The sequence below is a fragment of the Carassius gibelio genome, chromosome A8 (assembly GCF_023724105.1).
Source record: "Carassius gibelio isolate Cgi1373 ecotype wild population from Czech Republic chromosome A8, carGib1.2-hapl.c, whole genome shotgun sequence".
Taxonomy (NCBI): Eukaryota; Metazoa; Chordata; class Actinopteri; order Cypriniformes; family Cyprinidae; genus Carassius; species Carassius gibelio.
The window spans coordinates 9,152,889-9,224,977 of NC_068378.1; the positions used below are offsets into that span (position 1 = coordinate 9,152,889).

At 38.7% G+C, this 72,089-nt stretch overlaps 2 protein-coding genes across 4 annotated transcripts in view; both read right to left on the reverse strand.

Moving 5' to 3' along the window:
- The window catches only part of got1l1 (glutamic-oxaloacetic transaminase 1 like 1), a 9,422-nt gene extending 7,044 nt beyond the window's left edge, over positions 1-2,378 (reverse strand). The window contains exons 1-2 of the mRNA XM_052603835.1: positions 2,032-2,378; positions 881-1,062 (exon numbers count right to left, since the gene is read on the reverse strand). Of these exons, the coding sequence (XP_052459795.1) occupies positions 881-1,062; positions 2,032-2,158 (309 nt within the window). The 5' untranslated portion in view covers positions 2,159-2,378. The remainder of the gene's footprint in view (positions 1-880; positions 1,063-2,031) is intronic.
- A 7,728-nt stretch (positions 2,379-10,106) lies between these two features.
- On the reverse strand, positions 10,107-38,039 carry LOC128018362 (beta-4C adrenergic receptor). Of its 3 annotated transcripts, XR_008184831.1 has the most exons (3): positions 36,115-38,039; positions 34,542-34,667; positions 30,466-34,165 (listed from the first exon to the last, which is right to left on the reverse strand). XR_008184831.1 is itself a non-coding variant. In XM_052603838.1 (2 exons), exons 1-2 carry the CDS (start codon positions 37,428-37,430, stop codon positions 12,142-12,144), a joined length of 1,344 nt encoding a protein of 447 aa, XP_052459798.1. In that variant the 5' UTR covers positions 37,431-38,039; the 3' UTR covers positions 10,107-12,141. The 3 variants fall into 3 exon arrangements, 2 of the variants coding, with proteins under 2 accessions (XP_052459798.1, XP_052459796.1); XM_052603838.1 differs by lacking the exons at positions 30,466-34,165; positions 34,542-34,667 and adding an exon at positions 10,107-12,169; XM_052603836.1 differs by lacking the exon at positions 30,466-34,165 and having other exon boundaries at positions 34,247-34,667.
- Between the last annotated feature and the right edge of the window lie 34,050 nt (positions 38,040-72,089).

The following is a 72,089-nucleotide window of genomic DNA, read 5'->3' on the forward strand; positions in this document are numbered from 1 at the left end:
AGTTTTCATGACTTGAACTACTTTTAACTTGAGCGCAGCAATTTTAAGAAAACCGTGTCATGTGAGACAATTGTGAAATGTTAGAAAAACATGGAAAAAGTAGTGCGGTAAATACAAAAAACACTGCGTTTGAAATGTGTACATGTAAATGATACAGATTAATAATCAAAGATACAATTTTTTGGAAGTTGCATTTAAAATAAAGTTGGCTCAAACATATGTTTAAGTCTACAATCTCTAGAAACTTTTTCTGAGAAAGACCAAATGTCAAATTTATTTATAAAAGAATCCAAAAGGTCAAAATTTATGTTTCATAGGTTTAACAACCTTCAGTACCCCCTGGGGTACGCATGAGCCCTGGCAGGAAATCATTGCTCTGCATTCCTCGTTTTAAATCATGTGGATTTGCTTGTTCAATCTGCTCAAAAAGTTCAAGGTTGAAAGATATTGGTTAAGGTTGTATAAGGTTGAAAACTTGGCATTGATTCAGTTCTATAATTGTCTTAACCTGAATATTAACTAACCAGTTTATTAATAGTAAAGTGGTCACTGGAGGTTAGTTTCTATTCGGCACGAATATTTCCATTGTTTGACATGGGTGACTAATCCATTTGCGTCACATTATCTCTATTGTTCAATAATCAAAAGCTATATGCGGTTTACAGCTTGCACTGCGTTTCCAGATAGCGTTGAAGGCGACTGGCTTTACACCATTTACAAACAAACTACACAGTGGGTATGTACCAAGCCTCCTGCACGCTATCAGTGTATTCAGCTTGCGAGTCGTTGTTGATCACAGTCGAGACTGGGGATTAATGTGAGCTTTCAACTATTGTGGGAATATATTTTATAGAAAGATAAATAATTAAAAAGATTTTACCCTGCTTTCCACAATGGCAGGGCTATCTTTGCCCAATGCAAGTTCAGTTGCCCTTCTGGTGAATTCTGGGATCCCGAGGTTGGGTGGGTACTCTGGGGTTAAAGTCGGGTCTGTGGCAATTTGCTGCTTGATTTTTCGTACAAGAGGAAGCCATGTGGTGTGTCCATGCTCTCCAACATACTCTATAAAAAGACAGAAATGTACAACTGGCAGAATTGTGTGTGCACAAAAGATGTATACAGTCAAAGGTTTGGAAAGATTAAGAGTTTTGTTTTTATATATATTGTTGAAAGAAGTCTTTTCTGCTCACCAAAGCTGAATTTATTTGATGAAAAATACAGTAATATTTGCGAATTCATATTACAATTTATAATAATTATTTTCTATTTGAATATAATTTGTCCTTTGATTTTAAAGCTGAAGTTGAATCATCATTGTCACTTTTTAGTCACAAGATGCTTCAGAAATCATTTTAATATGCCGATTTGTTGCTTAAAAAAATCTCATCATGAAATCTGTTGAACTGCTTTTTAATTATTATTATTAGTAAAGAAATTAACATTTAAAGAACACATTAAAAGACACATTAAATTAACGAAAAGTAACAGTAAAGACATATATATATATATATATATATATATATATATATATATATATATATATATATATATATATAAATAATTATTATTATTATTTTGAATACTAAATTACCACATTATAATGATTTCTGAATGATCATGTGATACTTAAAGACTGGCGTAATGATGCTGAAAATTCAGCTCTCACATCACAATAGTAATTACAATTTACTAATAACAATTTCAAAATATAATAAAATAAAACTAGTAACTAGTTATTTTTAATTAATATTTTTTAGGGAGAAGTATTCCTTGAGAATTGTATTTACTTTTTTGTTTAAAAAACAACAACAACAAACAACAACAACAACAACAACAACAACAAAAAACACTAGCTACAAAGTAGCAACTCGTGCAGAGTGCATCATCAATTTATTTGGTCCATTTTTCTGACATTTACATTTAGCATGTGCATGGCCTTAAGAGCCTAATAACACAATCTAAAATTCACTTTTGACTTCATAGGTGGGTAGTCTGTGTCCAGTGTGGGGCACAGGCAGTAAAGTCACTCACCCCTCCCTGCGAGATTCACTTTATCAGGGTGCATGTCTCGCTTGAAATCTTCTAGAAGCTTGATCTGGGATGGCATGAACACGACGCCATCAAACACAGAGCGAGCAGACATCTCGTGCTGGTGCATTAACTTCTGTCACTTCTGTTCTCACCGTAAACACGACTCATTCTGAAGCTCTATGACAATGACAACGTGCAAGGGTTTGTTTACTGTCTGTTGCTTAGATGCGTGACTGTTTCCTAGCAACGGTTCACATAACCTCTCTATGCTAGAAATCCAACGAAGAAATCAAAACACATTTTATAATTAACATGCTGCCAAAAGTGGGATTCACAGATATTTTACCAACAGAATATACTTTCTCACTTCAAGTCAAATGCATTTTTTTATTTACATTTTGTGTACAATTATAGGTATCTCATTCTACAGATAAGAAAAATTTCATCAGATAAAATTATGTGCTAATATTTACACTATAAGAGTGATATTTTATGTTTTATTATTTTTTATAGCATTAAAACACTTGAAGTTAATCAAGTCTTTCAACATTAGCCCAGAGATGCTTTAGCAACAAAACTGACTGGGTGCACAATCATGGTTCAGATGGTCAAAAATTGCATTTAATCTTCTTCATCCTCATCAACCCCCCCCCACCTGTGTCATTTCAATGGGATTCACAAGCATTACTTAGAATTCAAATTCAAAATACAGTAGATTTTTCAAAAAATACATAAATTACAATCCTATTATTTACATACATGGAAATCAATATTTTCATGTCATTATTTCTGAAATGATCTGAAAATGTTGAGGTGGATATTTAGCAGTGTGTACAGTGTGTATTCATGTATGAAATCAATAATAATAATAATAATAATAATAATACGCTTGTATTAAACTGTTGAAATGCAGTTCACTAAAATCTTCCTGTTACTGCTAATTAAATTGTCAAACTGTCAGCTTCCTACTTTTGAATTATCAAGGAGTTAAAATAGTTGGTTGTGCCCAACCCCGAAAAACACATAAAACAGAATATACTGTAGGTTTTCCAATGCAAGCTCTCATCCATAGTGTGTGTGTGTGTGTGTGTGTATATACACACACACACACACACACACACACTATGGATGTGGTGTAGGTTATCAGGCTCACTCATACACTTTTTAATAGACAATTCAAAATATTTAATCATTAAAGTAATTTACTCACATGTGCCGAAATGTAAATGAACCATAAACACAATTGATGAACTTCACAAAATATCCTGGACAGTCTTTTATAATGAAAGTGAATATGGATGGACTAAAAAAAAAAACACCTTTATAAATTGCTAGAACTTCAGACTCATTGATGCGTTACGATTTGCAAATTAAGAATATATATAAAAAATAATAATAAAAAAAAAAAAATCCCAGCAAAGACAAACATGACTTCTCTTTTTTGCATGTTGATGAGCAATGTTCGAATCCTGAATGAAAAGAATTGACAGAGAGGATTGATTCAGTGAATCCAATGATGCGATGATTGTTCACAAATATTGAGTTCTCATAATTAAATCAATGATCCAGACAACTATTAAGAGCTAACTTTAGAGACAGCTGAATATCACACATCATACAAGTTTCATAAATGCTTATAAAGTAGCTCCAGGCCCTGACAGATTATTTTATTTTTTACCTTCTTTGGCAAATTATTTCAAGAGGTTTTCCTTTCCGTGCTGATGATCTGCATTCGATTCATGAACGAAAAGAATTGACTCAAATGTGTCGAAAAAAGTGCGATGCTTTGTTTACGGGACTCGAGTTAAATCATTATCCAGTCACAACGATTAACCGCTTACTGGAGGCAAAACTGAATAACAAAAGGAAAAAGTCATAGTGTCTGTAACGACGTGAAGGTGAGCGTTTCCATGCTGGTGAGGCTCAAATCTAGCCTACCGTTTTAATGAAAAACTGCTTCTCCAGAAGGTCATTTTCAGCTCTAAAGATAGCCGAAGTCTCAGAACACAATCTTCCAGGAAAGAAAGAGCAAGGAAAAGCTTAGGCAACTGAAAAGGCTCGTATGTACAGGACAGAAAGTCTCTAACCCAGTGAACACATGCTCTGTCAGAAACAATGATGCATAATTCAGACAGACTGACTGAAGCTACAGGGTCTTTTTCGATAAAGCTGCTTGTCATTTCAGCCAGCACAAACGCTGTTCGGGTCAAACGGCGTGAAAAGAGAATCTTTGAATATTTCTGTGAATCAGCTCGTAAATGTTTGTTTACAAAGGGACTTTTAATATTTCTGGTTAAATAGTCAGGGTCAGTACCTGCAGCGAGGACTGAGCAGCTACAATGATTTATTATAAAAAGTGATGCTCACTTCGACGCAGCGAGCAAAAAACACTGCACGCAGATCAGATATAGATCAGATAGCTCGATGATGAAGTTCAGGGGTTTTTGCCTGAGTGTGTGACGTGCTTCACTAGACACTAGAGGGCCTGAGAGCATAATACATATTTATGTCTATAGTTTATCACATGGCGGCAATGAACTTCGTTTGCAAACCTGTTGCAAACTGCCAAATAAAAACCACAGAATAACAGGACAGTTGATTTTTTTTTAAAACATGTAATATAAATATAAAATAAATTTAAAATAAATAACTTACCCTGTGTTAATTTTTACATCTTTGTTATATGCTTTGTATTTTTATTTATATGTATTAAATGTAACGCTTATTCACTCAATTTGAGAAAATGGTTAGCTTAAAGCTTAATATTTTTTTTTTTGTCAGTTTTAATCAAGTATAAGCATATAAAAATTAAAAATCAGCATTTTTCGAAAGCTAAATGTATGCTTTTATTTTTATAAACCATATTTTTTTTTGCATAATCTGTCAGGAATCTCTCTCTATCTCTCTTTCTGTCTCTCTCATTTTCTCTGTAGCCTATGTAACATTATTTTTAACTTCAGTATCTTCAGTTTTGGTCACGGATTAAATCATAATCTCTCAGATCACAGCTGTCTTTTAAATATATATATCAGTCTCGTTGTCAAAGGGTGTGATTCACGATGTGAGATTATTATCACTCTAAAAATGACTGACTGAAACTACTGACTTCTGATTCACAAGTCAAGCACTGATAAAGCATGCTTGTCACTTACTAGATCTTGACTTTTTCAGATTGGCTCACTCTGGCAGTGCAGTGTTTCATAAACATTTTTCTGTTTAATTAAAATAAAATCCTATGCTTATTGAATGGATAAAATAGAGTGATTAGCACATCACTCAAATATTATATCATTAAAACTAGAAACGTTATGTATATAGATATAGAAGTGATGAAGTTCCTGAGTCATATTCTTGAGTATTCACCTTCTTCCTGAACATGGAAGTTCCCTGTGATTCACACTGAAACCCTGTTTCGTTTTTCTGATCAAAATATTTTAAATTCATTTGCTCCCCCCACCCACTTTGCATAAACTCATATTTAAAGGGATATTTCACCCAAAAATGGAAATTATGTCATTAATAACTCACCCTCAAGTCGTCCAAACCCGTAAGATCTTCGTTTATCTTCGGAACACAGTTTAAGATATTTTAGATTTAGTCCGAGAGCTCTCAGTCCCTCCATTGAAACTGTGTGTACGGTATACTGTCCATGTCCAGAAAGGTAAGAAAAACATCATCAAAGTAGTCCATGTGACATCAGAGGGTCAGTTAGAATTTATTGAAGAATCGAAAATACATTTTGGTCTAAAAATAGCAAAAACTATGACTTTATTCAGCATTGTCTTCTCTTCCATGTCTGTTGTGAGCACGTTTAAAACATTGCAATGTAGTGATGTCTGGTTCACAAACAAATCATCCGATGTAACCGGATCTTCTTGAACCAGTTCACCAAATCGAACTGAATCATTTGAAACGGTTCCTGTCTCCAATAAGCATTAATCCACAAATGACTTAAGCTGTTTACTTTTTTAATGTGGTTGACACTTCCTCTGAGTTCAAACAAACCAATATCCTGGAGTAATTCATTTACTCAAACAGTACACTGACTGAACTGCTGTGAAGAGAGAACTGAAGATGAACACGAGCCGAGCCAGATAATGAACAAAAGACTGAATCATTCTCCAATTCACTCTCAAGAAATAAGACTACTTCATAACACCAAAAAAAAAAAAAAAAAAACATTTCAATGAATTGTTGGCTTTCTGGAAAGTATATTAATTTACTGTACATGTATTCAATACTTGGTAGGGGCTGCTTTTGCTTTAATTACTGTCTCAGTTCAGCGTGGTATGGAGGTGATCAGTTTGTGGCACTGCTGAGGTGGTCTGGAAGCTCAGTTTTGGGCTATGAGCTTCTCCATCCTTAACTCCAAATTAAATACAAAACTTGCTCTCAACAGTCCAGTTCTTATTTACCTTAGCCCTGGTAAGATGCCTCAGGAGTGGCTTAACAAGAGGAATACGACAGCTGTAGCCCAATTCTTTGACACGTCTGTGTGTGGTGGCTCTTGGTGCCTTGAGCCCAGCCTCAGTCCATTCCTTGTGAAGTTCACTCAAATTCTTGAATTGCTTTTGTTCGACAATCCTCATAAGGCTGTGTTTCTCTGAGTTGGTTATGCATCTTTTTCTTCCACACTTTATCCTTCCACTCAACATTCTGTTAACATGCTTGGATACAGCACTCTGTGAACAACCAGCTTCTTTGCCAATGAATGTTTGTGGCTTACCCTCTTCATGAAGGGTATCAATGATTGTCTTCTGGACAACTGTCAGATCAGCAGTCTTCCCCATGATTTTGTAGCCTAGTGAACCAAACTGAGAGACCATTTTGAAGGCTCAGGAAACCTTGGCAGGTGTTTTGAATTGTTTAGCTGATTGGCATATCATCATATTCTAATTCTTGAGATTGTTGGGTTTTTGTTAAACGTGAGTCAAAATAATAAAAATTAAAATAACTAAAGACATAAACTACTTCAGTCTGTGTGCATTGAATTGATTTAATACATGAGGTGAATTACTAAAATAAATGAACTTTTCCATGACATTCTAATTTATTGAGATACACATGTATATTAAAAAGTGGTTTATTCCTGTGATGTAAAGCTGAATTTTAAGCATCATTACTTCAGTCTTCAGATTCATATGATCCTTCAGAAAACAATCGGTAACACTTTCCAATGAGGGTACACAAATAATCATGTACTAATACGTGAATAAATACTTAATTCATCATATACTAGTGATTATTGAAGGCATTAACTAATCATGAATTAATGAAGAGCTATCCTTAACTACGACTGGAGTCATGGATTCACACATAAATAATTTGATAGTTAATGCAATAATTACCTTTATGGGCAAACTAAATCATACAGGATTAGTTAATCCTTCTCGTAGAAAATAATCTCGTAGAAAATAATAAATTCACTAATAACTGATCCTGTCTGTTTCGTGTTGTTCTTTTTCCCTTTAAAATCACACTAATGGGACTTATAGGCAGCTATATATGGAAAAACACTCAAAAAACAAACAACATCTGTGTAAGAATTCCTAAAGAAATGGTCAAACTAGAAGCTAACGCAATTAAACAACAAAACAATAATACTATAGATATCATTTATTGAATAAAAGTTATTTTTTCTTCTCCCCCTTCTCCCCACTTTTAACAGTAGTTTATCTCTGTAGAAAAATGAGTGGAAGGACAGTGCCTGTTCTTTCTTCATCAGGTATTTACATCTGATCTGTGGAACTATCTGTGTATCATTGAAGTGGGGGAAAATCCTTCTTACCTTTAGTTAACCTGAACTTTATTGTCTTGTGATTAGCACATGTGCCTCACAGTTGTTGCAGGGGGAATTTCTTGTACACATTGTTTTGGTGGGTGAGTCAAACTCTTAACTGAGTTGCTTATCAGATGCCTAACCAATCTGTCCTGCTCTATGGCATTTTTACATCTTCTTTTCTGAGGAATTCACCACATTCTCTTTTTAGTACGTCCCAAAAGAGCAAGTCCACTCACTCTGATGTTACCCTAATCATTGCCGGTGCCTCTGTTATCTTGGCATCGGCACCCTGCCCGGACCTGCAGTTTATTTGAAGAACACAGAAACACAGAAACATAAACGGGCACAACATTATTTAGAATTATGGAGGAAATAGAATTAAGTTGCTCAGATACTCTTGTGTAATGGGCTTGTTTGGGTTGATACTATTTTAAGTCAGTGAAGTTAAATATTTAGGTAATTTGGGGTTATGTCCATGAATAGAAAATATCACATTAAATCCCTGCATCATCTAATTTAAGAAAATGTTTTATTATGTCATATATTAATTATATGTTATTTATGTATAATATATATATCTCAAAAGTTTGGGATAAGTAAGTCACTTATGCCCATCAAGACTGCATTTATTTGATTTGATAATCCAGAAAAAAACAGTAACCTTGCAAAATGTTATTACAACATAAAATAACGATTGTTATTTTAATATCCTTTGAAATATAATTTATTATTATTATATAATTCCCTGCACCATCTTAATAATTTTAAGCCCTATTATTATTAAAAGTTTATTCTAATTCTTAATAAGAATAAGAATAACTTTTTTTATAGTGACATTTTAAACCTCAAGTTTGCTTGTTGTGAAGAACCACTCAAATTAACTTTAAATGATATATTTTATTCTTGAATACTAGTCATTAAACAAATTATTTAATGCCACATTGAAACTTTATTATGGATTAAACAGTGGCTTACTTTCATTTAGTTAAAGCACATCTGTAACAGTTTGACTGTAACAGTTTTGAAGCCCTTAGTTGAATCTTGAATCCCCGTCATTCCACCATTTATTTGTTTTAGAGATTCTGAGCCACTCCGTCTGCTTCACCCATGATCTGAAATACCTCTTTAGGAAAACTCATCTTCCCTCCTGACATGATGCTGTTTATTATGGCTTTGAGCTTCATGGGAGGTTTGGAGATCAATATCTGTTAAAAAGTTATTTTTTTCTTTCCTTCCAATTCTTAGTACAGGATATTGACTTAGAGAAGGTACAGTGCTGGTGTTGAAGTATCGTCAAATATGTTGTGCCAGTCTACATTTTTGACATTTTTCCTTGTGAATGCTGTAAAGTTATTGTTGTGCCTTGCTCTATGTATCCAAATGATTGTTAGCTCATATTGTGTTGTGAATGAGGGTTCTCGTTTAATTGTTTCCAGCCAGTAGAGCTGGAGAGATAAGGGTGTTGTTACATCCTGGTTTGTTGCTTTCACCAAACGAGCTGGCAAACAAACGCTCATGCACGCAAACTCTATATCTGTCTGATGAGATGTAAACCATTTTTAGGTATGATGCACTCAATCATTGTTTGTTTATGTTTTTTGCGGATTATACAGACTTATACTGACATCCAGTGGTGTGGATGCATAATAGCGGAAGTTACCGATTGTAAAGGCAGACGAAATAAAGTGAGTTGGCTGGTTTTGTGATCTTAACATGTTGGCCCCCATATAACACCCCAATACATGTCAAATCAAACCACTTTTATTAGGCTACTGATATCCCCTGTGAAAAAGAAGTACACATTAGCATACTTTTGAAACAAATGTGCACTATACTTGTAATATGCTGTAATTTACTGTAAGTGCGAACTGAATTCAGTGTGTTAGGACACTTAATTGAAAGTAGGAAAGTGTTTACGTTTATTAAGAAACAGTTATGAAAGTGCACCTAAAGTACATTTAACTAGTGACCTTTTACCGTTGGTAGAGTTTTTTAATGTGCTTTTAAGATTTGAAGTACAATACAAGTGCCCATTCAATACAATAAAGTGCACTTCTTTTTCACTAGGGATGACTGGAGTATTCATGTAAGTGCATATGACTTTAAACTATTTTTAAGTGCTTTTTATTTATTTATTTTTAAAGAGGGAGAAACGATTAAATGCACATTTAAACAACTATTCTAAATCTACATCAGTGATGAAGACATTACTGTGTCATTTTGATGCATTTAATTTAAATCGAAACCATCTTAACTGTTTTCCTTAATCATTCTGAGACCCACATAAAGAATGTAATATTTTAAATAGGTTTTTTATTTTATTTTTTATTTTGCTCCAACATTATTTTGCCCCAAATACATATGATTACATACATTTAGGAGGGTTTTATGTACAGAGCTTGAAAGTTAGACACTGGATTCTCAAAGATTTGATTGCTTAAAATGTTTTTAATATCAGTTAGTATTCATCTGACATTTCATTTTAGGTTTCCCTTTGCATTCTAACTTAAATAATACATTTATATCTACCACTGTACCTGTTTGAAAACCTGAACAAAGAAATGTACCTAAAATCCTCTTCTCATTTGTCGTGTTATCATAGCATCCGAACTCCATCGTCAGATATTACAGTGCTAAAGTTGTCACGACTGTCCAATCCTTGCCAGAAAAGCTTTTTGATAGACCGTAATTCAAGCTGTTACAGCGCAAATTCGGTGAAAGAGGAAATGGTCTGTTTCGACTCATGAGATGGCATTTGAGATGAGTGCAATCTGGAAAAAATGTCAAAACTTTTTTTTTTTTTTTTGGCAAGTATCACATTAAGCATAGGAATTAATATTATAGAACAAATTGGTGAATGTGTTTCCTCTCTGCCCTATGTCAAAAAATATATTCTAGAATATGAGTTTCAGGTGCTTGCTTATGTTGCAGGCCTATTATAATACTAATATTAATAATAATAATAATAAACAAAAAACTGTGCGTAGAGTCATGTAAATTGCAGTGGTTGGAGGAGTGTAATGCTTTCTTTGAATTTATAAGAAACTAGAAAAATAATAATAAAAAAAATAGCAGCAAAACAGATAAATCTGATGAATGTCATATAGTAAAAAATCATTTCTGAAAAGAGATGCATGATACAGTATATAGGTTATTGCATAATATTTAAACATTTTCTTATTTTTTATTTTTTTCAGTGCAATTGTGTTACTGGATTACCTTTGTATCATCTGACACTTTAAGTTCATCGTCAGGAATACATAATCACTGTTAATTTCACTCTAATCTTTTTATTTATTTATGTTTTATTGAAAGAAAATGAAATGATAGTAATTAATAATAATTGTTATCTTTAGGAAATGTATTTCTTAAAACAAAATAGTTTGGAATTTCAACATCATCTATATTCACTGGTTATCGACAGTACAATGAAAATATTAATGGGTATGGGCCAAAATTTTAATATCAGTGCATCCCTTTTTTTCTGAGTGAGCGGATAATTGGTGTTTCTCTCTGGTCTTGATCTGTTTTCAGTTTTACACAGTTTACACTTAATTGCACAGCATCCAAATTTAAACACTCCTATTCAAATTGGTGAAGCCGTTCACCTGCTCTCAACATTCTCAGGGGTGAAGATGGATATTTGAGCGGGAAATCTTATAGCTTATATTGAGTTGATTGCACTGAGGGGAAAAAAAAAAAATCAGTGGACTGCTGAAGTGTTAACCTGTACAACACAGATACATGTTGCAAGCATTTTAGACATTCACAGCTAAAATGTGGGAAGTAAAATAAATAATAATAATTTAGTGTATGATACTGTACAAAATCTAAACTTTTTTGATATTTGAAAAACACACTGTGCTTAAAGAGTCTGTTCAGAGTTATTGTGTCCATGTATTTAGAAGAAGTCTATTCTCAGAAGATAGCACTGAAAAACATGTTGGAGGATCTACAGGTCTGGTGAGTTTTTTGCCAAACAAACCAGACCAAACCGGGCTGAAGTGGATCGCGCCAGAACTCCGCGGCTTGATAGAATGTAAGCAGTTTCGGATCGCTCTGTATTACACTCCTCCATGAGCTGTACCAGTTCAATCGTTCTCTCCATAGATGGGCTGTTTGTGAGTCATTTCTCTCAGCGCTTGTCTCTCTGCGGTTATATCTTTTCACTCTTTTGTCTTTCATTTTTGGAGCTGGTTCCCCTGATGGCTTCATGGATGTTTTGCTGGGCCCTTGTGGTCTCTGCTGGGGGGCCAACTGTGACGTAGGTCAGTCCTTTTGTCTGTTTCTTCCTCAGCGTCCTTTTCTTTCAGTCATGCTAGAATCTTTCAGCCATCTTGCCCCTGTAGGTTACAGCTGGAGAAGAAGAAAAAACATAAGAAAAGATCAGACTGAAGTATGTATTTTTTTCAATTTTTACTACAATGCTTTCTCTTGTCCCAGCTACAAGGGATAGTTGAGCCAAAAAAGTACATATTGTCATTATTTACTCAAATGGTTCTAAAACTGTATTAGTTTATTTTTTTCTGTTGAGCACAAAAGAAGATATTGTGAAGAATGCGGGTAACCAGACAGTTGCTGGTCCCCATTGACTTTCACTGTACCATGGAAGTAAATGGAAACCAGCAACTGTTTGGATCATAATGACAGAATTTTCAATTCCTTTTAATTTGCAGAGACAACTATGAGGTAACCATTTGTAGTTTAAACCAGAGACTGGGGCGTTTCCGTTTCTGACCAATGTTTGAGAAATCTGAGAATCGTTTGAAAAATGTTTATTTACTTATTGTAATTTGTAATACAGAAAAACTCACTTCTCTTTTAAGGGTTACGAAACTTGCCACATTTTGAAATTCAAATGTAGCTGTCTGATATTACATTTATTTAAGTGGTCAAAGCTGTGCACACCAATAAAGCCAATGTGAATGGAAACATTGGCAAAAACACTGGCTGCATGTCTAAATGCAAATCTTGGTCTGACAGTCACTGGCTTGTAAAAGGCATTAACTTGTCAAATACTATTTGGATGGACTAGTACTACTCCCTTCACATTCTTTTCATTTAAACTGAGAGGACACAAATACAAAAAAGACCTATCCTAAAAAAAAAGGCACAACTGTTCAATGTTAATAAAAAGAAATGTTTCTTGAGCAGCATATAAGAATAATTTCTGAACAATCATGGGACACTGAAGACTGGAGTCATGATGCTGAAAATTCAGCTTTGCATTACATGAATAAATTATATTTTAAACTATATTCAAATAGAAAAGAGTTATTTTAAATTGCAATGATATTTATAATAATTGTAATAATATCTCACTATTGATCAAATAAATGCAGCTTTAATGAGCATAGGATACTTATTTAAAAAACTTTAAAATGTCTTACTGATCCCAAACTTTTTAACAGTAGCATATCATGTCAGAATTTAAACTCAGTGTCTCATTGCAGGTTTTTTTTTTTTTTTTTTTTTGGTCATGTCTCATCTTGTCTGGGGCAGCAAATGAGTTGGGAGTGCCAACTGGTGCCCCCTCATAAATATATGTGCATAAAGCTTCAGGTTCATGGTTAATCTGTAACAGATGTTACACAATTTGCTAATTAAAATTGACTTGATGATTGGATCTGTGGGTTCAGCAGTTATATCGCATCTATCTCTTACATGACCAAAGCAGGTTTTAGACTACATGTTTTAGACTAGTCTATGTCTCAATCTGACTCAACGGTTTCAATCTCCGCTGTCTTTCTGTTATAAAGACTGGCTGGCTGGGTGATACTTTTGACACTTATATTCTCACTTAAAGATCCCTCATGTCATAGCAGCATCCTCATCACACTGCTGTGAGCCTTATACCTCCTCTTCTCCCTTATTTTCTTTTGCTTTAAATGCCTGAGATTCTGATCCTATCTCCGCTACTGTACATGTCTTCACAGGAACACATAAACAATACGGAGGATTTATGTACTATCTGAGGAAAGAGGAAAAGAACTAACAGAAATGTTCTAAGAGTGCCCGGCCCACCACTCCATCCTCAGGGGGGCAGTGTGATGGAATATAAGAAGACCGGACAAATTTAAAGGTTCTAGGTTTAATTAATTTAAAAAATATATATTGTTTAAGGCGAGATGAAGACTGCATAACTTTTAATGTTTTTGAAAGAAGCCTCACTAAGGCTGCATATATTTGATAAAAAATACAGTGAAACAGTAATATTGTGAAATGGTAATATACTATAACTGTCTTCTGTTTGAATATATTTTAAAATGTAATTTATTCTTCTGATGGAAAGTTCAATTTGCAGCATCATTACTTCAGTCTTCAGTGTCACATTATTAGGTACACCTATTCAATTGCTCGGTAACACAAATAGCAAATCAGCCAATCATATGGCAGCAACTTAATGCATTCAGGCATCTACATGTGATGAACACAACTTGCTGTTCAATCCGAGCATCAGAATGGGGAAGAAAGGGGATTTAAGTGACTTTGAATGTTGAATAGTTGCTGGTGCCAGACAGGCTGCTTTGAGTATTTAAAAAACTGCTGATGTATTTTCAACCACAACCATCTCTAGGTTTTAAAGAGAAAAAAGAGAAAATATCCAGTGAGCGGCAGTTGTGTGGACGTAAATGCCTCGTTGCTGTCAGAGGACAATAGGCAGATTGTTTAGAGATGATAGAAAGACAACAGTAACTCAAATAACCACTCGTTACAACCAAGATATGCAGAATACCATCTCTGAACGCACAACACGTCGAACCCTGAAGCAGATGGGCTACAGCAGCAGAAGACCATACCTTGTGCCACTCCTGTCAGCTGAGAACAAGAAACACAGGCTACAGTTCACACAGGCTCACCAAAATTGGACAATAGAAGATTGGAAAAATGTTGCCTGGTCTGATGAGTCTCTATCTGCTGTGACATTCAGATGGTAGTGTCAAAATTTGGCATACACAGCATGTAAGCATGGATCCATCCTGTCTTGTTCAGGCTGTTGGTGGTGGTGTAATGGTGTGGGGGATGTTTTCTTGGCACACTTTGGGCCCCTTACTACCAATTGAGCAGCGTTAAAATGCCACAGCTTACCTGAGGATTGTTGCTGACAATGTCCATCCCCTTTCGACTACAGTGTACCCATCTTCTGATGGATAATGCACCATGTCACAAAGCTCAAATCATCTCAGACTGGTTTCTTGAACATGACAATGAGTTCACTTTACTCAAATGGCCTTCACAGTCACAAGATCTCAACCCAATAGAGCAGCTTTGGGATGTGGTGGAACATGAGATTCTCATCATGGATGTACAGTCGACAAATCTGCAGCGACAATATGAACCAAAATCTCTGAGGAATGTTTCCAACATTTTGTTGAATCTATGCCACAAAAAGCAGTTAAGGCAGTTCTGAAGGCAAAAGGGGGTCCAACCTGGTACTAGCAAGGAGTACCTAATAAAGTGACCAGTGTGTATGTGTGTGTATGTTTATATATATAGACATAATATCACAATCCACAGCATTGGTGTTTGCCTTTACATTCAGCCAAGAATAATCTTCATGATTCATTGTCCACCTTGCCATATTAAACAAAAGACATCCTTGGCAACCATTTCAGCCTCATCAGCTGGAAGCCCATTCCACCCCTAGCAGGTCAGTGGCAGCGCGGCCTTGCTTCTGTTTTGAGTTTAGCCAGTGCTTTCAGGCTAATCTGTGAGAACCTGTTAAGAGTGAAAAATTTGGATATTTTCCCATATTTTTAAATACTGTGTATTTAGTTTAAAATGACTTTTTCTGGGTAAAGGTAAATGGTTTTGTTGGCCGCTATATTGGACACCGCTTTATTTGGGAAACTGGTCCAGTGAAATTTCAGACGTAAAACATGGTCAACTTCAATGATTGATGACCTGAAAATATTTGAATCACATCTGGCCTTGCTGCCATGCCCAGAAAGGCCACCTGGAACAGGTTTAGAAATTCTTTGTTTTGTGATCTTGCTAACTCAGCTCGAGCCGTTCCCTCCTATCATGCTTCCACTGCTGTTTTTCTTACAAAGCTATTCATTAAAACAGAGAGCTTTGGGAGTTACCTGACACTGTGTTTCAAATTGGGGTTGTACTATTCTCATTGTAATCATTCAAATTTATCACTGAATGTGTGTCATGACACAAATCCATGTTTTTTTTTTTCCATTTCAATATTCATATCCATTATTATATCCCACTGGCTGTGTCCACTTATCAGAATTGTTTCATGGTGGCACCACTATCATTCAATACATTTAGCTCTCTGCCACTGTTATGGATTCATTTGAATCATAGGATTCATAGGAATGAGGGTATTTTTAACCCTTGGTTTCTGATACGCTGTTTCAAAGAGACCCCAAAAAATGTCAGACCCGACTGGGATTTGCTTATCGTGGCTATACTGGTCAGTGGAGTTGTTGGTGAACTGAAAATTGATTTTTTTTTTTTAAATACCCTGATTGCATTATTCCTTTATCTTTTGGATATTATAAGCCTAAATAAGGTGAATAATTACATGATTAATATAATTAATTAACTAATTAAATATTTTTTTGATTTCAGCTGAAATTGAATGTGCTAAATGAATGACTGGTGGGAATGTGATGAAAGAACGTCTTTGTTACATATGATAACCCTCGTTCCCCGAAGGAGAGAATGGAGATGTTAAATCAGTGACTAATGAATTGGGATCAAGAGTGTTAACAAAACAAGCCAATGAATGTTGGCGTGAGTGATTTGCATAGCGCATCCCGCCCCCGTAGCATGGGTATTAGGGGTGTAACGGTTCACAAAATTCACGGTTCGGTTCGATACGATACACTGATGTCACGTTTCGGTATGGTTCGGTACGTTTTAGATACAGCAAAATGTTAAAACATCTCAACTTTTCAAAATGCCGCAAGCGCACCGCGGGTCATGTGACAAGAACTAACCAGTCAGCTTCATCCTTTCCCGTAACAATGTTGAAAGCTCAGCCAAGATGAAGGAACAGCTGATCATAGTTGTATATGGATTGCAATTTTGAAATAAATTTAGTAGCAGAGCTAGCCTACTGCAAGCAGTTTTTAGAGCTGCAAATCCATTTATCCTTTGCTGAAATTTCCACGTCTTCATGGAGAGAGCACCTCATTGTTGCTTAGCAAAGGCAGACCCCAGGGGCGCTTCTGCCCGAGCGCTTTGGAAAAGAGGAGAAAGACGCGCCTAGAGTTTTCCACACGTTTTTAGGCGCGATATGTGAACGGATCCTTAAGGCGCTCGCTCACTCAGCATGCGCTGAAGGCTCGTTGCGAAATGTCTAATGCATTTAACAGACCAGAAATAGAAGATCCTCCAATAACCATCAGGTCTGTTTGGGTGCACTTTGGATTCCCTGTAAACTATAATAGTGATGATAGAATGAATGGTAAATAGTTAGGTCTCAAATCCGCGGCTAAAATGTAAACGTAAATGTACCAATCGCCGCGGTGATGTCTTTTGCCCTGTTTGAGTCAGTTGGAAATGTCTGTCTAAATGCTGCGGGGATAGTTTGTTGCGTGTATGTTTCTCCTTTTTTCCGTCTTTTCCCAGATACTGAAACACTAAGGTGATGTCGGCGTAATTTAAACAATCAAACACAATTCTGTTGAGTTTAGGATTGCAATGACAAAACTGAAGCGTTCAGATGAGTCATTGCTGAAACTCAGTTTTGTTGCCTCTTGCGAATTCCCTCATCATAAACAACAAAGCGCAGATGTATGTACAAAGTAAGAGATTAATTTCACAGTATATACAGCTTCAGTGATTATAACAATGATTTAGTTTTTTTGAGAGTGCTTAAACTCATGATAGATCAATTTAGTGATAATGTCACTCCTTGTATATAATCTATTCACTGTTTAAATAATCGTGGAAAGGAAACTTTAGGCTATATAATTATGCATTTCTGACGTTATCATTAAATTGTAATCTCGTTAAATACAAATTCAGTCCCATAAAAAAAAAAAATGTATTTACCCCAAATGACACCCATGTCTGATTCTTTCCTAAAAAGACCTGTTTATAATGTTTAATATTGTTGGCTGCTTTTAGCCTTACTCTGGAGTTTGTTTACCATCCGCCTATGCTTTGGATTTATAGTAAAATAATGTTAATTTTCATATGGGTGAGTGTGCGAGCCGAAGCATTTCCAATCACGATTAACTGATTCATGATTTATTCTCGATTTATTTATCGAAAGGCAGAATCACTTCAGAAAATTTGACAGGCAATTATACAATAATAATATTAAAATAGCGCGACTAATCGGCTGCTAGGCCAACGGGAATTGTCCCGATTCTCGATGGCCAGTCCGCGCCTGATTTCCACAGACAAGCAGAATGTGCAGGATTCATATACTGGTTTAATATTCAGACACAAGTCCATATCGCATTTTGATTCAAGTGTACTGACCTAGTTTTGATTTATTCATCCAAAATGTGGCATATCCCATCCAAGTTAGACAATAGCAATTCCGTTTTTATGACTGGATTCTATAAACCAGTCTGTGTTTCCGCATCGCAGAAAATTATAGGGCGATATTTGATTTTCGGAAAGAAATCAAATAAATCTCTAGTGGATGTGTGTAAATATTCAAATGTAATCCCCTTTGTAATCGAAATAGGTACTCTCCAAGAACTAGTAACCTCGATAAAAAAAACCCTAGTAACAGCAATCGTGACCATCAGATGGAGCCAGAAAACGACCACACTCACCATCTTTAAAAAGACGCCACATCACTCGTGGAGCTCTTTTAGTTATTTACTCTTTTAAAGTGCTCTTTTTGTAAAAACACTGCAATGTTGAAGCGCCCAGGAGGAGTTACATTGTGACCACAGAATGAGAAGCTGCAGCACGCCGAGATCAAAGCAGCAGCACTGGTAACCCCAGCTGATGCGCCGTAACACCTACACTCGCAGTTCATTTGGCTGTCTTGAAGACACTCTTGCTTGGCAGCTGAAAGGATTGGCTCCGAATCAAAAAGCTGAATGTGCGACTGCATGTACCCTTCTTATATACCTGTGCTGCGATGAAAATCTCGCATGCCAACATTCATCGTCACCAGACCTGTTGGTTATTGGAGGATCTTCTATTTCTGGTCTGTTAAACGCATTGGCTATTTTGCAATGAGCCTTCAGCGCGTACTGAGTGAGCGAGCGCCTGACTGAGTAGCCTAACATAAACATATAAGTTGGTGTTTTTTTCTTCTTCGGGGGTGTCAGGGGCATTGCCTGTTACGTCGTTTGGGTTATTGGGCTACCTTGTTGAACGCATATCATTATATTTCACTTTTTTCTTTTTTCAAATATAATTAATTAGTCCAACGAACCGTCAGCAGCGCGTGCGGCAGGGAACTGAACGACTCATTCAAACTGATCCATGAACCAATTCACTCGTTTGCCAATTGGTTTGATCAGGCCTTTGAACAGAATTGACTCAAAGGAATGAATCATTCGCGAATGGGCATCGCTCATTGCCCAGAGAAAAGTAGACGGCGCGTTTGGAATAAACTGAAGCATTTAGGCTATAACATTTATTGCATTAAGATAAAGTAACGAGAGGAGCGTCGCCCACAGTAACGAAGTAAAAGTACAGATTTTTCCCAAAAAATTTACTCAAGTAAGAATATAAAGTACCCATCTTTAAATATACTCCGAAAAGTATTAGTTTACCCCAAAAAATTACTCAAGTAAATGTAGCGAAGTAAATGTAACTCGTTACTACCCACCTCTGTGTTTTGTTAATACTCAAATGCGATTTGTCTCTCTAGCGAGATCCCAATTCATCAATAAATGACATATCGTCGAACATGACTGACTGAAAGGGAACCTGTTGGTCATTGAATGATAAAATACCACATGAAATCTGATCTGTTCACTCAGATTGCAAAACCTAAATCTGACTTTAATCAGATTTCAAACCACCCACCTAAGGTTCTTGCGAAAATTCACATTTAATGTTTTTTGTTTTGTTTGTTTGTTTGTCCTGCCTGTCTGAACAAGGCCTTAGAATCCTAAAAGTATTCCCTTTTGATTTAAAGTCACTCACAAAATATCACCACAAAAGATTTTATAGCATGATTTGAAATCTAGAAAACCTTGTTTTTCCAATACAGCATGGTAACATGCAAAGAGTCATAATGTTCTCACTGTTCATACTAAAAATGAAAACATACTAAAAATAGCCACTCTGACTACACCTATAAAAACAAATAGAGTTTATAAAACATAACGCAATCACATACGCTCTCCTATCTTGCTCTCTATTGATTTCCACCTTGATTTACTGGCCATAGTGTTTCCATTTTAGATGAATCACAGTCATTTATTTAGCACAATATCTGTCACATGTGGTGCCTGAGGTGAGGTCGCCATTGTAATAAAATGTAAACCAGGAGTGGAAAGCATGATTTATATCAGGCTAAATAGAAAGGTTTAGCTTGTATGTGGGTGGAACATCAGTATCCTGTTTAGCTTGAGCCCATTTGTCAAATCAGCATTTGAATGTTTAAGAAAGCCTCTAATGTACTGTACATGAAATTCTTCTTATGGATGCTGCATATAAGTAAAAGAAACAACAACCTCCATTTATAATGTTTCCATTGTTTGGTTTCTCGTGAGAAAAACGCCTGTGTTTGCTGACAAGCATTGACGAGAGACATTGTCCAGTATCGGTGGAAAAGGCTTTTGACAAATATCAAAGAAGGAAGTGAGCTCTACACTGGGAACTAAGTCTTGACAGGACTGGTTGACACTTTTGTTGAGCATTCCAACCAGATATGGCCTTCTCCAAAAAAACCCTACATGATCCAATCTCTGCGAGTTGGCTCTATTTCAGCCCAATCAACTCTTCTATCAGCTAAGTTCATGGCAATTCAGCCCGCATTTGTTTGCTTTTTGACACAGACACATCCATCTCTTTTGTCAAGGAAATTGGGTGTCGTTAAATGTGTACATAAATGTTTGTGCAGTCATTTTGAGAAATAAGATGTCGTATTCTGATTAAGTGCTTCTATGGATGTAGTTCTGTCCCATCATTCAGTAAAATGGAGCTCTTCCAAAGCTGATTTCATGCTCCAATACCAGCTGTACCAAACCGTTATATGAACAGAAGGTCCTGTAGATCCAGCAGCATTGTAATGTGCCTCTTGTCCATCTAATTTACACAGTTTAACTGTAAATTAACTGTAAAGCCTTGAAGTTAGAGTTCAGAATGCAGAAATAAATTCAGCCACTTAGTCAAACTGCATTATTAACATACTGTAGTTTAGATATTGACCCCACAATCAACAAACGTTCTCACATGTTTTATTTGCTTTAATGCTTATTCTATTACAGGCCTCTAAAATAAAGTTTGTTACTAGGAGATGGATGGTGAAAGAAAGTTTTTTTTTTCTTATGAGATTTATTTTGGTATATATTTGATCATCAAAAAGATTTCTGTTATAATTAACTCATCTCATTCTAAGCCAGTTTGATTACACAGAATATATATAAAAAAAAAAAAAAGATTTTAAAAAGATATGTCCATGTGATTAAAGTTAAAGGATTGACTTTATGGCCTTCTGAAACATTCTTCTGAATAACTTCTTTTGTGTTCCTCAGAAGTCCTACAGGTTTATTCTGAACAAATATTTCTAAAAATAGTGGTTAGTAATCCTTTTTTAAACCCCATCTGATGTTATTTAATAATTTGGTCGAGTTGACACAAAGCTGTTTCAATATCAGTAGCTGAACGACAACAGTTTGGACAAATATTTCCACTCGGCCCGTCTGCCAATTCCATTTCTATGGTGATTACTCAATTTTTACTGCATCATAGCGTAGTCTAACCGCAGAACTGCCCTTTGACCTCAAGTGCCTACCCTACAGAGGCATTCTGCATGTTTTTACTCTGACTTTCTTTTTTGAACCGATTGAGCCTTGTCTGATTTGATATACAATATACCTCTGAGACATTCATCACTGTCCAAACTTTAAAAACAGACTGAAAGCCTTACAGGGCAGAACACTGAGGTTCTCACCCACTGATTTTCAGCTCTGGAAAGCACAAACACAAAAACAACCTTGCTGGTACTTGTTTCGATGAGTGTGTGATCTGCGTTGCACAGCGAATGACAATGTATTCAATGTTCGCGTCAGAATTTTGTTTAACCAAATCAAATTTATTATTGCACAAAAGCTATGCCCAACATTAGGTCTTTCAGAGGTAGGAACAACATATTAGCCACCAATAATACAGACATTTGGAAACCTTTAGCAATAAAATCTAGGTCAGTGTGAACGAGGCTTTGGTGTGAATGTCATCACCTCATAAACGGCTCATAATCCACCGCTGCTGCTGGCCACTGACTGAAAAATCGCACTGTGTCATAAGCGTAATAAAATGTGGCAAAGTGGTCTGTGAGACGGGAGCAGCTGCTCCTCCCTACTTTTGATGTGAAAGCAACTTGCCTCATGCCTCTCATGAGAAATTTGGAAATGCAGAGATATTGACTTTATTACTCAGCTGTTTTGGCAACATGAAGGAACAGAACACAGCTGAGAATGGAACAGAAAGTTCATCCACAACCAGCTATGCAAATCATGTCACCAACGACTGAATTAAACTCTGAGACAGTGACATCTTAAACTAATTTTGGTGAGTTTATTTGCAATCCCACAGGAGATTGAGTATCACTCTCATGGACAATATCTCTGTGCTTCAGACTTTGTACGAGAACCACCACACAATGTGATCCAAATCAATAGATAAACATAATAGCTGCTGTTTTCAGCATCTTTTATTTTGTTTTATTGTAAAAAATATTTAAACCCCCTTTAAGTTGGCATGAAACGGAAGTAGCAATTGTCTTTTTTTCTCTACTGTGACCTCTGTCTGAGTGAAACAGCATCTGAAATGAGAGAGCAGGACTTGATTTCGTCCCTCGAGAATTGATTGGATCGTTGGAAGTTGCGGGCCATTGCTAACAAAATGGAGGCAGATCTGAATGCTAGTTTGCATTTAGTTTTGGGGGGATTTCTTTCAATTGGATTCACCGCCGACAGCATAGCATGAATAATTTTTGTTATTTATTAAGGAAGACAGGGACGCAGACAATCGACGGCACAAAGAGAGAGAGAGAGAGAGAGAGAGAGAGAGAGAGATTGCCTGAATGACTGAATGTGTCCTCCATCAGGTTAAGTCATATTCATGAAAAAATAGTTTGCGATGTCCTAAAAGTAATGTTGTGGTAATATCCTGATATCCTTTCAATTTTTAAGGTTGGTGTGCTTAATGCATTGATTTCTATAAAGTGAAGCATCAGCTTCAGTTTTTCCCCTTGTTGTTAATCCCAGCGTTTACCCTTCACGTCACTAACTTAGGAATTAAGATAAATAAATTACCCATAATCCCCTGCATGTGATCACCTCCCCTGGCGACAGATGTGCATTTGTGTAATTGTTTTATCCAGCCTTCAGGCTGCTGTCATGAAATGTATTAAGTGTTTAAATGTGGTAAAGCCAGCAGGTGAATCAGTAGGTTTGAATCCTGGCTTTATTTATTGGCTGCTTAAAATGTTTCTGCGACATAAATATGTCCTCCACTGAAGGAGCTCAATTAATGTGACCGTGTCCTTCATATCTTATGAGTTATATTTCTTTTCTTTTTTTCAAAGCTGTTGTCGAATAAGCAGCGATTAGTGAGGTGCATGTAATTATACAAAGTGGCCTTGTCTATGTCTGCATATCGAGGACATTTTGAAAAATCGGTGGAATTTCCTTTTAGCTGTCGAGAAGTCTTTTTGAGACTAGAAAAAGAGCTTTATTTGTTGCAAATGAACCATGGGAAACATTTACCTCATTGCCCCCCACTCCCCTCACCGGCTGAGTACGTGACTTAGGTTAGCAATGCGTTTAATGTGTTGATGTGGGTATAGGGCCATACCTAAATCTTCTTTGGAAAGGCAAACCTCTCCAGGTTACAGGGAACCAACTTCTACACTCTCAAACACAGCTTTAATGTTCTTTTATTCCTGAGGGTTTGAAAGTACCATGTATTTGTTTCAGTACTGGAATGTGATGTTAGCGGCTGTCTGAGATATTATTCTCCTCCTTTTAGAAAGCCTTCTCCATATTGCCTGCACGAGGAGAACTCTGATCTCAGCACAAGATCCAAAACAAGCAAAACCATATCTCAGCTAATCCTTTTAACAGCTTGAATCATTATCCCTTTAACCTTGTGACTTCCCTCATTTTTATTCTCTAGCTTGATTAATCGAATATCATCATTTCCATCCTCCAGTTTCAACAAACGATTATTCACAATGCCAGCGTGCAAAGTTTCAGATGACTTTTCAGAACAAGATGCTGTGATAGTTCGTATGTAATAAGCTTTAATGGATCTATAATGCGATCTCCTATTCACTTGTCTGCTACTTGTAGAGTTCACAGAGTTCAGTGCTGAAGCAAAAGTGCATGTTTGCTTTCCAAAATCAAGACGTCCATATTATGGACGAGCCAGTGCATCAGTGCATTAATCACATTCTGCATGTCAGCAAAAAACATGATGCGTATAGATGAAGACAGTTTTTTTTTAAAAAAAAGATGTTTTGAAGCAATATCCACACAAGCAAGTGTTCAATTTTATTTTATTTTTTTTCAAATATCAGCTTGGTTGTGATTTGGCTGTAGACAGAAGGCTGACTCGTTTATTTGATCTTTAGATGTAGATGTTTTCTCAAAATTCCCTTGAAATAAAGGAACAGAACAGAATATTTAAATATCTTTTGTAACTTTGTAAAAGCCTTTTTTGTCACTTTTGAATGCATCCTTGCTGAATAAAAGTATAAAAAAAAAAAAACCTTTGAATAGTATTGTCTTAGGGTTTCCAGCAGCATAGCTACTTTCGTTATTAATAATAATCAGAAGTGTTTCTTGAGCAGCAAATCAGCATATTAGAATAATCACGTGACACTGAAGACTGGAGTAATGATGCTGAAAATTCAGCTTTGCATCACAGGAATAAATTACATTTTAGAATATGTTACGATAGAAAACAGTTATTTTAAAATGTAATAATTACACAACATTACTGTTTTTTTTTTACTGTATTTATTTTTTAGCCTTAATGAGCATAAGAGACTTATTAACATTAAAGAGCATACTTATTCCAAAGTTTTGAAAGATAGTGTATATATTTAATGTTATTTAGTTTATATTCTTATAACTTATCATATCTCCACTCCACTGTGCAGCATTGGTCATGGTAGAAAAAGTAGATTTCTACTCTTATTAAAGTCTTCTGTCAACATAATGTTCCCATTATCTGTTGGGGTAGAGACACCATGGCCAGTTTAATATAGTTTAATATACACTTATGATATCATATGCATAACTGCAGAGAGAAAGACTTCTACCAGTGGTGTATATATATATATATATATATATATATATATATATTAGTTAGTGTGACCCTGAAAATAAAGGTCCCAAAAGAATGGTTTGGTAGCAGTGCCATTGGAAATACGTTTAAGGTACCTTAAAGAACCAATCAATGAATGGTTCATTAAAAAAAAAAAAAAAAAAAAAAAAATTGTTTTAGTGTGAAGAATGTTTTATTAATGTTATCTTAATGGAACAAAAGCATTTATCAACATTAATTTTAATATTATTTTTAAAAATAGAAAAAAACTAGTAAATCTCAGCAGAACATCAGGGTTGAAGTAGCTTGTTTTAAATGTCCCCCAAAAAAGGTTAACTCCATAAACTAAACTGATGGTGCAGCTTCTGGTGATAAACCCCTCTAAGCTTACACTCAGGTGGCCTCAGTAAAGGAACATCTCCTATAACACTGAGGTCATCTCATAGCAGGCAGAAAGGGATGTCTAGATCTTACTGATTTATATTGCGGCTAAAAGAGCTCTTTTCCATATTGAGTTAATATCCTGTTGCAGAGAATTACCTCATTGCTTATTCTCTCTGCACCTTCATCAAAAGTTCTCCTTTTGCATTCAGTGGAAGAAGAGAAGTGGAATTTGGAGTGAGATGTGGGTGAGTAAACAATTTCGTTTTTAGAGGCTTTAATGTGTCTTAAATCATTTAAATGGAGCAGGGAAAACAGAAAGCGGTTTAACTCCCACTGTTCTACTGCTATACTTGATTTAAGATCTCAAACCGAAACCTGTTACACCGCTCTGTTATTTATCAAACAAGAGCCAATCTTAGCTCCCCTTTCTTGTGAAGATCAACAGTAGCCAGAGAGCGATACCAGTAGCTGATGCTGGTGATAAACCTGTGATCTGTGGAAACATGGTGCCCCACTGATGGAAGCAGATAAGCCATTATACCAGCCTCGGCTTGTCAGCTGTATTGTGCTCTTCCTCATAAACCTATTCAGTGATTTAAACACCTGTTTGCAAAGTCAGGCTCCAGGAAAATACACACACAGGTGTCAGACAGCCGTACAGTAACGGCCCAGTTCACAAATGGTTTTTAAATCAGTGGACCCACGATCAGATGGAACTGACATCTTAATTTGTAGGATGTCATAAGGCATTGACGTGCATTTATAACACAGCAAATGGAAATTTCCAGGCTTGCTCATAATGAAAGAATATCCTGATTTAAAGCTGTTCCATTTTCAAGTATACAACTGTTCATTTTCAAAGTAGAACATTGTAATCCTATGGAGTAATGCAGACAGAATGCTCTACAGCTGTGGTTCTCAACCTTTTTTGGGTCAGCGCCCCCTTCTCATTATCCAGGTCCCTCGTGACCTGGATAATACCATTCAAATGTTTGGGTTCATTTTTTTAAAGAAATTATCATTAAATTGATAAAAAAAAAATACTTTTACAGCAAATAATTTGATAATAAGTGTGATAAAAATATTTTATAGAGTTTTAGGCATGTTGGTTATTTTCATTGCTACAGCTTTGATAAAGATGAGTCATGATATTTTTTTTTTACTGCAGCAATATGTTTGAATGTTTTCAATTAGCTTTCAGTGAAAAATAATATTTATCCCTTAATTTTCAAAAATACCCTATGTTTTATAATATATTTAATTTCCTTTTTACTGGCCCAGTGAACATGGTAATTTTGGTAAGTAAATATTAAATGAACACATGTAAATTGAAGAAATGTAAACCATTCTTTTACTTTATTTTAAGAGAATATATATGTCACACACCTGGACTCATTTAGTGTTTTTGCCCCAGTGACCCAGTTTCTGTCTTCCGTGATTAGTTCCCAGGTGTGTCAATTCTATTCCTCATGTGTTCCATGTTCCTGTTAATTTAGTTATTCCATCCACCTGTGTTTCCCCATTATCCTTTGTACTTAAGCCTTGTCCTTTCAGTTCTGTTTTGTCGGGTCTTCATTTGCATTTGCCACTTACGTGTGTCTACCTCTGTGCTCCATGTTGGATATCCCCTGTGTTGGATATATTAAAAACCTTATTCCGTTTATCCTCGACTCCGTATTCCTTCAGGCAGCGTAAAACCGTGACAGAAGACCCGACCACAAAAGAGAAAATAGAAAACTGCGTGTTCTTCCCTCCGTTTTGCTTTTGTTTTTTCACAGTCTTTTCTTTTCTTAGTGTCTATGGATCCCCTCTATCGTCCCGAATTCCTCATCCTCCTGCTGAAGCAGGAAGGACGTTCTCTCGAGGACCATACCAGACAGTTTTTCCTATTAGCTAATGCCACCAGCTACCCGGACGGCGCGCTCTGCACCTTCTACAACACCAGCCTGAACTCCAAATGCAGAGCGTTGTCGTCCGAAGATGGTCCTCGAGAGGATTTCGCCGCATACGTGGAGTGGACTCTGGCGAGAAATGGGTCACCTCTCACCGTCTGCCCCATAGAGGACCTCGCCAGCCCCACTCCCGACCCAGAGACCAGCCAGCCACCATCACGCCGCACGGAGCCAGAGCCCACCGCAGCCGCAGAGCCCGAGCCATCCACTGTCAGGGAACAGGATCTCGAGAGCACGACTGACCAGGTGTGTGAGCCGGCAACACTGTGCATCGTGGGAGTCCTCGTGGAGATCGAGGGCGTGGAGGAAAGCCCTGCCCACACTCCTGCGACTGAGGGTGAACTGTATGCAGTCTCTGAAGATCATATGGAGCAAGTTCTGGATCTGATGGACTGGTCTATGGAGGTAATCCCTAATTTTCCTGTTTCCCCGCTGGTTCCGTCCAGCCCTGATTCCCCTGTATACCCTCTCAGTCTCCCACTCCTACCTCCTCCAGTCATTTCCTCTGCTCCATTTCCGCTGGTTCCGCCCAGCCCTGAGTTTTCTGTTTCTCCGCTGGTTACGCCCAGCCCTGAGTTTTCTGTTTCTCCGCTGGTTACGCCCAGCCCTGAGTTTTCTGTTTCTCCGCTGGTTCCGCCCAGCCCTGAGTTTCCTGTATCTCCGCTGGCTCCGCCCAGCTCTGAATCTTCTGTTTCTCCGCTGGTTCCGCCCAGCTCTGAATCTTCTGTGTCTCCGCTGGTTCCGCCCAGCTCTGAATCTTCTGTGTCTCCGCTGGTTCCGCCCAGCTCTAAATCTTCTGTGTCTCCGCTGGTTCCGCCCAGCTCTGAATCTTTTGTGTCTCCGCTGGTTCCGCCCAGCTCTGAATCTTCTGTGTCTCCGCTGGTTCCGCCCAGCTCTAAATCTTCTGTGTCTCCGCTGGTTCCGCCCAGCTCTGAATCTTTTGTGTCTCCGCTGGTTCCGCCCAGCTCTGAATCTTCTGTGTCTCCGCTGGTTCCGCCCAGCTCTGAATCTTCTGTGTCTCCGCTGGTTCCGCCCAGCTCTGAATCTTCTGTGTCTCCGCTGGTTCCGCCCAGCTCTAAATCTTCTGTGTCTCCGCTGGTTCCGCCCAGCTCTAAATCTTTTGTGTCTCCGCTGGTTCCGCCCAGCTCTGAATCTTCTGTGTCTCCGCTGGTTCCGCCCAGCTCTGAATCTTCTGTGTCTCCGCTGGTTCCGCCCAGCTCTGAATCTTTTGTGTCTCCGCTGGTTCCGCCCAGCTCTAAATCTTCTGTGTCTCCGCTGGTTCCGCCCAGCTCTGAATCTTCTGTGTCTCCTGTATTCCCTCCCAGCCTCCCTCTCCCGCCTCCTCCCAAACCTGCTGGTCCCTCTACTCCTCTTTCGCTGGTTCCGTCCAGTCCTGATCCTCCTGTCCTTCCTCCCATCCTTCTCCTCTCTCCTCCTCCTAGACCAGCCAGTTCCTCGTCATCCCTGCTGGTGCCAGCCAGTCCCAAAGCTCACCCTCAGTCCGCGCCATCGGGGCGCGGTGGTTCGCCGCTGGACTGCCAGTCTCCAGCTCCGCCTTGGCGTGTTAAGGCCCTGTCTCCGCCTCCAGCCTCCGAGCCCTGGACTCCTCCTCGGTCCTTCGACCCAGCGGCTCCGCCTTGGCTCTTAGCTCCCTCGTCTCCACCGTGGCCTGTCATCCCACCTGCTCCACCGGGCTCCCTCGTCCCTCCGGCTCCACCTTGGTCAGTCGTCGACCATCCGCCGCCTCGGGACTCCACTCCTCTGGTTCCACCTCGTCACTCCATCCCTCCGGCTCTGTCAGGCTCCTCCTTCCCTCCGGTTCCACCTCCATCCTCGGTCGCTCCGGCTCCACATCGGTCTGCCAGGACCCTGCCTCCGCCTTGGTCGCCTGAGCCTTCTGCTCCACCTAGGCCCTCCGGAACCTCGACGTCCCCCTGGCTCTGCGGCTGTGCTGCTCCATCTTGGGCTCCTCACCCACCGGTGCAGTCTCCGCCTGTCGGCCCCCTGGTGTCGTCGACCCTTCCTTCACCATGGCTCCTCCCGCCGTCGACCCCACCTTGGATCTCCATCCTGGCTGGTCTCTGGTGGACCATCTGGCTCCTCCTGCTCCTGTCTCCTCCCTGGCTCCTCCCTCCGTCGTCTCCTCCCTGGCTCCTCCTTCTGTGGTCCCTGTCTGCTGGCCCCCTCCTGGGAGTCCGTCCTCCACCGGAACCTCCTCCCAAGTTCCCACCCACGCCTCCCTCTGTTGTTTCTACGGTGCGAGGACGCACCTACCGGGAGGGGGGAGTACTGTCACACACCTGGACTCATTTAGTGTTTTTGCCCCAGTGACCCAGTTTCTGTCTTCCGTGATTAGTTCCCAGGTGTGTCAATTCTATTCCTCATGTGTTCCATGTTCCTGTTAATTTAGTTATTCCATCCACCTGTGTTTCCCCATTATCCTTTGTACTTAAGCCTTGTCCTTTCAGTTCTGTTTTGTCGGGTCTTCATTTGCATTTGCCACTTACGTGTGTCTACCTCTGTGCTCCATGTTGGATATCCCCTGTGTTGGATATATTAAAAACCTTATTCCGTTTATCCTCGACTCCGTATTCCTTCAGGCAGCGTAAAACCGTGACAATATAAAGTTTGCTTACAAATACTTCAAACATTGTGCATGTGCAATAAGTGTCTAATAATAATAAAATTAAATGCCAGTAAATACATTATTAATATACAATGACAATAACATATTTGTCAAATTGATAATTTATTAATAAATAATAAAAATAAGAGCGTGAAATGAGATAAAAATAAGTTTTATATTTTATTAGTTTAAATTCACATATCTATTTCCATTACATATTTATATTTCAAAGAACGAATGACCTCCACATATTTCCAAACATATTTTATTGAGCAGCTATAAACAGCTATAACAATAATAAGAATTCATCTTTGAGCAGCACCCAGCTTGATTTCTGATGGATCATGTGACATTGAAAGCTGGAGCAATGGAGATTTAGAATTTATACATTTATACATTTATTCAAATAGAAAGGAGTTATTTTAAGTTTAATTAAATTTAGTTTTCAGCGTAATCGTATTGATAAGGCTTACTGTACAAGAGATTTGTTTCAAAATCATTAAAAAACTCTATCTGACCCTTACTGACTTTTGTAATGGTGGTGTATATTGTAGGTCTATTTATTTTGTATGTTTTATAATATATTATAAATAATATGTGTACATCTAAAACCCATAAATATTTAGCCCATAAATAACAGCACACACTAGGACGTATAATTGTAAAAATATGTAGTTGAATGCCACATGACATTCATCTTTTGCTACTTTGTCTTTATACGTAAAACTTTACTGTGCACTATGGTTTGTTGGTTTTTATGTGGTTTTAATTTGTATTGTTTTTATTTGTATGTTCCTTTTTTCTGCAATACAAAAAGACATTTGATTGGACTGCAGTTGAAATATCATTATCATCCCTCTTAAGAAATGTAGCATTTAAACCAACCGCATCAGCCAAACAAACAGACGACAAAAGGGCGTTCATATTAATTATCACAAACAAGAACAAGAGAAAAGCATATAGTGCTTTATTTGTGTCTGAATGCTATGTTTTCGCAGTAAGTTCGGCTGCTGCACTACAGAAAGCTGAGTGAACACTGAAGTAAAGAGTCATTGCAATGGAAATGATACACCGTCTAGTCCAGAAGCATTGGTGTAAACTGGCAACTACACTCGACTTGGATGGTGCGACATGTTGTGTCAAAACACATCCACCTGTAGATCCCATTATAATCAGCATTTCTGTCACTGAACACACCAAATCGAACTGATGCAGCATTATATTTCTGATGTAGTCCACGCACTTGTGCTAGTTTGGTTTGATGCATCCAGTGTAGAGACGGCTTTAGGATGTTGCAGACCATTTTCTTTCGCAAGTTTCAGCTCATACGTCTTTGGTGTAAACCCGCTTTAACCAAATGACCTCAACGCACCCCTTTCAAAAATATTGCTTCCAGTACCCCCCGAAGCTCTCCGAATGTCCCGTTGAGAAATATTACTCTACAATTTAGATAATGTTCTAGTCTCCATCTACATTAACTCATTAGATTTTTCCCCTACAAAACTTTACTTCTGAAGTATCCGTCTAACATGAAGTTTGCAGGGATAGGTGAACGCAATTTATTTATTTTGGCCGAGCATGAGCACAAGTGGAGAACAACTGGACGTGCTCCATTCAAAACAGACTTTGACTTTAGTATGCAAATGTGTTGAAGGAGTAATTTCTTCACTTCTGGCTGTGTTTACTGACCTCTGATACTTGCAAATGATATGCAAAGATCAAGCACAAACCAACACTATGATACAAAACAAAAACAACAAACACATCCCAAATTAAACAGCAAGGTTATTTGCTAATACGACAAAAAAGCTTATTTGCAATGATAATTTAATATAACAGTCTGGAAAACTTTGAGTGCCTTTTATGAAAGGTTTCATCAAAGAATACGCCAGTGTTTGCTGCACGTAGCACAAGCCGTGAAGTTTGATTAACAAGGAAATGATTCTTAGGGAATTGTATTTTTTATTTTTAAATGGGCTGCGTCCAAAAGTCTAGTAGGCAGCTGACTAGACTTTGGACGCAGCCCATTGAATCACACAATCAGGCAATGACTTTGCGTGCAGTATTTTTTCGGACAGGCTTCGGAGGCAGCATAATAGTTTAATGATGTACAATAAAATAATCAAAATAAAACAATTTTTGGTGACTATAATACTGATTTCTCACTAGAACTAACATCAAAAGTGCAAAAAGTTAGTCAGAAATATACATTTACATACAAACTGATCACCAAATGAAAATATTCAGACGCTTTTATCTTGAAGTGAAGTGAGATACAGCCAAGTATGGTGACCCATACTCAGAATTCGTGCTCTACATTTAACCCATCACTTTTACAGAGCAGTGAACACACACAGAGCAGTGAATACACACACAGCAGTGAACACGGAGCAGTGGGCATCATTTTTGCTGCGCCCGGGGAGCAGTTCGGGGTTCAATGCCTTGCTCAAGGGCACCTCAGTCGTGGTATTGCTGGCCCAAGATTCAAACCCACAACCCTAGGGTTAGGAGTCAAACTCTCTAACCACTAAGCCACGACATCCCCCCTTTATTACATCTTATGACATTTAAAGTTTTTGATTTAACCACCATGCAATAGAACGCACAGGGTTGTGGGATATCAATGAATCAAAAAGATACACATGCTGTTTTGGTAAATAATTATAATTTATAAAAACTATACGGATAGTAAATATCATTATACTAAATATTAAATAATAAATAAAAAAGTGATCATTTAATTTGTCAGCTAAATAAATAATTAATTAATTATTTTAAAAGCCTTTTAACTTGGGTTCCAGTGGCTCCCTCATCTTTATTTATTCATTTATTTTATATTTCAATTAATTAATTAATTTACTTTGTTTTGCTCTGTTAACTTTTGTTAGTTGAACTTTTTTTTCATAAAGTCTTTGAAATCCTGACACGAAACAAAAACATTAATCTCTAATCTAGTTTCGTGTCAAGGGTTTGCTGACTATCTTGCCTTTCGCTTTGAGCGTTGACTGCGCTTGCTCAGTTTAGGTCATAAACAGCTTCTTCTCAAAGGTGGAAGTGTTGCGTTCAGTGATAAAGTTTATCAGCTCCTGGGGGTGTCAGCAACAGAGGGGCCCTAAAACTTGCCAAAAAACACTACAGAAACCACCTCATTCTTACCCATACAACTTCCTTAGTCGTAGCAACAAATTTATAGACAATCATATATATTTAGCTTCTACAGCAATTACATCATGCTGCCAAAATCCATAATATTAAAAAAATGCATGTTTGTTCGCAAAAAAACAATTGCAACAAGTGCTCTTTCTCATGGAGAGGTTATCAATACACATTCACAGCATTTCAACCCTTTCTCATTGCGCTGTGAAACACAAAGCAATCATTGTGGCTTAATTTATGTGTTTCTGCCGGCAACACAAAATGTACCCATCAGCAGCACAGAGTGGGAAAATGTTGACTTCCTGTTAAACAAAACACACTGCCATTATCTCCCATCTGTCATTATTTGAATTACTGCATGTCTACAAGGACAACTTTCATAACGCACTGCACCAAAAAATACTCAAAATGCTCATTTTGTCTTATTACATTGTACTAGACATAATGTTCAAGCTGCCCTGTGTTTAATGGAGCTCACTTGAGACCTGGTCACGGTGTACGAAAAACAAAGTACACAGTTTACGTAAAAGGGCTTCAGACTTCACTGGGCTGATCAAATTTTACTCCATGTACTCATAGGTTGGTGAGCTATATGCTGAATAATGTGATTTGTTTGTTGAAATGGGCGACCTGACACCAGTGAACTCACTGCTTCAAGCGTTTAGAGATTGAAGTTGCTCGGAATGACTTGAAGTTGTTCCTTTCTCTCTGCTTCTTTCTTTTAGTTTTCACCGCAACATTTTTCTCCTTTCATGAAGTCTGCCGTGGGTTCAGCAGCTTGAACATCATGTCCTCAAGAAAAAAAAAAAGTACTTTATATTTGTGATATAAAATACAAAACAACTGTTTTGTGTTGTGTGTTTACAGTGAGATCAATTAAGATTCTAATATAATAATTTGAAATTATATACTTATAAATAGTTAGCAATAATTCTCGTAAAAAAAAAAAAAAATTGGTTTAATGAAAATCTGTAATTTACTACAAAAGTGCAAAATTGTACCTAGTTTTAGTAATTGGAATAGAGAAAGATGACATTGTGCTCTTTTTTTATTATTATTATTTCCTAAAAACTCAAGATTCAAAAAAAGTAAAAAGTCTCTCTTTTAATGACTGGCATACATGAATGTGTTAACATGTGAAATGTGTATGCGTGTGCATTGTTTCCACCTCATTGTGGCTAGGAAATGTCTCCAGGGCTTGCTCACCCAGACCCCATAACAGCTGCTGTAAACCCTGTACTCTGATAGTCAAGTGTGTCTCCCCCTTCTAGGAAAAACCTTTCCTGAAATGCCTCTATAAACAGAACAAAAACAATATCTTATTTAAGTAATAGTGAATTGAAAATCCTTATATTGATTTATGTTTATTATTATAATCAGTGATATTTATTATAGAGCACTGACACTAAAAACATGTTTTTTTTTGTTGTTGTTAATATTAGGAAATATAAAGTGTAGTTTATGTATTTACAGTAGTTTAAGCAGAGTTCATACTACTGAAAAAACACAAAAACACAACTACTTTACATTTGGCCTCGTGCAGTGCAGTGAGTCATTAAAATAACTACCGTGTTATCTGGATAAAAGCCAACTATTTACATTGTAAATCTGACAGACTAGTGCAAATGCATTAGGAAACAAAACAATACTGGAGTGTTTGTAGGTCCCTGCGGACACTGTTGGATTAATTATCCTTTTGGTCTGGGATCGGGGTTAAATCAAGATTTGGTTGAAATTTACAAGGTGTCTCTTTTCTTTCTTTCTGCATTCTCTCTCCTTTTTTATTGAGATGAAAATCTAAATATAGTTAAATATTGTATGTAGACTATCTGGTGTCGGGACTCATTTAAAGACAAATATCTGTATATTTCATGATGATATACATTATATCTAATTTAGTAGTTTTAATTTTTTTCTATTTTTAAGAATTTTTACAGTTAAAGAGACTTTTTAATAAAAATAAAACAATAATAAAACAATTTAAAGTCAAATGAAAATAAACAAAAGGGCAATTCTGCTTCTTTTAAAATGGTCAGTTCTCTTGAGCATTTAAGAGAAAAGAGCACATTTAGAGCACATGGTTTCCCTTTCATAACAGCGCTTATTCCATTCCTCATACCTTTCTTCTGACACACATTCTTTTAAAGATAATGCCAACATATTCAAACCAAAGCAAAAATTCATGCTTGTGCCAGTTTCCCTTCAGAACATTAAGTGTTGTAGCTCTCCCGAGGAAACTTTATCTGAATTAGGTTTGACTGGCAAGCTTGTTTCTGCGTATTCCAGCTATAAACACAAGCAATTGTATTTTGTTTTCCCTGCACAAACTTCACCTGGCTGTTTTAGATTCCACCACGAGCACTACCTCAACAAGTCATGATTTTTTGTGTGAAATGTAGTACACGTCCAATTGCTCTGTAATCCGAGACGAATTCAACACTGCCCGGCTCAACCTCAATACACTTCTCACAGGTCTTCATCTCCCCTGAGAAAAGTCCCCAAAAGCACATTCACAACTATAAGTCATATGATTACAGCAGGTTTGAAGTTAACCTGATGTGATATAGAGTAAAATGACCTTACTGACATAGCACTGATTCATTTTTTGTCAATACAGACCAAAAACTTGCATGCATAATCAAGAAGTACAAAAAAATGATCAGACACATTGTGAGTACTAAAATAAATCTTATCAAGGTAAAGTGTAAAAAGCACTTAAGTAAGAAGAGACGGAAACTCACAACTCTGCCTCGGCTTCGGAGAATTCACTGAAGAAGGTGCTGCCACTGGAGTGTGGCAGTCCTGGCAATGCCTCCTCGCTCCTGAAGCTGCTCTGGCTGCTCCCTTCTTCAGGCAATGTGGGGGTCTTCTGGAATGTTCCAGGCATTCCTGGCTCCATAGACCCCAGGAAGCAGGGGCATCGAGTCCGAAGCCCTTTGAAAAGGAAGTTCATTTTTAGAAAGGGCAACCAGGGACAGCCAAGAAGGTTCTTGAAGGCAATACGAAACTCTGGGCTTCGACAGTAGATGATGGGGTTGAGGCCGGAGTTGATGTAGCCTAACCAGTTTAATAAACGAAAAATGTCCCTGTTCGGCACATCTCGATAGAAGACATTGATGATGTTTGCCACAAAAAAAGGCAGCCAGCAGAGTGTGAAGACACCCATGATGATGCCCAGTGTCTTGAGGGCCTTGTGCTCCTTGACGACCGATGGACGCCTTCGGGAATTTTTCCGCCTTGCCGTCGTTCCTCCGAAGTTATTGCACGTCGAAGGCAAGTTGTTGTTGCCATGGTGCATCGGCTGTACCTGATTTCCTATGCACTCGTTTTGGAACCTCAAATGGTTTTTGACGATTACCTGTACCTGTCGTGTGGCAATGAGAAAGACGCGTGCATAGACAAAAATCATGATGAGTAGAGGGATGTAGAATGAAACCACTGATGAAATTATAACAAATGGCACATTTGCTATAAAGTCACAACAATTGGGGTCCTTGTTACATTCTATCAAGTTTGTATCATTGGCAAAATCCACACGCCAGTACTGATTCATAATGGGGACGAAGGAGATCAGAGATGAGACCAGCCACACGACACAAACAATAATTCGAGCCCTACACTTATTCAGGAGCACTTTATGTCGCAGAGGCCGCGTGATTGCAATGTACCTATCCAATGCGATGATGCAAAGTGTCTCTATACTGGCAGTGACGCATAACACATCAACTGATGTCCATAACTCACACAAAGTCTTGGTGAGTTGCCATTTCCCTGTTATGACAATTGTGGCAGCCAGTGGCACCACCAGAACCCCCATTATGAGGTCAGCGCATGCCAATGACATGATGAAGATATTCGTCGTGGTCTGCAGCTGGGAGGTGTATGCGATAGCGATGATGACCAGAAGGTTACCCACAATGATAATGGTGATGATGATCACCATGAGGACCAGCAACAAAGACTGCAACTCATGTTCTTCACCCCCTGTCAGAGTTGCATTGTTTGGTAGACTGCTGTTCACATAAGTTGGTAGAGTGATGTTCATCAGAATTTCCATGTTTCAGTATTCAGAGATCAAGGCATGCAATTTTTTAAACTGAATATCAGAAACAAGCAGCAGCAAAGAGGCATAGCTAGGTGCTGGAATTGTCTAATCTTGCGATACCATGACGATGTTGTATTCAATCTTCCATTTTATACCACTGTCTTTCCAAATCTCGAACAACAGCATCAGTTCTGTTTCACCTCTCCTTCAGGCAACCTGAAAGTCATGCACATCCCGAAACTTGTACGTCCTGTAGAATTTTAAACACGTTCCACACATCTGAACTGAAGATGTAGGAGGCAAATAAGTACCTTCTATTCGGAGTTAAAACTGGTCCATGAGAGATGGGGGGAAAAACAATTGAACTTTTTGAAAAGCTCTTGAAGCCACCAGAGTAAAGGCAGATAAGCAGCCGTCCTGTTGAAGTATTCCACTGAAGTGGAGTTTGAGCTGAAGTGGAGGAGGTTCAGTCAGTATGTTGACACTGCATGTGTGGAGCGGACGAGTGGAGGTGCCTCTGCTGCCAAAAGAGTGACGCTGCCGACAGTCAACAGTGGTAAAACACTCTCCCACTCTGATAATGCTTGCTCTCTCTCTCGCTCTCTCTCTCTCTCTGTTGGAGTTGAGCTTTCAGCATGCTGTAGTTGCAGTCACATTTCACCCGAGGGGTGGAGTTGTAAAGAGTGTCTCACACAGACACACCCCCTCTCTGGTTCTCTATCCAACAAGTACACAATCAGCAAACATAAACCACTTTTTATCTTTTCTGTCATGCATCACAAATAGACATACATGCAATAATACACACACACACACACACACACACATACAAAAAAATAAATAAAGGGAAGTTACTCAAGGAAACAACATCAAAACCATACACATACATAAGTTATTAAAAAAATAACTTGAAATTATTTCCAATTAAAAATTGCTAGTACATTTCACAAAAAACAAAGAAATGGCAAATAACACATTAAATTAAACATTACATTTTGAAAAAAGTCTTGTTAATATTTAACTCCGTTATCATGGCCACCCCGCTTACAACCATTGCTTCTCCAATTCCATTTTTTAGAAATAGATCAGCTTTTAGACCACGTCAAATGGCAGACTTTTCAGAAGTGCTCTCCAGCCTCACCACATCGCCAGGCACAAACCAAATGAACTGGGAACCCGGCAGCTCAGCGGTGGTACAGCAACCATGGTGACAGGACGTGGCGTCTCCGTTCCCTCCTTCAGGGAACGAGGGTTACCATACGTAACCGAGACGTTCCCTTTCAGTCGGTCACTCTCGACGCCACGTCAGTGACCGACGAATATGGGATCCCTATCAAAGCGCCATGGGTGCTGCCCCTTCCAGTGCCCTGTGCGAGCCGCCTGTGCCCCTATTAGGTGTAGGCCAGGGCTCAGAACAAGTAGCTCCACTCACCGTTGTCAAAGCACTACCTCACTGGGTGAGATTGGATAACACTGGGAAAACATACCCGGTCCGCTTGGAGCCGGGACGCTGCGGAAGCCCCATCCTTCCCGAAGGAGGTCTCGGAGGCAAATACACATATAGCATCCGTTTAGGAGTATACGGAGAAATTTGAGGTGATTAAAACCCTCTTGAGAAGGCAGAAGTCTGCCGGGGAAACACGGGCTCTAAGGCTATACCGTGGACTATACATATACGAGTAACGCTTAGGTCTCAATATGGAACCCACCCTTCCATGGTTCTCACGGATTCATCATGAAGGTCCGGCGCCGGACATTCCGCCGCATCCAGCTGCTTAGGGTGATGGAGGATCTCAACAGGGTCTACAGAACGGACACTTTGAAGTGGTTTAAGCAAGCCGACACTAACCGGGGCCTCTCAGTGCCACTACCCGTTTGAGGTGAGAACACAGGAGGATACCGGCTCTATATGAAGGCTATAGAACCTAGCAAACGTATAAGGGCTCGCCCAACCCACAGCTCTACAAATATCTGTCAGCGAGGTGCCACGAGCCAGCACCCAGGAGGATGCAACACTTCTAGTTGAGTGAGCTCATAACGATATGCGCAGGCACAAACCAAATGAACTGCATTAAAACTATGCATGTAAGAATCTAATATATACGAGTCACATTAACATGTCTCTGAAGGGCATTTGTTTTCCAAACTTTCCTGGAGTAGCACACAGTCTCCCTCATCTAACACACCTGATTCAACTTGTCAGCTCATTAGTAGAAACTTTAAGACCTGAAGTGGGTCAGAAAAGGTTGTGAGAAAGTACAATGTGTGTCAGATACATGTCATATTCAGCAGCGACTGCTCTTAAATTAGCCAAAATAACCAAATAACCAGCTTCTGTGATGTCTGTTTATCAAAGAACAAAAGAAAAAAAAAATCAAAAACTTTTGTAGCTTTAAGGATTCATATATATATATATATATATATATATATATATATATATATATATATATATATATACAAAATCCATCCACCTCACAGTTGTGGCATGTCAAGATGCTGACAGCATGATTATTGCACAGGTGTGCATTAGGCTGGCCATAAAATGCCACTCTAAAATGTGTAGTTTTACAGAATTGGGTGGTCCAGGATCCTTCTCATAAGAGTTGTTCAGATTGTGGCCTGTGGTATGTTGGTCCACTCCTTCAATGTCAATGCGAAGTTGCTGGATATTGGCAGGAACTTAAACATGCTGTCGTATACGCAGATCCAGAGCATCCCAAACATGCTCAATGGGTGACATTATTGGTGATTATGCTGGCCATGCAATAACTGGGATGTTTACAGCTTCCAGGAATTGCGTACAGATCCTTGCAACATGGGGCCAGGCATTTTCATACTGCACATGGTTAGACATGGTCGGCAGTTGTGAGGCTGGTTGGATGTACTGTCAAATTCTCTGAAACGCCTCTTGAAAACGACTTATGGTACAGAAATGAACATTCAATTCATGGGAAACCGCTCTGGTGGACATTCCAGCAGTCTGCTTACCAATTACATGCTCACTCAAAACTTGCGAAATTTGTGGTATTATGCTGTGTGATAAAACTGTACATTATATAGGGGCTTTTTATTGTGGCCAGCCTAAGGCAATAATCATGCTGTCTAATAAGCATCTTGATATGCCACACCTATGAGGTGGATGTATTATCTCAGCAATGGAGAAGTGCTCACAAACTAAGATTTAGACAGATTTGTGAACAAAAGTCCTTAGATCTTTTAGTTCAGCTCATGAAAAATGGGGGCAAAAACTAAAATGTTGCATTTATAATTTTGTTCGGAGTATATGTAATTAACAATTTATTGTTTGACAACTTCATTAGATTTCTGTATATTTAATTTTCTACTTACTGATGGGCACCTGTAGCTACGTAAATATGACATTTAGTCTAATGGGTTTATGTGAAGATTGTTTTAAGTTCACTTAAATGAGTTGTTATTTTTTTATCCAATAAATGTTAAAATTCATAGCTCTCAATTTTATTGAAATACTGAAGGGCTAATTAAATGTTAAATTATAGGAAAATCTTAAAAAAAAATTGTGATACTCGCCTTCAGTCATAAAAAAAGTCTTTAATCTATTGACAGCACTAAAGTTTCACTTTCTGAAGATGAAAAGTATGAAAAAAATGCAATGTCTTGCAAAAGGCATCAAAATAAACAATTATTTTGCGAAAAGCATGTAGAGATTATTGAACTGTCAAAAGATTTGTGACTTAGAGCACAGAAGATCTTGGTCAGATAAAGATTTATTAAGCAAAGTTTCTGTCAAACAAATGATCTATTGTAATCCCAGCTGTAAAAAAACCCATTGCTGAGCAGCAGACAGGTGTTTGAAGCTACTGGAGTCTCAAGATCCTCTCCGTGCAGACTGACAGTTGTTTGTAAAGCTACATTTCAGTCACTCTTACCAAACCTCACAAAGCGATACTTGCAAAGTGGCTGTAGAAACACACAAAGACTTGTTTTTAAATCGCTTTATTCACTTACGAATGCTGTAGTACAATGGATACTTCAGATGAATGGATTTCTGATAGTTGATGAATGGCCATCCTATTCCAATTAGACTGAAACATCAGCATGGAGGCGGTGGGTGATGATTTGGGTTGGAGTATTGGGAAGTGAGATGTAAGGTCATTTTAGGGTGTCAAAATGACTTCTGCAAGATATGTGGTGTTCATAACTGACCCATTTTCTGCTGTGGTATAAAATTAAGAATAGTGCTCTCAGAAATAGAAGGATTTTAATGCAGGATAACACACTATCCCATGCTACGTAACGTAAATACCATTGTGCTTAACAGTTTGAAACTGTGTTTCTACAGCCACTGTGCAGGTTTCTTTTTGTGAATTTTGGTTAGCAGTGACTGAAATGCTTTTTTACACAGTCTGCATGGAGAAGATCGTCTCGGTTACGTATGGTAACCCATGTCGGTGACCGACGAATATGGTATATCGCTTCAATAGACCAATCTACTTTGAGTGTAAACTAAACGAGCCAATGCACATTGGCATGCAATTATTGCATCCAGCTGCCGCTGATCACTGCGTGAGTATAAGAGGGCAGCAGGTGCAATGCATACCAGTTTTTCGCTGAGGAGCCGAGCCGGGAACCCGGCAGCTCAGCGGTGGTACAGCAACCATGGCGACAGGACGTGTCGTCTCCGTTCCCTCCTTCAGGGAACGAGGGTTACCATACGTAACCGAGACGTTCCCTTTCAGTCGGTCACTCTCGACGCCACGTCAGTGACCGACGAATATGGGATCCCTATCAAAGCGCCATGGGTGCTGCCCCTTCCAGTGCCCTGTGCGAGCCGCCTGTGCCCCTATTAGGTGTAGGCCAGGGCTCAGAACAAGTAGCTCCACTCACCGTTGTCAAAGCACTACCTCACTGGGTGAGATTGGATAACACTGGGAAAACATACCCGGTCCGCTTGGAGCCGGGACGCTGCGGAAGCCCCATCCTTCCCGAAGGAGGTCTCGGAGGCAAATACACATATAGCATCCGTTTAGGAGTATACGGAGAAATTTGAGGTGATTAAAACCCTCTTGAGAAGGCAGAAGTCTGCCGGGGAAACACGGGCTCTAAGGCTATACCGTGGACTATACATATACGAGTAACGCTTAGGTCTCAATATGGAACCCACCCTTCCATGGTTCTCACGGATTCATCATGAAGGTCCGGCGCCGGACATTCCGCCGCATCCAGCTGCTTAGGGTGATGGAGGATCTCAACAGGGTCTACAGAACGGACACTTTGAAGTGGTTTAAGCAAGCCGACACTAACCGGGGCCTCTCAGTGCCACTACCCGTTTGAGGTGAGAACACAGGAGGATACCGGCTCTATATGAAGGCTATAGAACCTAGCAAACGTATAAGGGCTCGCCCAACCCACAGCTCTACAAATATCTGTCAGCGAGGTGCCACGAGCCAGCACCCAGGAGGATGCAACACTTCTAGTTGAGTGAGCTCATAACCTGAACGGGCAGGGCACACCCTGAGCCTGATAAGCCAGGGTTATGGCATCCACAATCCAGTGGGCCATTCTCTGCTTAGGGACGGCACTCCCCTTCTGCCGGCCTCCATAACAGACAAAGAGCTGGTCTGAGGTCCTGAAGCTTTGTGTCCGGTCTACGTAGCACCTTAATGCTCGGACGGGACAAAGCACAGCCAGGGCTGGGTCTGCCTCCTCCAGGGGCAGCGCTTGCAGGCTCACCACTTGGTCTTTGAAGGATGTAGTGGGAACCTTGGGCACTTAGCCAGGCCGGGGCCTCAGGATTACCTGGGAGTCAGCCGGCCCGAACTCTAGGCACGAATCGTCGACCAAAAATGCATGCAGATCCCCTACCCTCTTGATGGATGCCAGGGCAAGCAGGAGCAGAGTTTTCAATGAAAGAAACTTTAGCTCAACTGAATGCAAAAGCTCGAATGGGCCCTGCTGTAGTGATTTGAGCACTAGAGACAGGTCTCAAGAGGGTATACAGGGGGGCCGTGAAGGATTTAAACTCCTGGCCCCTCTAAGGAACCTGATGCAGCCTTCGCTCCAACCCTTGCTGCAGAAAGGATAGCACGACCGCAATCGGCATCTTCGAGGGTCTTCTTGGCGAGAACACCACTCAATGAACAGGTTCCACTTCAAGGCATAAGCGTGTCTCGTAGACAGTGCTCTTGCCGAAGTGATGGTGTTCACTACCTCTTGGGATAGGTCACCTAGAACCTCCGCGTCCTGTCCAGGGACCAGACATGGAGTTTCCAAAGATCTAGACACGGGTGCCAAATGGTGCCCCGTCTCTGAGTCAGTAAATCCCTCCTCAGAGGAACCGACCAAGGAGGGGCTGTCGAGAGGAGCACTAGTTCAGGGAACCAGGTCTGAGTAGGCCAATATGGCGCTACTAGCAAGACTTGCTCCTTGTCCTCCTGGACTTTGCACAATGTCTGTGCGAGAAGGCTCACTGGGGGAAACGCATACTTGCATAGGTCCTGCGGCCAACTGAGTGCCAGTGCGTCCGTGCCGAGAGTTCCCTCGGTCAGGGAGTAGAACACCTGGCAGTGAGAGGTCTCTGGAGCAGCAAACAGGTCTGCCTGAGAGGCTCTGAACCGCCTCCAAATCAGCTGGACCGTCAGGGGATGGAGTCGCCATTCTCCCGGGAGCATTGCTCGAGACAGCTCGTCGGCTGTACGACTGAGCAGGCCTGGAATGTGAACGGCACGAAGTGACCTCAGAACCTTCTGCCTCCAGAGGAGGAGGTGGCAGACGAGTTGCGAGATGCGATGAGTGTGCAGACCACCTTGTCGGTTGATGTACGCAATAGTCGCAGTGTTGTCCACTCGGACCAGCACATGCTTGCCTCGTAAGAGACCTTTGTGATGGTTCAAGGCAAGGTGCGTTGCTAACAACTCTAGGCAATTTATGTGCCACTGCAGCTGTGGGCCCGTCCAAACCCCTGAGACTGCATGCCCGTTGTACGTGGCCTCCTAGCCGGTGGTGGAGGCATCCGTGTAAACCACAATATGCCTGGAGATCTGCTCTAGGGGCACTCCTGCCCAGAGAAATGCAAGATCTGACCATGGAGTGAGGGTTTGGCAACAGGCTGGTGTAACTTGGACCCGGTGAGTGCCGCGCTTCCATGCCCACCTCGGGACTCGGCCATAAAGCCAGTGCTGGAGCGGTCTCAACTGTAATGGGCCAAGCGGTGAAAGTGCCGCCGCGGCCGCCATATGCCCCAGGAGCCTCTGAAAGAGTTTCAGTGTGACCGCTGTCCTGCTCTTGAACGTATTCAAGCAGGCTAGCACCGACCACGCACGTTCCTCTGTAAAGTGTGCAGTCTGTTCGACCGAATCCAACTCCATACCGAGAAAAGAGATCCTCTGCCACGACGAGAGTTTGCTCTTTTCCCAGCTGACCTGAAGACCCAACAGGCTCAGGTGCCAGGGCACCACATCCCTGTGCTCGCACAACTGATCTCGAAACTCTGCTAGTATCAGCCAATCGTCTAAGTAGTTGAGAATGCGAACACTCTGCTCTCTGAGAGGAATGAGAGCTGCCTCTGTGACTTTCGTGAAGACACGGGGAGGCCGGGACAGCCTGAACGGCGGGACCTTGTACTGATATGCCAGTCCTTCGAACGCAAGCCACAGAAAAGGTCTGTGGCGCAGAAGGATGGACACATGAAAGTACACGTCCTTCAGGTCGATCGCTGCAAACCAATCTTGGGGACGGACGCACCTGAAAATGCGTTTCTGTGTCAACATTTTGAACGGTAGCCGATGGAGGGCCCGATTCAAAACTCGCAGATCCAAGATCAGTTGTAACCCACCGCCTTTCTTGGGTACAATGAAGTACAGGCTGTAACACTCCGTCCTCATATCCGCTGGAGGGACCGGCTCTATCGTGTCCTCCGCCAGTAAGACTGCGATCTCTTCCCGCAAGACAAGGGCATCGGATGCTTTCACTGTATTGATGCGGACACCGCAGAGCTTGGGGGGATGCCGGGCAATTTGAATCGCATAGCCGAGGCTGGTGGTTCGCAGAAGCCAGCGAGACGGGCTGGGTAGCGCTGACCAGGTGCTTAAGAACCGTAGAAGCGGGACCAGCGGAACCACAGCTGTACCCGCAGTGGGGCAGCGAGGTGGAACACAGGGACCCAACTTGGGCGGCTTGTGAGCAGGCCGGAGTGTGGTGAAAGTGTGGGGTGCAGGGCTCACCTGGTTCCATGGGTTGGCAGAGGGTGCGTGAGTAGGGCCTTTGTTGACGCTCTCAAACCGCCCACTGCTGCCATCTGGCGAAGGAGGAGGTTGAGTGAGGTACGGTGTTTGGCCGTCCGCAACTCTCCGTGCCCTCCTGGGACCCAGAGAGGGACAAAACTGCTCTCCTGTCGAGATTTCCAGATTCTCCGCCTGGCCCTCCTCCAGGGGATGGAAAGGTGCCTTCACCATCCCCCAGAAAGCAGCTACCTTTCTCTGGGTCACCTGTACCGGGGCCTCTTGCTCTTCTGCTCACCGCCCAGTTTGACGGGGGCCAGGACGGGAAGGGCAGCCTGTCTGCGCCCAGCTCCATGGCACCACTTGGAGGCTGCTGCAGATGCGATGCGTGAGCGGGGCAGATGCAGGGGGCTGCCCTTGGCGATGAGCAGGCTTGGGCACTGCGGCCGGCGGGTGGGTGGAGGCAGCAGCTGCCCGCCGGGGCAGGATGTGTCGGATCGCCTCAGTCTGCTTCTGGGCAGCCGAGACTTGCTGGGCCAAGTTCTCGACTGCGTCGCCGAAGAGGCCGGTCTGGGACACAGGGGCATTGAGAAACCGGACCTTGTCGGTGTCCCTCATGTCTGCCAGACCCAGCCAGAGATGTTGAGAGAGTTGGTTCCCTGCGGGGTTTGCCACCACTGTGACCCTCAAACCACTCGCGCTACTGCCGGAGGTGGTTCTCGTCTGTCGGCCGCCAGAACGAGCCCCAGATCGCGGCAACGGGACTCCGCCCCCCTGAAGGTAGCGGAGCCTGGTTTGCAGCTCCGAGATGGTCATATTCCCGCAGTGAGAACATGACTCATCCACGAAAGCCACCTCAGCGTGCTCGGCGCCCAGACACGTGAGGCAGCGATCGTGACCATCACCCGTTGCCAGGTAACGACCGCACCCAGAAACGCACGGGTGAAACGGCATCCTTATAAGGACGATCCGTCGTCTTTACAAAGACGCACCCGTGAAGCTCTTTTAGAGAAATTTGCTCTTTAGGAAATGCTCTTTTAGTGCTGAGGCGCACAGGGGAATGGGGCCCTTGCAACACAACAGGGGTAGTGCAACCTAAAGTGTGCAATCCACTCGACACAGGAACGACCGCCGCTGAAGCGCCGTCTCGCCAACACACGAATCTTCCGAGAGTGTGCTGAACTCGTAGTTCACAGCAGACACAGTTGAGCAGATCGAAACTAACGCTCGGCTCCGAAGCGAAAAGCTGGTATGCATTGCACCTGCTGCCCTCTTATACTCACGCAGTGATCAGCGGCAGCTGGATCCAATAATTGCATGCCAATGTGCATTGGCTCGTTTAGTTTACACTCAAAGTAGATATCCCATATTCGTCGGTCACCGACGTGGCGTCGAGAGTGACCAACTGAAAGGGAACTTGAGACTCCACTAGCTTCAAACACCTTGATTTTTATACAGCTATTACAATACAGTTAATTTGTTTGACAGAAACTTTCCTTAAAAAACATTCCTGTGCCCTGTCACTCACAAATCTTTTGACAGTTCAATAATTTCTATTTGTTTCTCACAAAATATTGTTCGTTTTGATGCCTTTTGCAAAACATTGCATTTTTTCATACTTTTCATCTTCAGAAAGATATTTTTTTCCCCATATTTCATGAGAACTATGACTTGTGATATATATATATATATATATATATATATATATATATATATATATATATATAGGTATGTGTGTGTATTGTTCAGGAAAAACTCTTGCAGTGGTCAACAGGTATATTTAACAGGTATAAATATTGATGTATTTTTACCTTAATACTATTAATCTGATAACAGGTGCCATTTTTTAGGATTAACATCAAGAATAACAAAACACTTTGTCAAAATGATTTTTTCTGTCTCAAGAGATTGATAGATAATTATCCATTGTTTCCAAGTCTAATGTCCCATGATTTGGTTTCATTCTCACCCTAAGAGTAGCTGCAGTAACCTGAAAGGCCTGTTCAGACTATATTTGTTCATATCCATCTTCTTCTGTACAGTCCTGGTGTTACATTTACAAAGGAAGTCAGAAATGTTTTTGTATGTCAAGAATTCAGTCACAAGGCTATCTGAGGCTCTGTCAATCATGCTGTGCTCAGATTAGTTGGAGTCGAACTGATGGCTGATAATGCATGTCTGCTTACTGTGGATTCCTTCTTAGTCGAAGTCTGGCTTTAATTAGAAGTTGTAAATTGCCTTCCATAGCTGCCACCCCCAAAATAAATGTAATGTTATAGTTTGTTTAATATAATTTATTTGTAAATTTCAATTTACTTGTACTACTACTAATAATAATCATGTATTTTATAAATATATATATATTTCTTTAACATAACATCATTTAATTAGCTCAGTTAACTGCTGTGCATTAAAAAAAAAGCACAAAACCAATTCTTGAGAGAACGGCTGCAAAGACTTTCATGTTATAACCCAACCTGTTGTGGAGTATCCTTCATGATCACATTCTGCTGTGTTTCGCGATATGAACAGGATACCAGCTCCCTTGGGGCCGTTGTTGAGCACTAAAAATAATAGATGTTATCTGGCCTGCGACTCACGCCAACCCGGCCACAAGCAGGAAGAACAATCAAGACAAATGCCTGGCATGCCATTCAGCTGCGAAAATCTGGGCAGAGTAGTCGTCAAGGTCTTTGTCATCAAGTACTTACTTCCCTCTTCTGTCTGTCTTCCTCCTCTCTGTCTTTCTGCCTGACATTATCTTATTTTGTTCACACCACTCAATACATTAGCGTTTGCTCTCACTTGCAAACCCTTGTGAAAAATATGTACAGAATATACTGTATGTAGAATATACTTAGATGCAAACTGAATGCAATGTTCTTTAGACATTTGACTGCATGTTAACTGCAGATAAATTAAAATGTAGTATAGTTTAAATTTATGTTAAATTAAATTACATTTATGCATTAAGCAGACGCTTTTATCCAAAGCGACTTACAGTGCATTTAGGCTATCAATCTTTACCTGTCATGTGTTCCTGGGGAATCGAACCCCCAACCTTGTGCTTGATAGCTCAGTGCTCTACCACTTAAGCTACAGTAACACATGTTAATGTTAACACTCATGTTAAATGCAATTAGTTTACAAAGTGTTTTTGACTCACTTAAGTAGGACTGATACTTCTTTATATGTGATTTTATTATTACTCTTTTATTATTAATGTGATTTTATTTATGTTTAGTACAATTAATTAGTCTTTAATTTGATTCATTTCATCTTATGTACTTATATATTTGAAGTGAACATTCAATACAAATCAGCACAGTTTATTTTCACAAGGGAAGTATTGACTAACTCTGTTGTCTTAACTAGGTGTGAGGCTATAAAATGACATTTAAAGCTTCATGTTCCATAAATCTGAGATATTTTTCCTAGCTGGGTGTGACTGCTGGTCAAAGGTGAAATCTAATTGGCTGCGCATAGCTGTGCTTTAAACATTAACTCTCTTCCACTGGCCAGTGTTTTGTTGCACTTATTTAGTGTAGCCCGACAAGTAGCTTATCCCTGGAAAGTGGTTGCATCCCACATGAAGATAGAATAAGTGAATATTCACATTATATTTGATCCATGACAATAGAACATTGATCCATAACAGCACATGATTTTAAACTACCCTGGAACTGATTGTACAAAATGTATTCATCTGACAAGAATATTTCCTCTCAAACTGTCTTAACCGTCAAAAAAGAGTTACAGTACAGCAAGGCTCACAATTAGTTCTGGTCACACGGTGCTGGATATGGACGAACACAAGATAAAAAATAAAAATAAAACTGCAATAAAACTTTCCCCATAAAGAGTTGGCAGCATTATTCTCTCTCTCTCTCTGTTTTTTTTTTTTGTTTGTTAGGTTTTATTGCATTTACTTTTCTGTTGGGACCTTTAAGCAATGAAGCGCACTGCAAAATTGTGGAACTGACAATCTAATACATTTAGTTAAATATGTTATTGACACGAAGGTATTTAAAAATATCAAAGTGGTCTAATGTATTTAAAGGTCTAGACTTGACTCAACTCAGATGACCTGAAGATCACTGTGTCTCAGTCGGCTCACTATGAAACTTTGTCGGTGCTCATTACTTTCAGAAAAATTCTTCCGTAAACCCTGATGTGACTTAAGTGTTTTATTAGATTTCAGAATGATCACTGACCCACAAGCCTCATGCCACCCTAAATGAGTTTGGGCAGAGGCTTTAAACCGGTAAACACTGATGTCCTCAGAAGTCTAGTGCTTCATGTTAGCTTAGACTACAATTGAAGCTTTTTGTTAGTGCTCAGATATATCATTCAGACCTGCAATCATGAGATAAAAAATGCAGTCAGTTTGCATTACAGTTTATTATGGTGAAATTAACTGATTGTGCTCAGAAATGTTTTCCTTAAGATTTTACCTATTTTGCTAAAACCATTAACATTGACTTACAATTGACATATATGACTAAATAAGATCAAAATAAGATTTAAAATGACTTTATTCAGCATTTAAAAATCTTACCAACATTGATGCCATTGCATATTTAATCTCAAGGAAATGTATAGAGTTCATAGTAAACTTTAAGATTTGGAAGTAAAACTAAAACACACATGAAAAGCTGACAGCAAAAGTTTGTAGAATTCATTTTATACCTCTTTCCTCACACAATATTCAGAATGTGACACGGGGCTTATGGTTTGGAGTGGCCATTGCTGGCTTGGAGTCCATTAGTAAATGGGCTGATGAATGTGTTGTGCGAGTGGACTGACTCATTAGCGAGAGGCTCATCTGAACTTGTTAAGGGCTTAATTGGATTAAGCAATAAAAGCTCTTCTACAGTCTCTTATTTTGATTGATGACAATGCACAGATGCACCCTTCTCTCTCTCTCTCTCTCGCGCACACTCGCTTGCTTGCTCCGCTTTTTTATTTTTAGTGAGATTTTAAATTGTAGGCATTGGTTATGATCTGTTTAAAGGAGACTGTGAAAGTCATAAGGAGCACACAGTTACAAGCATATGGGTAAATGTTAAATAAAGCATCTAAAAGGTATAAAAAAATGCATGCATGTTTTTGGTTTGGGAACAGTTTAAAACAAGTTTAATTAGTTCATCATCAATTTAAATGCATTGAGAATTTTCATTAAAAATATCAAAAATGCATTCACCAGTTGTTTCCAAAGATAACAACACAAATGTATGAAAAAAAATGTATGATAAATATATGCACACACACACACGCACACACAAAAGTGAAAAGTGGGGACATCCCATAGGCGTAATGGTTTTTATACTGTACAAACTGCATATTTTATGGCCCTACACCTAACCCTCACAGGAAACTTTGTGCATTTTTACTTTCTCAAAAAAAAAACTCATTCTGTATGGTTTCTAAGCATTTTGGAAAATGGGGACATGGGTTATGTCCTCATAAGTCACTCTCTCCTTGTAATACCTGTGTCATACCCATGTCATTATACAGAGTTGTGTCCTGATATCACAAAAACAAGAACACACACACACACAATAACTAATTTTATGATAAAATAGAATTTTTCCACTGCATTAAGATCAGTTGGGCTTCTCTGGATAATGCAAAAACATACTTGCTGTTATCACATTTTCACTTCATAATAATGGAAAAATGTTTCCGGTTGTGCCACCCTGACATTTGAGAACATACAGATTGTCAGACATAGTCTCAAACAGTGTTGGGGAAAGTTACTTTTAAAAGTAATACATTACAATATTGCTTTACATCCTAAAAAAGTAACTACCGGTAATTACATTACCTAGTTACTTTTATTGAAAGTAATACTTAACGTTACTTTTGCGCTATTTTTTAAGTCTGTGCTGGGCTTGCTTGTTTGCTTTTAACATAAAAAGTTCTGTTTTTGGCAAATATAAAAGCCCTTTCACACCAAAAGCCTCATGCTGAATGAAATGTCAATTCACGTCTATACAGTAGAACACAGAATTTCATCACTCTTCAGCCATTAATAAATCTTGTGTAATTTTTGCTTACTAGTACGGTTGAATGGACCATCAAAGCTCAGCAGGAAATTGGTTAATACAGTGGGATTAAATACTTAAAGGATATATGTTTTATTTAACATATTTAATTATTGCAGCTTTGAGTCATATTCTGAGCTGCTTTTAATTGTTTTAATTATTTTTGAGGAAAACTAAATCAGATTTTTTTTTTTGTGTGTGAGTGTGATAAATTTATGCTTGTTCACATTTATTCTAGAATTAAAGTAACATCTTACTCCTGATTTCTCACAACATGGGGACAGGAGAGTTTTCTATCAATATATGGGGTGGGGGGGGTGGGAGTAACTGACGTTACTTTTTTGAAAAATTAACTTAGATATTCTCTTGTAAATTAAAAAAAAAAGTAATGCGTTACTTTACTAGTTACTGGAAAAAAAGTAATCTGATTACGTAACTCGCGTTACTTGTAATGTATTACACCCAACACTGGTCTCAACAGCTTTAAAACTACTGGTATTTATGATATTTGTTTATAGGAAATGTTTTAAACATAAAATCACGCCACAGTATTTTATTTTACATTTATTATCTCTAAAACACAACTGTAAACAGTTTTCTTAGCTTGTTCATATGTGCACACGGTTGCACTACCTGACGTTTTGGTGGTTTGAGATACCAAAACATAAAATAATATTTATAATAAAAATGAATTCAAATTAAGTGGATTTTATGAATAAAGTGATACATGTCAAGTGGAGTGAACTTGTACAGATTTCCCCTGCTCAGCAGTGAACACTATGTGTAAAATGGAAAGATTCTGTCAGCACTCGTTGCACCCTTTTTTTTTTTTCTTTGGAGGATGGTGGATACTCCCTCCCTGAAGGAAACAGTGAAGTGAAAAGCCCTGAGGAGTGGCAGTATTTCTCAAATAGTAGCATTTGTGGGATTTCCTTTGAAACCGCATATACAGTAGAGGGCATTTTGCTATTTCCACCATATGTAGAAACAGCACATATTTGCAATTGTGTTCTCAGCATCTAAGTGTTTTCTTGTTCTGTGTATATATGTTTTAGGGTTGTCAGTGGGAACCGAAGTATAAGTGTCAGAGCTGACAGACTTGGCAGGTGGTCATTAGTCTGTGCGTGAGAATGTGCCATAGCTGGCTGTAGTAATAGACCAGAGGGCTGGGGGATGAAGACTGGCACAGCTTGAGGTGTTGACAACCAGTGGCCCTTTGAAAAAAATCACCTCACTGCTTTCATACCAAAAAAAATAAAATAAATAGTAATGAACTTTTAGAAGTGGCATGCTTGGCTTGTCAAATAACGGTCAATAGATACAGCTCCAGACAAAGCATATCTCTGAAATTACATTTTAACTTGGTCAGTCTTTGTCCATTGATCAAATGAGCCTTTGCTCAAGATACATTGAGGTACTGACTGACACAACTTGTTTTTGATTGGATAACAGTGACCAAAATAGTCTAGCCATTAGTTGGATTATGTTTGGTTTTCTGAGCCAATGACTGATAAGCACAGTGATCTTTGGAAACCAGAAAATATTTGGTGTAATCACCTGATAATCTTTTGGCAAAGCAGTCAGATTCCTCCAATTTTATTGGTCATGGTAATTGTAACAGTTTTATTGAGCCAATATTTGTTCTCTTACATTGTGTTTATTCATTTGACAATGAAAGTTGGATGCTGTGGTGAACTTCCTGCCTTTAGAGTTTCTCAAACATTGATTGTAATCTATATATTTCCATTGAAGTATTCATCATGAGATTCTACAGTACATGATCAAAAGTATTTAAGCTATCCATTTTGGTGGTGTTAGCTACACGCTTAACCCATTTGTGCCCACATTTTTCTGATTGGTTCATGCATATAGTCATGTTAATAGTGACCTATGTGAACATGTTATGCATTTTTTTATTTTATTTGTTTATTTTTTTTAAAATCGTATTTCAATTTGAAGTACCTGCTTTGTGACGTGTTCGCTTCACAAGAACTAGGAACAATTTTAGTTCTAGGAACTCCATTTGGGGGAACTAAATAAGCTCATACTTTAGAGTAGAGTAGTCTCAGCCCCAGACGTCACATTCACAGACTGTGGGCTGAACATCTGATGCAAATGCCACACAAAATCGGAAATACTTCAGGAGATTCGAAGTTGTCATCAGATTGGTTGAAATATGCAGTATTTCTGGGAGATGTGCATGTTCCATTCTTTAACATTGCTCCTGGAAAAAAAAATGCTGTGATGCCGAACCCCCTCATAAAAGAAGAAAGATGTCATGTTTATAACAGTGACAATGAGCGCTATCATAATCAACTAAACGCTGGATTTTACAAAGTATGTGAAATTTTTAAGTGTTGATCAATATTTACATGTGTATAAAAGCCTAAAAGAAATTCATCCGTCATGTAAAATGATTTTGTCTCTTCAGAAGAGTTGGATTAAAACACTCGCTTTATTTGGATTACCTTTTGATGTGCGAAAGTGTTGGTTGACTGGAATTCCAATGGTGGGACAGAAATCTCTCAGATTTCATTAAAAATATATTCAATTATGTTTTGGAGGTGAATGAAAGTCTTATGTGTTTGAAACAACATGAGGGTGACTAAAGGACAGCAGAATGTTCAACTCTTTAATGGCAGGGCTTTAAAATGTAAGTATTTATGCCAGTGCTTTAGAAAAAATATATATTCATCAAGTGAATTTCAGTGTGATGTCCAGGTCCATTCTTGTGATTGTGTAAGGAACCTCAAGAGGTGTGTTTCATCGCGGGACTCCCGCAAAAGCCTATTTTGATTGTAATTCAACACTAAAACACCAGCAAAAAGGACCTTGATTATTAGTCGAGAAGCTCGAGCACATGAGATACTCAGTATCCTCATAGTCCTAATGCTTTGCTCTCTCAGCATTGCCTTAGAAGAGCCTAGCCGGATTGTAAGAAGTTTAAAAGACTGCAACTCTCTTCTTCAAAGGGTGGAAACACTGTTTACAAAGAGCAGACCTCCTTGAATTAACAAGATGCTATCAAGCTCGGCAGTAAGTTATGAGCACAGTCAGAATGCCTTAGTCTGCGTGTTTATCACACACCCGCCACCAATTTGTTTCGGGATGGTTTCATTAATTGCCATGGAAACATCTGCGCACGGCAGGATCAAATTATAGACGTCCCTCTTCGCGGAATAGCGAGGTGATCCCGTTCCTTGAGAGGGAAAATCAGAGTGAGAAAAGTGGAATTAAGTTTGAAAGGAAAGTTCAAATTTAATTTAGAGACTGAGATTGCTTAACTTGAATGTGCGGCATGCGGCATGTGGTATTGGTCAAGAGAGGACACATTAGAAAAAAAGTACTGTGAAGTAAAAACTGCAAATAAGGCCAGATGAAGGGACAGAGAGAAAAAAAAACATGAGAAAAGGACATGATAAATCATATTGCAACTATCAGCCATGTCAGATTGTCCTCTCGGGCATGATTGGCATTTAGCTTCTCTGGGAATTCATTGGGAAAATCAACATACTATGATCATATATGGCAAATTTAATAGAAACTGTTTTAGATAGACAAAGCAAACAGAAAATCTCAAGTTCAAATCAAAAGAAACTCGGCAGCAGGTAATTCTGAAGCGTTTGTTTGCATTAAACCATTTCTAAAATTTCCAAGTGTTTCTCCACTCAAAATCAGTCGGATATACTACCAAGAAAAATAATGTATATTAATCCACTTCAAACATTAAATGTTTTTCTTCAATAGCTGAGATTATTAAAGCCAATGTTTCCATATGTCCAAAAGAATGTTGGCTTGAAACGTTGCATGCTGTTTTGATATCTCTTTTTGATATTTCAAGGCTGCATGTCGTGACAGGAAATTCTCCATTAGCATGGGAGGCTAATCAAGAGCGCTGAAGGAAATAGGAAACATTCAGAGCAAAACACTTGCACCCTCTCACTCTACTTCTGCCATTCCAGTAACCTTTATATATATATATATATATATATATATATATATATATATATATATATATATATATATATATATATGTGTGTGTGTGTGTGTGTAAATTCCAACATGTTCACCTTCTCGTTTAAGAAGCTGTCTTTTATTTTACTTTAGCATGAAAACCATCAATATTCGCATCATTTTTTGCTGATTAGATGTTTCTCATATGCAACAGCATTGGCAGCTTTTATGCGTTGAATGCTCAACAAATGTGAACGCTCACATAATTTAGTCAGTCGCTGTCTAGAGACCTGCAATTAATGGTAAATATAACCACACAGGTTTTTTTTCTAGGTTTTTTTTTTATATGAATAATAAAATAAATATAAGGACCACTCGATTTTGTAATAGGCTGTTTTTTATTTTCTATTCCGTATAAAAAGGTGCATTTCTATTAAAGGCAGTCAGTGTCTGACTCAGAAAGCACTAGTTTATTAATAAAACAATTAAAATGTCATGTTCATAACCACTTTGCTGGTGCTTTGAGACAATTGCTTTATGCGCAAGCTTGAACGCGGAATGCCTATAATAAAGTACAGTACGGTTAACATATTATTATATTAGGCTAATCAATTTAATATAAGGTGCGACTAGCTGACTAGCAAAATCTTTAGTAAAGGGCAGGCTTATTTAAATTAAATTTATGCATTTAGCAGACGCTTTTATCCAAATCGACTTACAGTGCATTCAGGCTATACATTTTTACCTATCATGTGTTCCCGGGGAATCGAACCCACAACCTTGCGCTTGCTTGCTTGCTAACGCAATGCGTCACCAGTTGAGCTACAGGAACACACTATGTAGCACAAGGAAGCTATCCATTTTTTAAATAAAATGCTGTACTGACATTACGAAAAGTGGGACAGCTACAAATCACGTCCTTATTGCACTGCACAGGTTATGCATGCATAAAGAGTCAAATGTCTTTTTTTGTTGAATTGTTTATCACCCTAATTAGATAATGAAGAATGATTTATTGATCTTGTTTCCCCTTTAATACATACTGTCCCAAATATATTTTTCAATTACTTTCAAAAGTTGTAGGGACAATATTGACTTGCCATCCCACCCGTGAATTATGCCTATGGAGAACTTACTTCTTCTGGAGGTGCAGCTGGATCATGAGCAGTGGGTACTGATCCATCCTTGAGTTTTAACTTTTTAGCAAAATCTACCTTGAATTGTCCCTCATTCAGAAAGCAGTCTGGAGTAAAATGATTTGTGCAGACATAAATTAATTTAGGTGTATTCTGTGGCCATTACCGTCATATAGCTCAGAAAATCGTAACGGCTTGATAATTGAGACTGTTTAAATTTTTTGGGGGGGATAAAAAAGGAGTTAATGGATTTTATTATTGTATGCACATGTAGGTACGTGTGCCACAGGATATTATGAGATGGTTTGTTTCTCCCTTCTTTTTGTCATGATAGATCCGGCCACTGTAGCTTGGCAAGTAACAAGTCAATGTATCAAAGTTCAGGAGTGCACCTCTCCCCACGTTGCACAATGGGGCTTTGGGAATGATGGCCAAACTAACTATAAGCACTCAAGCTGATCTATCCAGTAATTGCACAAAGACGTGCTAGAGTCAAAATCCACATGATTTGTGGAGCTCAGTTGGTCAATCTGTCTGAGCGTTTCAACACAGCAGGGAAAAATGCAATTTCAACACCCGAGTCAAAGGAGTTTGTGATCCACTCCACAAAAAAGACCACAATTTAACTGTATAAACCATTATGTCATGTTACCTACTGTAACATTCCCCTCTAAAAACAAGGAAACACATTGAGAAAAGTGCAAAACCTTTCCTGTCTCGATTGCATGCTTACATCTGGATTTAAAAGAAAACCAAACCATTGTTCAGGACATTAATGTCCTTTCTGTTAAGTATTAGTTCACTGAAGACTGTAATGAAAGGGTATTTGAGATAATTTCCCAAATATTATTTATATTTGAGTTGTTATTGTTTGTTTTTAGCAGAGACGTGGTCTTCTAAAGTAAGTGATTTGGAAGTAAGTGATTTGGAACCTGCCATCTTTACTCATGAGTGTTCTGTTCTGCTGCACAGTAAATGTGAGCCAATAATTGCTAGTCTGAAAAATCCTCTCTAATATCATTACTTTGACATCAAAGGTAGCAGGAAAAGTCCATTTCACACTTTCAAGAGCCTCCAAAACCCCCTCAAAATATAAATATCTGCCATAATGAAATATGTGTTGAATAGCCAGTTGCGTTCAGATGGTGTAGATATGACATCTACTAGACAGGGCCTGTATTCATAAAAAATCTTAGTGCAAAGAGTTGCTCTAAGTGACAAAATGAAAAATGTTTTCCCCTATAATTAAAGAGTATATCCTAGTAAAGATAAAAGTTATTCACAAAGAATCTTAACCCTTAAAATAGCTCTCAATGTCAAAAATTGTTAGAAGTAGGGAGGAGGACTAATAAAAAAGCATTTTTTTTCTAAGTGAAGGCTTATAATAGACCCCATCTAAAAGTGTTCTTGTACTTTTGCGATTGCGACCCCTTATTTTATTTTATTTGCTTGGTGTGTGTGATTATATTGTTTTTAATTCTAAGCTCTATTTCTTAACTCCTGATATGTCACCATTTAGAAAGTCAATAAGCTAAAAATAAGAAAATCACCTTAAAATAGGTAGAGAAAAACGGTGGAATCATCCTGTGAAATTTCACCAGTGTTTCTTGTTGTCTTAAAAGAAAGGATGAGATCATAAAGCACATGTTTAACACACTCTGCAGGTTGGAGCGGTCCAACTATCAGTATGTGGGGGAAATCACTGTCATTATGCAACAAGTGGAAACACATGCTAGTTTTTGCACTTTGCTTTTTTTCCCATTTTTTCAGAATCACAGTGGGCTTGTGCTGTTGTGAAAACCTAATGTGAGAGACAACATTTCAAGTGTGATGATACATTGTTAACTGGCTTCACATGGTTCCTCTCTGCATGTTAAAAGCTCTGGAGTAGTGAAAAGTTCTTGCGAAGAAGAAAAGCTTATAGAAATGAGGCCCTTTGCATATGTTCATTCCATAAGTGCTGCTTGGCTATGTGTGTTTTGTGTTTGCCATCAGTTCATATGATTCCCTTTTGTGATATTACCCTGCTGGAGCTTCTTCTAGAATCCTTAAATTTTAATTACATAAATTAGGAATGTCTGTGGACAAAGGTAGGCCATGGAGTCAAAAAGGCTGTGAACCCCTGTCTCACTATGAATATTTGAATGAATACCCAAGAGGTTTCAGAAAGCTCAGAGGGAAAGTGTAGCCTCCCTGCACATCCTCTGAATGAATGAATGTGTCATCGGTGGAGAGGAAACAGGAGGGCTGGGAATAATGCTATGGTGTGGCACAGACTTGAGAGAAAGCCGCAGAGAGTAAAATAGTGTGTGTAAAAACAAAGGGACAGAGGTTGAAAATTGAGATGAGATGAAAGAAAGCACAATGAAAAGAAGGGAAAGATTTCAAAATCAGGTGGAGGAAAAACATGCGTATAATTAAGGTAGAACAGGGGAAAAAAGAAAGAGAAAAGATCTCAACACAAAGTTATAGTGTTAAAACTGCAACAAAAAAAAAATATTCATAATGTCTGCAGCTGACTGAATGAACTGAGCTCTGTTTCCTCGTACAAATTCATCATAACAGTGACTGACTCAGTGCTCTCTTACTCAAGGTAAAACGCTGCTATAACAACTCTCTTCTGTGAACATGATGCTTTTAATAACCAACGTATATGATTATAGATGCCATATTATGAGGTATTAAACATACATTTTTATATAAAAATGAAAATAATGTTTAATTGAGAAAATAAGATACAATCAAAAATAGAACAAAAGAATGATTAAGAAAACTGACAGGACGTTAAGTAAACAAACAAGTTAATAAATAGGAATACTATTTTTTATTAATTAATACATTTATTCAAAAACACTTAAGTTTAGGGGCCAATTCTCACTATTAACTAGTTGCTTATTAGCATGCATATTACTAGCATATTGGCTGTTTATTAGTACTTATAAAGCACATATTAATGCCTTATACTGCATTACCATATTTTAGAATCCTAAATCCTATCCCATATCTAAACTTAACAACTACCTTACTAAATATGTTTATAAGCAGCAATTTAGGAGTTTACTGAGGTAAGTAATTGTAGTTGAGTTGTAGTTAGTAGTTAGTTAATAGTGAGAATTGGTCACCGAACTAAAGTGTGACCAAATTAATTTAGACAATGGCAAATTGGCCCAACTATAGGATGTACAGTTATAGATGTGCATTTGTAATCATTTTACAACAGCTTTGAACATGCCAATTTATATTTTATATTTATATTTTGAGAATTTAGTGCACTTAGGTACTAAACCATTAAGAGCTTTTCAAACTAATAGATTTAATTGCAAACAATAATAAATAAAAAAATGCAAGTATTTGACAGGTAATAGCACTCATCATTCTGGGATTTTTAGTGTGTGGAAGTAATTTAGAGGATAACTGTTACGGTACATGGACTGGAGTTGCACGTCGATGAGAGTCGTTTGAGTACGGGCTTTAACGACTATCATGACGTAAATGTGGTCTCTCTGCAAACAGCGTCCAAGATGGTGGCAAGCCTGCTCAAATTCAGCACAAACCGTGACTGAATAAAGGCAAAATGATCACACTGTGTAAATGTTGGACCGTGTTTAATGCAGTGAAAATCAGAGATTGAGAGAACGACACCGACCAAGTGTTGAATCATCCTGAGGATTTGCTTCAGACAAGACGCTTTTTATTCACTGCTTCTGCCGTGCTTCTCTGCATTTTGATGTCTGAAGAAAACTTTAAGCATACCATATGCAAACTTTTTTTCTTTTTTTTTGTGTGCATGCTCGGGTTGTTCTGGAATATCAAAGATTGGTCTTTGCTTTTTAGTGGTATAGGGAAAAATGTTCGTAATGACATATTGTAATAGTCTGATCCAGGTTTCAGTGCGTTTTGACTATTGTAATTCTTGTTGATGATGATAAATGATGTGTGTGAGAATGTTTTAGATGGTAATGTGAGGAGTCTTGAATATGCTTTCCTTATGTGATATGACCCTGCTGGAGCTGAAGCTGCTCATGTGAGGGTGCAGCTAGCTTTTATTGAATAAAGTAGTTGTGGTCAGTGCATGTCTACTCAAAGAGATCCGGTTTGTTGGCTAGGAAGGGACTGTGAAGTTCCTGCAGTGGCAAGAAGAGAAATATCTGGAATTTTTGAGGGTAAACAAGTAAAAGATATTGCAAAAACAAAACCATTTAAAGGAACAGTCTCGAGTAGTGTATAGATGCCATTTATTGTTTGCTCTGCCTCAGATGACCCACAGACTGATGCTTAGACAGACAGAGTCCATCAGTTCAGATCTCATTGACTGGCTGAAAACTTTGGAAGTCAGCAGTTCTCAGTGTCTTATCAGTCCACATTCACCACAACGCTGTAAAGACTCTTGTTAGAAAAGTAACATTTTAGCTTATTTAGTGCAAGCAGCTTGTTTGAGCATAGTCTGGTAGTGAGACATGACAGACTATTTAATTTGCCTTATATTTCTGATTTCGTGTATACGTTGCTGGATATATATAGATAAATAAATAAAAAAACATGTCTTGTTTGGTGGTGAGAAATAATGAATTACTTAATGATCCTTATATTTCTGAACTAAAATATAATTTGGTTCATATTTACATATATTGAAAAAAAATGTTTTTTTCATTTTTATGAATAAAAAAAAAAAAAAAACAGCATTTAATTGAAACAGAAATCTTTTGTAACATTACAAATGTATTTAACAGCGGTTTGTTTGCTAATGGAGAAATGGCAACATGTTGAATTGTCTGTATGGAAAGTACTTAATGTAATTACTTTTCCAATGATTAAAGTTTTATTTTCCATACTGCACAAAGAGTTTATCAAATGTCTTTTCTAAAAGTGAAACTTATTTGTCGTTTACAATAAATTGTATGCAATCATAATGAATAAAATATTTAATTTTGCTTATTTTGTTAATTTACTGAATGTACTGTATGTAGATATACAGGTGTCCACCTACTTACCAAAAAATAAAATAAAATAAATTGTTGGTTGTCACTGGTTTGTTTTCCTGATTGCTTGTTTCAATGTTTCCTCATCTCAAACAGTATTTAAGCAGCCTAACCAAGCTGGTTTTCAGCTAGCTGGCCAGCTGGAGTATAAGTTCTCAAACCCCTCTTAAACCATCAACACATTCCAGCTAACCACCCTGGACTGGTTTGTGCTGGTTCTAGGACCCGGCCAGTAAACAGCTACTTCTTTTCCTTCATTCATGCAGCCAAAGTGCTTCATTAATGCTAATTTCCTAAAAAACCCAAGTTCCTTGGAGTCCTGCTAATAAATGGAGGCACCATACAAGATGTACCTGTAGAAAAACTAAAATAACTTTTTCTATTTTATTCCGACCTGTCAGCATTAGCGAACTGTTACATTCGAGAAGTTTGATTGAACTTAACACCAAATATATATATTTTTTACAGCCTCGGTGAGACTTTATGTACTGTCTGATCTGTCAAAATAAGCCTGAATGTTTTTGCACAGGGCTTTACTGGACGACCCGAGTCCTGTTCTTTTTCATAACCTGCAGACGTTACCTAGGCTAATGATCAAAGCTTGCATTAGCGAGCCGGACCGGGATGGACAGAGGAGAAAGAAGTGTTTACTTTCCAGTCTGCCGTCAAAACGCTGATGCCATCATCAGAAGTGTCTGGCTCCGGCATAGTTCCTGTCCATCAGCCAGACCAACTCCACCCTTATTAGACGCATACACACACACATGTACACAAACTGTTTACCTCTTTCTCCAGCCCCTCACATCCCTCCCCGTTTGTTTCTCTTAATTCACCCGTGAGCCAGCCTTCAGATGTGATAAAGCATTAATAATGCATTTAAGTCACACAGACAAAGCTTGCCTTTATTGGAGACAGAGGCTCCTTTGATTGACCAAAGCTTACTTGAAATGTCCACTCCTGTGGGATGTGAGGACGTGAGGTCTCTTTGTGTGGACAGAGGATGGTGTAATATGTGTGTGTGTGTGTATGGGTGAGGTGCATTTCTCCATCAAAGTGGTCTCTTTATGTACTTCAGCAATGAGGACCAACCTTGTGTACGGTCTACACAGCAGGCATAAACTCACTCAAGTGACATCCATTTGCTTAGATATTTATTAATCGTGGCACTAACGTGACGCAGTTTTAAATAACTTAGAGTGACGGAGTTCAAATGTCCCAGTGAAGGATGACATAAGGTAAAGCCTCTTTGTCAGATGATTTGAAAGTGCGTGCCAGAAACAGCGACTAAAACATTAGGTCAAGTCACCTTTATTCATAGCGCTTTAAACAGAATAAATGATGCAAACTTCAAATGTGTGACAAAGTCAAATTCTGCTGTAAAGCAGCTCTGAAAAGACAATAGTGTTTTGTTCAGCTCCAGTTCGTTCAGTGTCGGTTCAGTCTGGTTCAATAACTGTATAAAGTTCATCAATTATTCAATTATGAGACAAATTCTGTTCAGCGAAAAGCAGCACTCTAGAAGTCAACGGTGTTTTTGTTCAGCTCAAGTCAGATCAGTGTTTGTACACTTCAGTTCTGTAACAGTGTTTTGACTAAAATATGTCATCTTCAGCTGTGCTACAGACGGTGTTGATGTAGCTTTGATTCTGTGTGACAGTACCACAGGCGTGCAGTGGTTATTAAAAGATAAACTTTGACTTGTTAAAAAGTTCAGATGCAAAAGCCTCTAAGGTGCTGTCTGAAAATTTCTTCCTAACTTAGCATTTTTGTCAATTGCTTAGATTCAGTAATTGTAAATAGGTTATTTTCTATGCCATTAAAATGAAAGAACTGAAAATAAATATAGGAGCCTGATAAATATAGTAATTTTAGATGAAAATTTTATTTGGCACTTTTAATTTGGATTTTGCATCTGAACTCTTTGTTTGTTACTCTTTGTCCTAGGCCTAGACTTTCAAACATATCCATTATAAAATTATAAAATCCAATAAATAAATAAATTATTACATGTTTAAAACAAAGATAATCTGAACAAAGACAGCAATAAAGATTTCAGCACATTCTGTGTGAAAACGAAAGAGGAAATAAAATGATAGCTGATAGCTTCTAATGTAAATCATTGAGATCTTTATAACAATATAACTGATTACTTACATAAATTGCATATGAATATCAGCTGTCACTCTATATCTCCTAATAATATTATTATCTAATAATATTTTAAATGCTTCGCTTAGTTTTCTGGTAAAAGCTCTGCAGTTTTTATTGTGTGGGGCTGAGAGATGAACAATGCATCCTGTGTGAAAGTGATTTATATCCATTTCCTAAAGGTAAAGTATGCCTAACAAGGAGTCTTACTCTGCATGTATATAATGTGTGAAGAAAACCAAACACAGCAACAACTATCAAGGTAAAAACAAACCATTCTCATTGGAAAACGTAACTATTTTATGAAGTGAAGATTTTGTACGAACATGTTTTATGTGAATTTTGTTAAAACGTATGATTTTTAGAAAAAAAGAATGCATGCATGTCCACTTTTAAACTTCATCAGTGGGGCACAAGCAAGCATAAAACATATTGAATGAGAATGAATATGAAATATCCGAATATTTATATTCATTATGTGTCATTTCCATTGTGAAAGTATAAAGTATATATTTAGGATACATAAAATGTTAGTTATCAAATCAGCTTCAGCAAGACCATTTGATTTAAACAGCCTTTAAAATATAATTTCACCCATCATCATTTCTATTACAGAATGAAATTATACATAATACTTCAGATGTAATGGGGTCGGTAATGTCATGTTCGGTTCTGAGATTATCTTAAATGAGGCTCCTAAAATATAACCTCTGTTAATGTAGGTGTGGGGTGCTCTGTCATAGTGGCTGAAGATGGCTGGTTTGAGCTGGTTTGAAGGAGGAACCCATACACATTTATCTTATCACACCACCACCTTAATGCTGTAGGGCAGGGGTCTCCAAACTCGGTCCTGGAGGGCCGGTCTCCTGCTTGCCTCAACACACCTGCCTGGAAGTTTCTAGCATGCCTAGAAAGACCTTGATTAGCTGGTTCAGGTGTGTTTAATTAGGGAGCTAAACTCTGCAGGATACTGGCCCTCCAGGACTGAGTTTGGAGATCCCTGCTGTAGTGAGAGGAGGAGTGTCGTAGCAAGGGCTTCATTGTTACAACGTTACTTTAAATCAGTTAGAAATTATTTACGAAGGGGAGAAGACATAACATTTTTATTTTAATTAATCTCCCCCCAAAATTGATGACAAAATGTCACTAACTGTTACTCACCCCAATATGAGACAGGCTGTATGTTTTATGCAAATAAAATTTGTTCATTCATTCATCCAAAAAAATAAATAAATATTAAAAAAAGAAAAAAAAGTATATATATATATATATATATATATATATATATATATATATATATATATATATATATATATATATATATATCTTTCAAACATGATTTTTCTTTAAAAAAAAGATGAATTGATAATCAAGTAAACCTAAGCTGCTTCAGTCAAGTATGTGTTCATCTTTAATTATTACTAATAATGGTAAAGTTATTCTCATGTTTACTTTATAAAATCATTAAACCTTTCACAGCAAGAAGACAAGTGAATCGTAACCTGATGGTGGACATTTTTACAGTTATACTAAAAGGCTTTTACTTGCTAAAGAAGTATCAACTCTCAATCAGACGACAGAAGATATGTAGAAACTTTAGAAATAATGTACCAAATATGATTCTGCTTTATAGGGTTAATCCCACAGACTTTATTTAATGGTTTCATCAGCCACCAGTGAATAATTACTGTAATTCTCCTCAGTTGTTTTCCTCAGCACTGCTGTAAAGTGCTGTAGAGGATCGGTAGGTTAAGCAAGGCAAGTATTGGGGGTATTCCCCTGTGATGGAGGCCTGTACAAGGGCAGAACGTTCTTATCTCGGTCTGTATGGGAGGCGATTAGCGGACCGTCTGACAGCTTCTCGGGCTCTCCGGACTCCAAGTCTGTGGTTTAGTCTTGATAATTATCCACCAAACTGAGACCAAACCAGCGCGTCCCACCTCAGACCAGTGCGTCGACTGTGACTCTTTGCAATATAGTGCGTGAATGTGTATACAAGTTAGTCAATTTATAGCACAAAAATAGAACTGTGCTATTAAGCTGTGGGAAAAAAATTAATAATTGTCAATAAAATGACCACATCCTGCTTAAGCTGTTTCTGGTGTCCCACGCTCTAACCTGATAGCTGTGTAGCCGCATTGTTTGTTTTACCAACGTGCCCTTTTATGGGCTGCACTTGCACTGCTGAATTATTTCCTCAGTCCTTTCCTATTACAAGCCCCAAATGAATATGAGTCCCTTTTGAAAATACACACTCATAATGAATGCTCACATGCTCAGACCTGTACATTTTTCTGACATATAGTTTGTTTTGCTTACAATGCCTTTCATTTTATTTTGATTATGCTAAGTACAATTGCGCAACAGTTAGATCTGGTCCTCTAATCTGATTGGCTGATGCATAAGTGCTGATATTTAGACATTTCACCGTTTGTCCATGTTTGAGCTTTTCCAGATCAAAATATGAGAGCGGAGCGGAAGAGGATTTTTCTAGGGCTGTCAAAGTTAATCTGTTTAGTTAATACATATATATGCAATGCAACACAATAATTTACAAATATTCATATAGTTTTGTGGAAAAAAAACTTGAAAATATAAATGAAAATATACTATTGTATTGCATTCTTACACCTCTATATTAAAAAAAAATGGTGTTCACTTGAACTTTTTCAAAGAATCCCAATATAAGTTTTCATTTTAATTTTAGTTAATGTTTTAGTAATTTTGTTATATTTTTTGCTTTTTTTTATATAGGTATGTGCGTGTAGATTATTTGTCAGGATTATTCTCAGAAAGCAGTGGAAACTCCGGCGCAGTTTCCCTGGCATTATTTGTGGTATATTTGTCCAGTGTTCTGCGAGCAGAGCATGGTTTGTTGTCTTTGCTTAACCTTCGGTCTGGTTTACTCTCCACTGTATGTTTTGTCTGGTTTGTTTTGATTGTATGAATCAGTGTGAGGTCCCTTCAACAGAATCTAAACAGACATCAGCATGTTATTCCTGTCTCACACTTGACCTGTTTATTTTATTGAAATCGTAAGACTGTTAAGCAACACAGCATGTATAGTAATTCGGTCAAGCGTGCACATAGACTAAAGAGGAGCTGTTTTTGCCTTCCATTTGGTGGGGATACAGTTTTGGTTTTCAGTTGTTGATCTCTGGCGCCGGCTCCTGCATGCTGTAATGAGCTTCCAGAGTTGCTGATTGCTGATAAGATCCACATAAAAAAAAAAACCACAAAATAAAACATAGAGGCAAATAGAAAAGACATGCAACCGCAACACCCCCCCCCCCCCCTTTTATTTTTATTTTTCTAACACAAGGACCAGATTTCGCCCTCAATTTATTGAAACTTAACATGTGATATTAAGTTTCACAACAACCATTTTGGCCTTGCAGAATTGTCATCATACTACACAGATGCCAGTTTTTCCATTCTTCAGATGATTTATGCTCATACAAACTAACACATGCACATGAACCATAACCAAGACCATGTTCAAGTGGTCTTCTAATACATGCAAGTGTTTTTACAGCTAACGACAATATGTGCCAAGAATAGGCCCATGGGAACTCCTTTGCATGGCTTGCTGTGTTCTGCTTGAAAAGATTTGAACCTGCAGCCCTGCTGGTTAACGCTTCAGCAGAATCCAGGAGACAGTGAGTTAGAGGAGATGGGATAGGTGAAAAAGGGAGAGTTAAAAACCCATGTCAAGTTGAAGGACAGCATGGCAATAGCTCTGTTTAGACAGAAGGGCAAAAAAGGAAGAGAGACAGCGAGTTTGACTGATTGCATCTGCCCGCTTCTTCGCAGCGGTACATTGCTCACATTTCTAAACAGGAAGATGCAGGTGAAATACACAAGCATGGACATGCTTGTGTGCTTCTGCTGTTAAAAATGGATTTGTAGTTTTCTGGTAATCCTCTTTAAGCCTAAACCACACAACGCGTACTGTATTTTTAGATTATTTGTTTATTGCTCTCCGTCTTTGCCTATTTCTAGCTCTCTTTCGGTCTTTGATATCAAGTATGAAATGTCCCTCAGGACACTGACATTTGTTCTGTGTAAACTGAACCATTATCAGACAGCATTCATAATTTTGAATAAATTGTTTGTTGGGTTTTTCATTGCTGATTATGAATGTCTTGATAATGAATCCCATTGAGCATTGTCATTTGATGTCCTCTAATTCTAGATTTTACGATACAATACAATACAATATTTATTTATAAAGCACATTTAAAAACAACCAAGGCTGACCAAAGTGCTGTACATAGCAGAGAATAAAATGCAGAACAGTACCGGACTGAAAAAACTGAAGAAAAAAAAAATAATAATAATAATAATAAATAAATAAAACAAAAAGAAAAAATAAGCAGTAATCGTATCAGAATCAATGAGCATCAAAAGCAAGAGAAAGCAAATCTTCTTCAAAAAGAAGATTTGAAGATGGAAACTGAAGGAGCCAGTCTGATATAGAGAGGCAGACTGTTCCAAAGTTTTGGGCCTGCAGTCGCAAAAGCACGGTCACCTCGTTTTTTAAGCCTTGATCTAGGCACGATGAGAAGACAGTGATCGCTGGATCTCAAAGTACGAGAAGGAGTATATGGACAGAGCAGATCAGTCAGGAACTGAGGGGCCAAATTATTAAGAGCTTTATACAATTAATTCAAAAAATTTAACAGATAGCCAATGGAGTTTGAATAAAATAGGGGTGATCGACTCATACTTGCGTGTCCCAGTGAGTAGTCTAGCTGCTGCGTTTTGCACTAGCTGTAGGCGAGAGAGAGAAGACTGAGATAGACCAAAGTAAAGTGAATTACAGTAGTCTAGTCGTGATGTTAGGAATGCGTGAGTCACTATTTGAAAATTACTCTGAGTTAAAAACGGTTTCACTTTAGAGAGTTGGCAAAGCTGAAAAAAGCATGAATTAACAAACTTTACAACAGCACTGATCTGTTTCTCAAATTTTAAGTTGTGGTCAAACAGAAAGCCCAGATTTCTTGCGCAGTGGGTTTCATACGGTGCAAGAGAACCACGCTCAACATCAAACACACAGTTTTCCTTGGGCCCAAAGATAATTATTTCAGTTTTATTTTCATTTAGGTTTAGAAAGTTACTTGAAAGCCAAAGTTTAAGATCACTTAAACAGGCAAACAAGGGATGGTAGACCATTTTTATCATTATGTTTTAAAGGAAAATAAATCTGAGTATCGTCGGCATACAAATGGAAGGATACTTCATATTTATTAAAGATGGAAGCCAGAGGTAACAGATACAGAATAAACAATATGGGGCCGAGGATTGATCCCTGTGGGACTCCGCAGTTCAGAGGTACACTAGTGGAGGATTGATGACCAATATGGACACTTAAACATCTATTGTTCAGATAAGAGCGGAACCACTGCAAGACAATGCCTCGAAAACCCACGGATGTCTCCAGACGTCGCAACAGGCCCTTATGGTCAACTAAGTCAAATGCAGAACTCAAATCTAATAAGACTAAGGCCATTGATTTCCCAGAGTCAGTTTCAGTGAAAATATAACTTGACACTCTTAAAAGAGCAGATTCAGTACTGTGTAGAGCTTTAAAACCAGATTGAAATGTTTCATGGAGAGAATTTGTGGATAAGTATGATTGTAGTTGAACCAGTACAACTCTCTCAAGGATCTTCGAAATAAAAGGTAGATTAGAAATAGGACGATAGTTAGAAAGAGTGGAAGGATCGAGATTAGTTTTTTTTTAAGATATGGTGTCACCACAGAAACTTTCAGACTGTTAGGGAAGGAACCAGTTGACAGGCATTTGTTAATTAAAAGTAACAGGCCCGGTCCAACTGTGTCCATAATTTGCCTAAGAAAAGCAGGTGGAATAACATCCTGTGGACAGATAGTGTGTTTTAAATGACCAACAATTTCATTACTGGTGTCCAGATCAATCGACTCAAACTCAGACCAGATGGAGGAACATAATGGAACATCATGTGTATACACTGAGTTAGACAATTGAGATCTTAAAATTGTGATCTTATCAACAAATAACTTTGCAAAATTGTCACAGAAAGCAGTAGAGGGCTCTAAGATGGGATGCACAGGGGGATTTAAAACAGAGTTAATAGTAGCAAAGAGAACTTGAGGTTTATGGCAATTATTAGAAATAAGTTTAGAAAAATGTTTGCATTTTGCAGACTTTGTAGCTTTGTAGATTTTGCATGATTTCATACGAAACCTGCAGACGGTCCTTTTTCCATTGCCGCTCCGCCTGTCTACATACCCGTCTAAGGGTACGTGTAGTGTCAGAGTGCCAGGGCACTGGTGCAGGCTTGTGATTTTTGTACCTCAAAGGTGCAATAGAATTCATGATATCTGCACAGGTGGAATTAAAAAGATTAAGATGTGCATCAGCATCCAGGTTATGCAGGGTAGAGACAGATTCCAGGCAGTTTCGTACATCGTGATAGGCTGTGGAAAAATCTTCACTAGAGCGTTGGGTAAGACAACGAGTTAAACGTGCCAGTGATGGATTTTTAAGTGTGCATCCAGTGAGAGGAACAGTAAAAAGTACAGGCATGTGGTCAGAGAAAGATGCACTGTTAATTTCTATTTTCGAAATAGAGAAACCATGGGTTAAAATTAAATCAAGGGTGTGGCCATGGATATGTATTGGACCAGAAAACCACTGAGTAAAGTCAAAAGACTCAATCATATTTAAAAATTCAGCTGAATATGGTTTCGGAGTACAGCAAACGTGAATGTTGAAATCACCCAGCAGTAATATTTTGTCATGTTTGATAACTAGATCACCCATTAGAGCTGCAAGCTCACTTAGAAAGTCCTTATTTTGCTGAGGAGGACGATAAATTAGAGCTATGGCAATGGGGTTAACTAAGACTAATTGTAACGATTGCACATCAAAACTGTGGTAAGAGCCGGTAGGTAGAGATCGACAGTGAAGAGTGTTTTTAAAAACAGTAGCAAGACCTCCACCGCGGACAGACAAACGCGGGGAGTTTAAGAAGTGACAGCCGCAGGGCACCAGTTCCGAAAATGGAGATAACTCGCCGGGCTTTGTCCAAGTCTCAGTAACACACAAGAAATCAAGGGTTTGAGATGCAAAAAAGTCATTTAAAATGAAAGTTTTGTTTACCTGAGACCGGGCGTTGATGAGCGCGAACTTCAGCCGCGATGAAACAGATGCTGGCTGTGTTTCTCGGCACAGCGAGCGAATGTTGTGAAGATTAGCTCCACCATGGCCAGGGTGACTGTAAATCCGAGCAGGTGCAGAGAGGAATCCGGGTATAATAGGGTGCAGCCATCGAAGACGGCCATCCAGGGAAGAGTGGCCAGCAGTAGAACTGCGCACAGACTCAGATCCCCGCCAAAGCAAGGCGAGCCACGGATGGCAAACCGGCAAGAGGGCCGATCTGAGTCGTACAGCGATCCCTCCGCGTTTGCCGCGCCTTATCCGCCGTCTCCGGCGTGGTAGATCGACCTGGAGCTGGCACAGGTATGCAGGGGGGAGAGATGGACAGGGTGGAAGCTCGAAACGCGGTCCACAAACATCGCACCTAACGTTAGGCCAGGCAGTGACCGTGCTACGGATGTTTAAAAGTGATAAACGGTCATAGACCAATATAGCATTACAATATAAAACTAAATGAGACATATATAAAAACATAGCAGGTACAAAAGATAGCAATGAGGCGGTCTGCAGACGGCATGCCAAAGACATCGGCGCCATCTTGTCCATAAAAACAAGATAAAGTCTAAATGGATTTTGTACTGATTATTCTCGTTACTCCTTTCTGTAACACAGTACATACACACACACACACACACACACACACACACATATATACACACACACACAATACATTATAGTTGTAGTCATAATAACAGTAATAGACAGTAACAATAGTACAATAAACAGTAATAACAGTATAACAAAATTATAGTAGCAGTATTAATCTTCACATTTCAGCATTAAAAGGTCTATATATTGATAAAAGAGCATAAACTAATTCAAACTAACTATAAAAATAGTTTAAATTCTAGAATAAATATACAGTATAAATTATAAAATAAATGGATATTGTTTCATGTATTTTTTTTTATCAGGTTCTTTAAGAATGATTGGGAACTATGTAGATTTTTTTTTATACATGTATGTTTTTTCTCCTTTTAAGATGAGCGTGTATCAGAGAAACAT

Excerpts from the sequence above, each read along its gene's own strand:
- LOC128018362 (XM_052603836.1), bottom strand. The coding sequence starts at position 37,430 with ATGGAAATTCTGATGAACATCACTCTACCAACTTATGTGAACAGCAGT. Across the intron at positions 34,668-36,114 it reads TCCGAAGCCGAGGCAGAGTT|AGGCATTTCAGGAAAGGTTT; the intron begins GTGAGTTTCCGT and ends TTCTGTTTATAG.